Source organism: Nuphar pumila, chromosome 10 (assembly GCF_984573655.1).
Source record: "Nuphar pumila chromosome 10, dmNupPumi1.hap1.1, whole genome shotgun sequence".
In the NCBI taxonomy this organism is placed as follows: Eukaryota; Viridiplantae; Streptophyta; class Magnoliopsida; order Nymphaeales; family Nymphaeaceae; genus Nuphar; species Nuphar pumila.
In genome coordinates, this window is record NC_143258.1 from 89,758,955 (window position 1) to 89,831,043 (window position 72,089).

At 38.5% G+C, this 72,089-nt stretch overlaps 2 protein-coding genes and 1 pseudogene across 3 annotated transcripts in view; 2 read left to right on the forward strand and 1 right to left on the reverse strand.

Annotated features, from left to right (window-relative positions):
- The first annotated feature begins 8,407 nt into the window (after positions 1 to 8,407).
- LOC149827280 (serine/threonine-protein kinase STN7, chloroplastic-like) lies at positions 8,408 to 14,435 on the forward strand. Its single transcript, XM_090019245.1, has 10 exons — positions 8,408 to 8,916; positions 9,007 to 9,093; positions 9,963 to 10,082; positions 10,239 to 10,340; positions 10,497 to 10,665; positions 10,761 to 10,854; positions 13,224 to 13,317; positions 13,425 to 13,481; positions 13,676 to 14,089; positions 14,166 to 14,435. Exons 1-10 carry the CDS (start codon positions 8,521 to 8,523, stop codon positions 14,325 to 14,327), a joined length of 1,695 nt encoding a protein of 564 aa, XP_089875371.1. The 5' UTR covers positions 8,408 to 8,520; the 3' UTR covers positions 14,328 to 14,435.
- A 10,178-nt stretch (positions 14,436 to 24,613) lies between these two features.
- Positions 24,614 to 26,329, reverse strand: LOC149827281 (putative galacturonosyltransferase-like 3 pseudogene; annotated as a pseudogene). Its single transcript, XR_016434872.1, has one exon. The product of XR_016434872.1 is annotated as a putative galacturonosyltransferase-like 3 pseudogene (transcript).
- A 40,398-nt stretch (positions 26,330 to 66,727) lies between these two features.
- The window catches only part of LOC149827282 (uncharacterized), a 5,834-nt gene continuing 472 nt past the window's right edge, over positions 66,728 to 72,089 (forward strand). The window contains exons 1-2 of the mRNA XM_090020280.1: positions 66,728 to 67,227; positions 68,914 to 69,007. Of these exons, the coding sequence (XP_089876406.1) occupies positions 66,777 to 67,227; positions 68,914 to 68,981 (519 nt within the window). The 5' untranslated portion in view covers positions 66,728 to 66,776 and the 3' untranslated portion in view covers positions 68,982 to 69,007. The remainder of the gene's footprint in view (positions 67,228 to 68,913; positions 69,008 to 72,089) is intronic.

Here is a 72,089-nt window from a genome sequence, read left to right on the forward strand (position 1 = left end):
TATTCAATGATGTTTAAGATCATGGTAGTTTCAGAAGCTGGTAAATTTTGAAAAAAAAAATCTTGATATTGTTAAAAATATTGGTTATTTTGAATACTTTCATAATATTAGCACACACACACACACATATATATATATAGTTCTCGTCCTTTGTCATATATTTTAAATTTTACATATGTAGCATTTTTCAAGATTTAAAAAAAACAGCTGTTGTAATTTTTTTTATGGAGAAAATATCTTTAACGAGATTGGTGACATTCATGAATTAGGATTTGGTACGGGCTGGATCATGCTTGACCAAACAATATGTTGGGTTCTGTAAAGCAGGTCTGGTTCGATCCAAAAATCTCAAAATCGAATCCTAGATCCAGTTAGTATGGGAGATACGGATAAGTGCCATTTTTTTCCACAGAGAAAGCTGGGGTTAGTCCGACCCCTACCTGTTTATTAATATGAAATCAACAAAACAAAAACCAAAGTATTTACGAGGGGGGAATTCAGTCTGAGACTCATATCAGTCCATTGGCGATCAGACACCGAAAAGGCTATTCTTGCAAGGAATTGGGCTAATCCGCTCATGTCTCTATGAACATATATTTAACCAAAGCGAAAACAGTCTTAGAATTGGAAGGGCCTCTTATAATGTAATCATCATCTCATCTTGAGTGATATCTCATCGCTTAGAATCTTCGATGTAATTCTTTTCATCCTGCGAGTTAATTCATAATTATATTTTTCTTTCAAAAAAGAATTAGAAGGGCCTCTTAATTACTTCCAGTCGATTATTGATCAGACTCACCTGGTCCTTCTGAGAGGACTCCATCACAATACTCTGGTCCACAGTTATGCTTTGCAACAACTTAAGCCACACCATCCAATCCCTATTATGAAAAGAAGAGTGGCCAATCACCCAACCTGCCTTTAGGAAACGACCATGATGGTGCCGTATAGCATACCCTACTCTCCATCGACAAAGCCGCAGTACATGCTCCCATACAACTGCAAGACATGACTTCATAACTTGGAGATCAGTAAACTTCTTGTTTTCAAAAGTGGTCAGGTTTCCAATGGACCATAGTTTGCAGATTACAGTCTGAAACGCCACCAACCAAGCTCTATTCAATGGAGTTGAATTGAACCGTTGCTTCACCCATCTGGCTAAAAAATAGGCTACTGTTTGTTGCGGATAGACCCACCTCCCGAAGAGCCAGACATGTTTGCTTTGCTTCCAAACTCATTGAGAAAATCGACAGTGAATGAACAAATGGTACGCTGTTTCTTCAGCAACATTTACTAGACAACATAAAGCCCATGGATTTGAGTCTATCATGGATGAGAAGCTTGTTGGAATATGCAAAATATAGAGTTGTGGCCGACCTAGGGTAGTGTCCCTTGCTCCAGATAAGGTGGGGTTGAGGCTGTTTAGGATGATGATGCTTCCTGATCAGGTCCCAAGAATATTTGGTTGAAAATTCAGCTTGCCCTTTCCAAGTGATGCTGTCCTGGACGTTAGGTAGGCAAATCACTTCCTCTAACCAAATTTCTGGACGTGTTGCACTGACAACCTTGGAATATCACAGGCATGTTTGGAAGCGGGAAAGATGTAAGAAAAGTGATATAAATTGAAAAATTCATACATTTTTTTTTATCCTTCCAATTGAGAGAAAATGTCTTGCTGAGAGAGTTTTTCTAAAAAACACACATTTTTATAGAAAACATTCCTCTATGAGGTTCACTCCCCACCATCCATCCATCCATCCAATCACCACCACCACCCACAATCACCCATCTTTGGGAAAACAGCTCTTCCCACAATGATTTTCCACCATTCATCTCACCACTACCACTGCCACCCACCATCACTTACCTCCCAAAAAATGGTACTGGAGAAGGTTCACCACCACCACCTCCCACGGTGATTTTTCACCACCACCCACCCCTCAGAAAACCGCCCTCCACACCATCAAACACCACCATTCATCACTACCCACCATCACCCACATCCTGAAAAACAGTGCCGAAGAAGCTCCACCATCACTACCTCACGATGATTTTTCACCATCACCACCACCCACCTCCCGGAAAACCATGCTAGAGAAGCTCCACCACTATTCCCTCCTCTCTTTCATTTTTTCAAGAGTTTCCATTTTATTTGTTTCATGCTATCCAAACAAGTGAAATTTTTTTATTTTAGAAAAAATTATCATATCAAAACTTCTTATAAGCAATTTTTTTTCCTATGAGAGTTTTTTTTTCTTCCAAATGTGCCCATAGTCTGAACCCTTATTAGTGTCCAACACATCAGCCACACTAAAATCATGATGATACCTGAAAAAAGACTTTGTGACAGGTAACCCAACAATGTTGATCAAATTAAGGGGAAGAGGGAACCCAAGGGTCCAACCAAAACAAGGTGCACATCCCGTTCTCGATATGCCATTTCAGGTTGTCATTTGCATATTTTTGGTGGCCAGAAGATGGAAATAGTGAGTATTCTAGTCCTCTTCTTTGATCCATCTACACCTCCAGATTTGTCTCCAGTCCGCTTCTCAAAGCTTTAAAATTTTTGAAAGATCATCTTGGAATCTTGGAGATGAAGTTCTTTATCAATAACTTCTGGGCAGCCTTGAGCTATATTGGGTTGTAGTATCAATCTGACCCTTATGAGCTCTTAGATCTCCCATTGCATGCTTCTTCCATTCTCGCAATTTGGGTCAGACCATGCCCAGTTTGTTGGCAACTCGATGCATGGGGCAGCCCCTTATACCACATAATTTATGAGTTCATGCTACAGTGATCAACGGTCAAGATAGAAGTTGTGCCCCCATAAACTCCAGAGATGAGGGGAATATCAGAATCATCCTCCACCATTATTGATAGAAATTGATTGGAACACTACTTCAATGCCACACTAACCCTACGTGGTTGCAGAAACAAAGAATGCAACTGGCCGGAGATACCACAAAATTTCCCACAATATCATAGTTAGAAAAATTATATTTAATTTCTTCGAGACCCTCCTTGAAGATTTTTGCATGCCTAGAGAAGAAAGACCACATCCAGTTGATGCTTTTGAGGATAAGTGCAATGTGCCACAAATACATTCCCATATCCAATCTGAGTCCTACATGTTATGCGGATTTGGATATCTTAAATAGAATCTGAATGTTCATTCGGGTCGGATTCGAATATGGAATTAATCCAAATCAAAATTTAACCTGATTGCATTTTTTACACGTAAATGATTTTTTTTTTCTGGACTCAGTATTACCACATGTATTTCAGATATGGATGCGACCTTACCTAATTGGATCTGATTCGGATTAGGTTCTGAAATTGGATCTAATTTTTGTTTGCATTTCAGATTTGGATTCCAATTCTGGCAACATGCAGCCTGAATCCAGCCCGTTTGCACCCCTAATTCTAACCCAACTAAAGAAGCAAATCAGGTCATATTATATATAACCAATTTATTGTTTATATTCAACCCACAACACACAACTAAAGAGACCGGATGAGGTCATTTTATATAAAACCAATTTACTGATTATATTTAATCACCACCACACATCTCTTTTGATAGAGGTGAGAACCCCAATCTTACGGATCCCAAGTGAGATGCAAAGAATTCCAAGTGATGTGTAACTGAGACTGGTTATATATAGGGTTGTCATTGGGCCTGGTTTGACCTAGACCAGACTTGTATCAAACCCTATAGGGTCAGGGTTTGGTGATAAAGAATGAGGTCCAATTAGAAATCAGGTCAGATCCAAAGGAACGGATTAGCATATGGATCTGGGCATGGCTTGTGAAATTTCATACCAGCCCCACGTCTGACCCACGTTCCAATTAGGACCCATGATTTTTCAATATAAAAAGATTAAAAAAATATTATTTTACTGAGCATGGACCGGTTCTGGTTCATATAATCATTATAGGATCTAGGCAGTTTTTTTCTTATGGCAAACTTGATCATACCCAGGTTCGGAGCCAGTATCTAAGGGTGGGCATCAGGCCAGGAGGCCCAGCCTAGCCTGCCATGGGCTGGGGTTGGGTCTATAAGTTAGGTCCAAGCTTGGGCTGAACCAGACTTTTGGCCTGGCTTGGCCCGTGTGTGTGTACACGAAAAATGATGGTACTGTATGACAAAAATGATGCATTTCAAAAAATACCTCACAATTTACCAGATTTGTAGAATGGACAATATCATAGGTTCTCAATTTTTTCTGAAAGCTTTTTTTATTTTTGTGCGTCATGACGCTAAAATAATACACCCACAAAAACTCATCAACAAAATCGCATTGGAGGTTATGATATTTAAAAAAAATTGCTAAACTCATGACGAGTTTCATGTTATCACCTGCGAAAAACATAAAATTTATGAAAGCCTGCTAATTGCAAAATTGTGAACGACTATCGCATGGCACGCTGCAAAAATATGTTAAGTGTTGTGAAGGTTTGTACTTTGCAAAATTTTGAATGAGTATCGCACAAAGTATTGCGAATTTTTGAAATATTTGTGAAATTAAGTCTGATATTGCGAAATTGCAACGAGTATCACACATCGTGTTGTGAAAATACCATTAAGTGATGCAAAAGTCCGTAATTTGCAAAATTCTTAAAGTGTAATGAAATACATTTTGCAAAATTACCAAAAATTTGCAAAAGTCTGATATTACAAAAATTCTTATTTGCATCGTACTAATATTTTAAAATTTCTTTTTATTGCAAAATTTTATCCCATATAGATAATGCTTCATTTATCAGCCCCTTTTTTGCATTCGAATGCCCTATTTTTGCAACTCCAGGGTTTTTATGGTCTCTAATCCTTTTGGCAGGTGGCGAATTTGTGAAAATCCCTCATCATTAGTTGTTCACTAGTGGTGAAAAACCTTGAATTTTGGCCCCTCTTTGGTGAGTCTCCTACTAATATTCTGATAAAACCATTGGCAACAACTTCATCGATGTCTCTCAATCGAGTTTTTTTTTGGTAAGGTTACCGACGGTTAGGTTTTTCGGTGAATAGCTTTTCATAGTTGTTTTTTTGGTAAAAATATTTTTTTAATTGGTTTTATGTGTCAGTTACATCCCTTGGTTGGCTTGTTTTTGCATGTATATTATCCATTTTAATCAATTTTTTATTTTATTTTGTGGACAATTGCAGGTGATTTTCAGTTGATGTTAGTGTGTAGAACATTGCATGTGTTTTCTTGATTTTGTTTATACTTGAAAACACCACTCATATGTCTTTTTTGTTTTTGTATTTTAAATATGGAAAATTGTTTGTTTGCGTCGCTTGTCTGAATTATGGTTGTACCCTCTTGTTATCGTAAAAATTAAGTTTTTTATTTCAAGATGATACAAAAGAAGAGAAAAAACACACAATTTACTCATGCCATCATAAAGAAGAAAAATAACAGTGAGCTTGAAGGACCTCTAGGATTTGATGGTTACGTGGTGTTTCATGAGATACTTTTTAACATATACAATAGGCATGCCACTCCGATAAAGAGAGATTTTGCTATAGCATAAAAATTTTGGTTGTGAGATCTTGTCCACCAAAAATATAGCATCAACGATCTGTAGTGTAGAAATATGTACTCATCCAAGAAGTTGTATGCACCTGACCCACAAGTCCTACTTATTTTGCAAGAAAAGTTGACGATATTGTGGTTAAATATTTGTCTCCCATCCACCCACAAGTCCTACTAATTTTGTAAGAAAAGTTGATATTAGGGCAAAATATTTATCTCTCATCTCAGAATCATCAAAAAAATTGGGAACTCAATGGTGAAGAAGTTTAAGCCATTAGTTCACACTGAGGTTGTTGACAACCTCAATACCCGACTTGATAGAGACATGGCCACTTGTAGTGGTAATGGTGAGATGAAAATAGAGGCAGTTCTTTAGGTTGTACATTAATTGAAGGAAAGTAGGGGCCCAGATATGGAGGAGAGTGAGACTGGGGTTGGGGCAATTGTGAAGGGTCCTCAGGCAATAGATATAATTATGGCTCCGATAAAGGAGAGTGAGGGCTCGGAGGTAGAGGAAGAGTCATGTTGAGATACATAGTGCACAAGAGGTTTCTCCTCCCATTCTTTCGACAGAAGTGCATGCTTTGAATAGAAGGATGCAACAACAAACAATGTCTGGTGCCGAAGACATGTACTTTTTTATATTTATTTTTTTATTCATTGTCAATTTTATATTTAATAATTGTCGGTTGATGTTTGTGTGTGTAAGCATAGATGAATAATGATTTCATATTCTTTAAATTTTTTTGTTGATAAGATAATTTACATGTTCTTAATCTACTAAATCATGTTTATTTTACACTTCATATAATTATCACTAGTTTGTGTATATGCATCATGCATGTTATGCATAGCCATGTTTATTTGTGTGTTTGTGTACCTGGATTTCAATCAATGAAAATGTTATAACTACTAAAAATGTGCATGTGAGTACAGGGGCGTAGCTAGGATTCATGTGAGGGGAGGGCAAACAGGGGTGTAGGAAAAAAAATTATTTGTGCGATAGTCGGGGGTTCGGAGGCAGTGCCCCCGAATTTTTTTTTTGAGATAAAATAAAAAATGGCTACAATTATTAATAAAAATTTATTTCATATGGACAAATCAAACTATTTGCTGCAGTCAGGGCTGGGCTAGGATGGGCTGGGCTACAAAAATGGATAAAAATCTATTTCATATGGAATCAGGGCTGGGCTAGGATTGGGCTTTTTAAAAAAAAAACAAAAAAAATTAATTGTTTCGGGAGGCAGGACTGGGCTACGCCCTTGTGTGAGTGCAACAACCATATCAGCCTCCACCACCCAGCATGTAGAGATGCACACAAGCTGAGTTTTAACAAAGCCTGGGCTGTTCGAACTCGACTCAGTTCAAAATGTTTTTATCCAAGCTTGTATGGCATTGTCGAGACTCAGCTCGGTTTCGAGCTCGAGCCGAGCCAAGGTTCAATGGTATTCCATAAAAGAATCTTGTGACTGGAAAAAATATATACATACTAAAATTTCTCTCGATTAATATACAACTAAAAAAGCAAAAGATGTAATTTGAACCCAATACCTTCAATAGAAAAGCCTAAAGCCCTACCCATTGCAATATCAATAACCTCTTGTATTTTATTTGCAAACATATTATATATATCAAAACAGACTGAGGCTTATCGGGCTCGACAAGTCATTCAATCTCAGCTCGATATCTCGTCCGAGCTTCATACGCCTGTTCAGTCTCGGCTCATTTACAAAATGGGTGAGCCCGAGCCAGCTCAGTTCGGTGTGCAACCCTACCGGCGTGCACTGATTCTTCTAGTATAAAATACACTTGTGATTTCTAGCACCGATGGAATTCCATAAGGAGTTGATGAATCGGATGCATCTTTGAAAATTCTTTGAGACGATATGATCATGAATGAACCGGTAGGGGTCTGCAAAACCCCAACTTGCTTTTTGAAAAAAAAAACAAAAAAACTTATAAGAATTTTGAAATACGTACATGATTGTTAGCATACTAAACAATTTTATTAGATCATCTTTCAGTCAATTTCTAATTTTGAATTAATGATGATATCGTGTGTTTTCAGATTTATGATACAACGAAATAACATAAAAAAACATATTTTTATACTTTTTGTGTACAATTGTTTTATGTATTGAGATATCCCATCATAAATGGATGGATCATGTAACATAATGATGTTCAAGAGAACCGAGTATAGTTTTTTACTGTTTATAAAGGTTGGATGAATGTAATATCTATTGAAACATGGAAGCTTTAGTTTAAATTTTATAGTTATTGATTAAGCATAGTGCATGTTTGAAACATGTTGCATAAGTGAATTGTTCATGAGAGTTGTATTCCAAAGATCAGATTCAATATCTTTTTTGAAAGAAGATTAGATTCAATATCGAACTGATGTGTCAAGAACACACACCAATTATGGGTTTCAGATTCAGTTTGAGATTATACATCTAAAACCATAGGATTTGGATCCTAAGACCTGAGATCACTTCTGACCTGAGACCTGAAGCAGTCAAACGACCCTAAGTCTGGATGTGGCTGAAATTGTGGGTCCAGACCTTAAAACTTAGCAGGGTCTGATTGGTTTGCAAATGGCTAGGTTACCCCAAGTACTGATGTGCGGACCTTTCAAATTTGCCATCGGATATATCTGTGCAATGTGGTTTTATGCGCTTCACACTTATCCAGTCTTTGCTGCCACATGAAAGGGACGATGATGGTATGGATTGAAACCAAGAAAATCTATGCGTCCATCCTTCTCTACTGTCCACAAAATTCCTTTCTGAATTCCTAAGACGTTACAATTTGAACCACCACCACACAAAATGGCTCAATTTCTCCCTCTCCATCAAATTGGAGAGAGAGAGAGAGAGAGAGAGAGAGTCCCTGGTGTGCTGTATATATTCTCTCCAGCAACCCACAAAAAATCTAGTTGTGATGCATCTATTTGAGGAGTGAAAGCTAAGAAGTTTGGTCCAAAATGGCTACTTTTTTGTTGCCCAATGGATTTGGAGTTGGTTTGTGGAGGAGCAATGGGAAACCCATCCCCCAACTTCAAAACCCATCATTTCCAAGCAAGAAATTGGTTGGTGGTCGCCACAAACAGAATGTGGTGCGTGCGGGGTTGGGGGAATTGGTGCATGGTTTGTTCGTTGGTGTTGGTGTTGGGCTGCCCTGCACGGTCATGGAGTGTGGGGACATCATCTACAGAAGCACTTTGCCCCGTTCCAATGGCCTTACCCTCACTCCCCCTGGTGTTCTTCTCGCCGTGGCTACGGTTTCATACCTCTGGGCTACCCCTGGAGTGGCTCCAGGCTTCTGGGATATGTTCGTCCTCGCCTTCGTCGAACGCCTGTTTCGGCCGACCTATCGAAAGGTTCAGTTTTCGCGAATCAGAAGCTCAATTCTGGTTTTCTGGATCTTCTGCAATCTTTTAATTGTTGTGTTGGTTCTTTTGCATGGATAGGATGATTTTGTCTTGGAGAAGAAACTTGGGGAGGGAGCATTTGGGGTGGTCTACAAAGTTTCCTTGGCTAAGAAACCTGCTTGGAAGGTACTTTTGCTGTTTTGTTTAGTTTTTGGCATGTTATAATTTAAGAGTTTATGGTCTGCCATATTCCTTGTTTGCTCATTTCTTTAAGTGAATGATGGTCTTCAATTATGGTAGTGCCCCGGTAGTTCTCTCTCAATAATCTTCTGTTTCCATTGCGTGTTCTACAAGTGAATGAGTCTTTAATTATGGCAGTGCTACTTTCTTTGTAATTTCCTCTCTAATTTCCATCTTTTCTCTTAACCATTTATGTTGGAAACTAAATGTTGAATATTCCATCTTAATGGGCTTTGCCCCCAACATTTGCAACATTCACCTTCTGAGCAGAAATTTACTACTATGAGTTCTTTTTCAGGCCAGGCACGGGTTGGTACTATCACAAACTTCAGTTAGTCTTTGTAGATTTGACGTAATTTCCATTGCGACCTTCCTGGAAATTCATCATTTTAGTTGTTTATGATGACAAAGCCTCCAAAACTTCTCGTTCTTTGATTTTTGAATGCTGAATCTTAAAACAACTTGGTACATATGGTTTTAGGGAGCTGAACAGTTAACAGATTCAAAATTGGCATGGCTATTGAGGCCTCAGGGTTGGTTATGTGATATTTGGTTTTGAATATTCGGTGCTAAAATTACACTATTGGTTGGGGAATTCAAATTGCACAAGAAAACTCTCTTTTTTTCTTTACCTATCAAATAAAGGGTTCAATGTGCTATATGAATTTCCTGAATGAATAGTGCCACACTTTAAGGATTTTTTTTATTAAAAACTTCATTCATGTGAATGCATTTTAATTTTTTGGTCTTTGGAGCATTTGGTACCAAGTTCATGAATATTTACTTGATGGTGGTTTAAATATTTGGCTTTGAAGGAAAGCGCTTTGGTCCTAAAGAAGGCAACTGAGTTTGGTGCAGTCGAGATTTGGATGAATGAACGTGTCAGGAGAGCCTGCGCAAGCAGCTGTGCTGATTTTGTGTATGGATTTCTCGAGGTATACTAATATTTAAGTTCAAAAAGGAAAACTCCACAAATCTTCATTTTCTAGAAATATAGTTTGGCATAATATATATTTGACTCATGAAAGTTATTTCTTCTTGTGCGTATACATTTTATGATAAACATTGACTTTCTGCATATTTGGATTTAGAGCTCTTCAAAAGGCAAAGGTGAAGAGTATTGGCTTATATGGCGTTATGAAGGGGAGTCCACTCTTGCAGACCTCTTTCTCAGTAAAGATTTCCCTTACAATGTTGGTATTTTATTAATCAACTCTGATTTTTTAGCATAATTGTGTTAATTCTAAAAGTTGTTTAAATTCAAAGCTTTTCATCCACTGGTTAATTACTGCTCAGCTGCATAATTCAGTGATGAATGTTCTGAAACTCTGACAATGTAAGAGTATTAGGTTGAAGCTATGATTCTTGGAGAAATACCAGACTTTCCGAGAAGCTTAGAAAGAGAGAACAGAATTATACAAACAATAATGAGGCAGTTGTTGTTTGCGCTTGATGGGCTTCATTCTACTGGCATTGTACATAGGGACATCAAACCCCAAAACATTATTTTCTCAGAAGGTGTTACTCATTCAGCAAAAATTTCATTTACATGAGTTGGAATTGGTATTTTATTGTGGTAAGAATGCAGACTCTGAGTGGTTGACAAATTTCAGAGGCTCGTGCGTTTAAGATAATTGACCTTGGGGCAGCTGCTGATCTAAGAGTTGGCATCAACTATGTTCCCAAGGAATTTCTATTGGATCCTAGGTAAAGATGAACCTTTGAGATTTTAATGGATGTAAATATCTATCACTTTATCTCCTTTACTTCCCAATGTTAAGATGTGGTATGTTGACTATCTATGTTGTGCTGCGGTTGGGGACTTGAGCTGCAATATGAGGATCATGTTTATCATGTGCACCTAAGATTTCTTTTTCTTAATGAAAGTAATTTCTGTTTATGCATCCACAAGATGCATGGCAGTGCATTCCCCTTTTCAATACTGCCGCTTCATTCCTGAAAATAAAACAGTAAATGTTTCTGTCAGTAATCGGGTCTGAGTTGATCAACCTAAGATGTTAAATCTACTGTATATTTTGGAGTTATGGTTGTATTATTCATCTTTCCCTTGTTACTGTGTTTTGTACTTTTGCGGCACATTTGCACGGGTCATACTGCTGGGAAGTTGCTAAGATTTGTTTCTCCAAGGAGAGGTGTGGGGAAAACTATCATAGAAAAATGTTCTCAAGCTCATCTGTTAGGCCATTGTGAAAAATTTTCATTTAGTACAAATGATATGAGAGCAGGTGCCTACAGGAAAAACAGTCAAACACAACAGACACGTGGCTGCATGCCGCAAAAATGCTCTCTGGCACGGTCATGCCATCCACTGTCTGTTGGCTGTTCGCTCGACTTGGTGTAGACAGCTATGCCTCTCTCTCTCTCTCTCAATGCACACATATGCACACACACACACATATATATATATAATGTAAATGTATGTTTGTAAGCATGTACGTATGTATGTGTTTATGTACTTGTGCTTATATGTATGTATTACAAATATGCACTAGCATGTGGACAGCAGATGTCCATATATCTTCAAGCCTCAAAAAGCAAGCCAATAAAAACATGAAGGCACCCTTTCACATGCATATAAACATGTATTTGTGCACCCTTTTACATGCATATAAACATGTATGTTTGTGCACCCTTTTACATGCATATAAACATGTATGTGTGTGTGTCCATTTACTTGGTTATGGGCTTAAGAATCAAACACCTCTTGCTGGTAGTGTGATATGAGCTGAGGCAGCCTGGGCTGGCTTGTTGAAAGTTTGATACTCATAATGCCAGGCATAAGCTTAAACAACCCTCACTTTTAGCCATTGAACTGAAGCAAAGCTCGTGCTGCAGAAATGTTATCTTTTGATGTTATCTGAAAGTGGACAGAGTGAGAATTGAACCATAAATTTATGTTTGCAGATGCATAGGATATCACCAAAAAAATCTTTATGTGGTTGTTGCATTGAAAATGTAAATCTGTGCTTTAGCTCTTTATTATCATATCTGAAAATCTGCACAACCTCTAGAATCGCTTGGTTAGTCTATGAGATGTCATGTAGGCATCAAGCTCAAATATTTAATGAGTAGATGAATTTGTGTAGCTCCTTGAAAGTGATGATCATCTTGTTCTTCAAGCTCTTTGCTGTGTGCTGTTTTCTGAAGCTAACATGTATGGATTCTGATTGGCGATAGTAAGAGTATCATTTATGTTATTAAATATGTTTGATTACTTTATGAAGGGCATTGAACTCGATCATCACTTAGTAAGTTATGCAAGTGTATAAGGTTTTGTTATACCATACATGTGTGATGATATGCAGATGCATAACTTTACATCCACTACTAATCGGTCAAGCACATTCACATACTTTACATGCACATTTTTTGCGGCTTGATTTATTCTAAATGAGAATCTGCATAGTTCTCCAATCTGCTTTGTATCAATCCTTCTAATATTGTCTTCTTTATGAACTGTTTACTATCTGCTTCACTTCAGCTCTGTCAGAAAATAAAAAATATGCATCTCCAAGGTTTTTTCCTGTTTGCCTTATAAAGTGAAATGTTTGCATTACTGAAGCAATTAATTCATGATAATCTCTGCTGCTGCTTTTCTTTTGCATGTCATGTTTGTATTTTTTTTATGTTTGCATTTAACTACTGCTTCAGCTTAACTCATCAAGTTCAGGCTTCAAAGTTTAACTGGCTAGCTTATGGGCCAGAATTTGAATAAATCAGATCTAGTTTGGGTTCTGAAGCTGTATCAGTGCTAATTATCTATATTATAATTGCTTTTGTTTGTTTCCAAGTTTAATATGATGGCTGCATGCATAATATACTCCTCAAAAAGACACTTTCTATTAATTTGCTAAGAAATCACATTCAGTGTATCAGACTATGTATTACACTTGCACTCTCCAGCGTCAACCAAATGATTCTTGAATTATACTAAATAAATATCAAAATGAATACTGAAACAATTGCATGTTTTCTTTGCTATTCATACTTTTTCACTTCAATTTCTATATGTCTATGTTGTCCTTATGGAAGTCCTCACAGATGAACTTTTTCAGGTATACAGCACCTGAGCAGTACATAATGAGCACACAGACTCCATCTGCCCCCTCTGCTCCGGTGGCAACTGCACTTTCCCCAGTCCTATGGCAGGTGAACCTATTTAAGCAGTCAATAAATCATTTAAACTTTTAGGTGTTTTTCATGTACCAAGTGATTTGATCTTCATATATATACTGATGTTTTTATGCCTTTAACAGATGAATATACCTGACAGATTTGACATCTACAGTGCAGGCCTCATATTCTTGCAAATGGTATTGACTGTTCTTAGAGTTTCTTGTCTTTTATTTGTAATGATAAAGAAATATTTCAGTAATATCTGAAGTTTTATGAGTTTCATATGAGTTATCTCAGCATATTGTTCTGACGGATTTTAGTTGTAGATCCTTTTATGCACTCAGCGACTAGCCTTTTCTTCTTACATAAATGCCTTCTGCCAATGGTCCAGGCTTTCCCATCATTGCGCACTGATAGTAGCCTCATACAGTTCAATCGCCAGCTTAAGCGATGCGATTATGACTTGGCTGCATGGAGGAAAACTGTGGAGCCTCGTGGAAGCCCGGATCTCCGGAGAGGTTTTGAACTATTAGACCTGGATAGGGGAATGGGGTGGGAGCTCCTCTCCTCTATGGTGCGATACAAAGCTCGACAAAGAACCAGTGCCAAGGCTGCTCTTGCTCATCCTTACTTCAACAGGGAAGGCCTACCGGGCCTCTCTTTCATGCAGAACTTCAGGTTACAGCTATTTCGTGCTACACAACAAGACTATAGTGAAGCTGCCAAATGGGTAATCAATCACATGGCAAAATCTGGCACAGAAAAAGAAGGCGGTTTCACTGAAGCACAGCTGCAGAAGATCAGGGTACGTAGCTCATACGGCCACATAGGTTTGATCTTCATCCTGTATTGTTACCATTGATGATATTTCTCGCTTGCAGGAAATACAGCCGAAAAAGAAAGCCAGTGCTCAACGCAAAGCACTAGCTTCTGTACTGCGTCTTCAGCGAAAGATTGCGAGGACCCTGAACGAGAGCATGGACGAGTTGAATAGGAGAAGAAAGAGCTTATGGTGGAGCAGGTGGATACCACGAGAGGAATAAATGTTGAGAACCTGTAAATGTCCTAATAAAGCATGAGAAATTATGAAATTGAGAGTAAGAAAATCCTGTACATATGAGTTCACGGAATGAAAATCTTCCTTGAATGTATAATGTAATGTTGGTGAGGTTTCTTTCACTATTACTCTGCTGTTTTTTCTAGTTGTGTAGCAGCATGGAGGTGTTCGTCGTCTTCTTTCTTTGAAGGCCCTGTCTCATGCTGCTTCAACCAGAGACTGTGAATGCCTCGCCAGTTGGTTTGCAAGTTTTGTTTATTTTACCAAATTGGGGCCGCGAGAGAGAGAGAGAGATTGTTTGCAACTCTTGTCATCTTCAGGCTGTTGGAGACATGCTCAATTTGGTGCATTTAACTACTAGTTCTTTTCCACCAATGGGGGCTCCCTGTGGTTGGTAGGAGCTGTCAGTGCAAGTCTCTTTGTGGTGGGACGTTGCAGGTTCAAAACCCCAGTGGTACGTTGAATAATAGCAGGTGGGGGGTCTGCCTAACCCCAGCTTGCCTTTCAAAAAACTACTAGTTCTTTTCCTACTTTGGTAGTTTGTACAAATAAAACTCTCTACGCTAACTCCTGCTATCCAAAACATATCATGGAATAAGTGATGATCAAACAGATGGGTCTCATTCTTTCCTTTCTTCTCTTGATTTAGTGTGAAGAAACCACCCTTATAGTTTGGACATCCCGTTGTGGGCCCGGCCTATACATATCTGAAAATGGATATGCATCACCCCTGGATTGGTTATTTTTTAATATTATTTTAATGGTTTTAACACATGTGATTGACACATAATGTTTTTTATTATTTGTTGGCCGATACAGAACCATTAACTTGAGTATCGATATTGGCCCGATACAGCTGAATCATTGGCCAAACGATTCAGTCGTACTGACAACATTGGTCAAGAGTGTAAAACTTCACAGTACCACAAATACTCCCTCCTACCAACCAGGGATAGTTTCTCATTTGACTTAGGTCTTGTGGCAAAGGATGTGCATGCCGAATATTGAACTTCCAACCTTCTTCAAGTTGAAAGGCTTAGGTCGACCCTCCTTGCCGGGTACGATTTTTTTCAGTTCCATATCATCCACAAGAACAGATACATAAAGGGATGTTTCTGGAAATGGCTTTTATCCTAACAAGCCTGTTGTTAAATAGGTTGGAAGAGTGATTCCCTTTCTAGAGAGAAAGATTCACTTGAGAATCATAGTCTCTTTAGGGATAATATGTAAACAGGTCGGGCTTGGGTCAGATCTAGGCTTTACCAAGTCTTGCTCATTCGGATTTGACCTAATCAGATTTAGACTCGGAGTCGGATGTGATCAGATAAAACCAAATCCGGATCTGACTAGCTTAACCCTAAAGAAACAAAATTTGAGATGGAATGAATTTAGGAGTTTAATCAGAGTTTGAGATGGAATGAATTTCAGTTTATTAAATTTATTGTTATTTTCTGTTATTTTTCCTGTTTTCCTTGATAAATCTAGATTTATTTAGATATTGTAGCTTTTAGTAGCCATAGCTGATAGTTTGGTAGCATCTTTCAGTAAATTAGATTCCGGGTTTACATCAGACGCATGACATCCATTCACTAGGCATAAACACTTTTGCAAAGTACTCGGCAGAGTATTGGATTTGCTCTCCTATTCAAGCCGTATCTCTTATTTCTAGATCAACGAGATACAGTATATTGGACAAGGAAATATGAGGGAGGATCAGGTGGAAGGTGTTAGCACAGTTTTAGTGTGCTGCTGCACCTGTTCACCCTCAATCAGGTGCAGCAGCACACTAAAAGTGTGTAATTACATTGCACCTCATCCTCTCTCAGAAAATAGAGGAGCACGTCAGAGGCACCTTGGAATGAACGACACTCGTCAAAACAATGAATAACCTCATTGTGATATGTTCATTTTAAAACTTAAACCATTCCTAAGCATAGTGACAAATATAGTGAGATTTATGAAAATCTCGCCAGAATATCGTGAGAAATTGCCTGAAAGTTTAAAACGGCAATTTCTCATGAGATTTATGAAAAAAACATAAATACCACGATTTAAACACAATATTTACATTTTAAACGGCTATTTATCATGAAAAAATAGTGTATTTTTATTTTTAAATAATTTTTATTAATATTTTCTTATAAAAATAAATTTTATATTTTAAATTAATTTTTTTATTGCCGAGATTTTACCGAAAAAATGCAAGATTTATGAAATTTTTTTAATTTCTACTGAGTTTTTGAAAAACGAGAAATTGTCGATAAAAAGGTTTGCCACTATGTTCCTAAGTAGTCCATCCGAAATATGAACATCAGAAAAAAGCGTGGGTTCCATCCAAATGCCCAGGTTTTAGATGCCATTCATCTTGAGATCAACGTCATCCAGAGGTGTTCTGACGGCCACACTCTAACCTGATCCCATCTCCAGAAAATATAGGATACTTGAGAGGATGTTCTGCCAAATTCACTACCACTCTTCTTTTTTTGGCACGAATGCATCTGGTAGTATTTGATATTACCAAAGGTCGATGATATGTCATATGACCATAAGTTGATGGCTCGTCTCCCATGGGATAAAAAACTGCTTGGAATGGTTTTGTTAACAAACGTTGAATGTACCCTGAGCCCAGCCGCATCCTCAGCCTGGGCAAGCTCAGAGGTGTGGGTCAGCTTGGCAAACAAAGACCTCTCTGCCCTGCGCTTGGCTTCCATGGGTTGCGATCGGAGGGTGGTGATGGCGGTGGCAATGGGCTCACTCTAAATTTTGAAAAATGCCTCAGTCAGCAAATCTGAACTGGGTGTGGAAGAATTTATTTTGAAATCATTATTCTCAGGTTTAAAACATTATCCTGAATGGCTTTGTGGAGACGAAATCCTTGAAAATGATATGACTGGATAACATAAATGAGGAAATCATGATGGGACTTTGGGTAAAGATCCCAAAATGGTGAAAAATAAGAATTTTGATCAAGTCTCATGGGTGAAACGAGATCAGTTTTTTGGAATGACTTAGGTTTAGCCCTTAACCTGGATGGGACAAAGATATATCAAGATGAATTTCAGGTTCTACCCTTACCTGAATGGGAAAGGAATACACGACGACCTTGATGGTAAGAGGGAGAGAAGAAGAACGCTTCCTATTGTCCACCCCAGTCACCGGCCCTGTCCATTAGGGTTTGCCATGGCTTTGGGTTTTGGATGATACATCATAGAGGACTTGGACTCACAACATGTTGATTTTGTGGTTCTTCACCTTTGATCGCATTTTCTTTCTGGAGTTTTCATGAAATTTGAAATTTTTTCATTTGTATCCATGTTGTCTGCACAATGTAAAACAAATGTTGGACATAAGGAACACAGAGAACGAGTATAGTAAAAAAAAACATTGGACGAGTACAGTTCTTATAGAACGTGAATTATGTCTGTCATGATTGTTCATTTCGTCCAAGCTTGGATAAGGCATCAAACAAGCCCTAAAGGGTGGAGCTACATACCGGCCAGGGTGAGGCCTGAAAATCTCTAATAACTTTGACCTGAATGTTGTGCCCTCCAAACCTTGGCTGATCTCTGTGTTCTTTTTTCTTTGTTTTGGGTATGTTGTTTGCTTGCGGGCTCAACTCTTTGTTAATCCCCTGTCTTAGTGATATTGATGTTTCTTTAGGCTCTCTCTCTTTATATATATATATAAAAGTAATGTGCTCATTTCCTACCTCCATGTTATACTCATTTAAAAATCAATCAAATTTGGCATTTTTTCTCACATCTAACACCATAGATGTGATCTATAGGTTTTCTTTAGTGGGAACTGACTTTTGGATCAGTGAAATCTGACCTGTATACAGATTTTTTTCACTTATCCAAAATCAATGTTTAGGAAGGTATTTATTTTTTCTAGCTCATAAAAACATGTTTTTTCATAAAAAAAAAATGATTCAAGAGTGAATTCTCACTAAATCGAGCATGCTAAAACACATCTAATCTATCATAAAATGCTTCAAAACTATGAGGCAGAATGGGGCAAAGCCAGAAATGGAACCTAATATGTTTAACTCATCTCTCTCTCTCTAGGCTAGTTCTGCCCCATTCTACCAACTTAAAAAGTGTCAATTTTTTTCTCACATCTGTAGGTTTTGTTTAGTGAGAACTGGCTTTTGGATCACCGAAATCTGACTTGTATACATGTTTTTCCGATGCCAAAGAGTCGATTCTCACTAAATCCAGCATGCTAAACACATCTAGTGGTTCAAATCTATGATAAAACACTTCAAAACTATGGGGCAGAACGAAAAATGGAGCCTAATATGTTCAGTTTTCTCTCTCTATATATATATAGAGAGAAAATTGTTAGGGGCAAAATGGTACGCTCTAAATGTGGTTTTCTGCCTTTTCAGTGCTTTTTTTTTAGTTACGACACCATACATGTGTCAAGCATGGTTGATTTATGAGAAATCAACACCTGGATCATGTCTTTTAGATGAAAAAATGATATTCGGAGCTTCAAAAATTTACAAAGATTTTAGACCATTTATTTTTTGAACTTTATAAAAACCCATCCATGTGTCATGATCGAACCCTTCAAAAGCTGATCCATATAAAATCAAGTATATAGATCGCATATGTACAGTCAGAATTTAAAAATAAAATGAAAAAAAAGGCTGAAACCCTCATTTTGCACCTAACCTGTGAGCAGCTACCAATCACTGTATATATAGAGAAATTGGTAGCTGCTTACATGTTAGGTGCGAAATGATACGTGTGCAATTGGGGTTTTTCTGCCTTTTTCATGTTTTTTCACAGTTTCAACCCCATAAATGTTTGGGGCTTGGTCAATTAAAAAGAAATCTACACTTGAATCATGTGTTTTTGATAAAAAAAAATCATATTTAGAGCCTCAAAAATTTACAAAGATTTTGGATCGTTGATTTTTTTAATCTTATCAAGGTTGTTAAATGCGATGAGGCGAAGCGAGGCGTTGAGCCTGCGCTTCGCCTCTGAGGCGTACGCCTCTCACAACTGGAATGGAAGTGAAGCGGTGGGAGGGGATCAGGCAGTAAGAGAAGGAGCACCCGCCCAGCTGGTACGGAAGCGAGGGATATACCGGTCATCCGGTGGTCGGAGAAGACTGAGCAGCAGCTGCAGCACAGCAACTCTGGTGGTCGGTGGTCACAACTGGTCGGAGGTTGATGAGGGGCGCATCACAGCAATGCCTCAGTACCTTGAGCGTGGGCCTCGCCTCTCGCCTCTGAGGCGTAAGCTTCAGGTACTGAGGCGTACTCCTCTCACAACACTGAATCTTATAAAAACTCACCCATGTGTGTGTTATGGAACACCTCAAGAGCTGATCCCTATAAAATCAAGTACATAGATTGCATTTGTACGATCAAAATTTAGAAATAAAATGAAAAAAAGGTTGAAAACCCCATTTAGCACGTTCACCTGACCTGTGAGCATCTACCAAATCACTCTATATATAGAGAAATTGATAGCTGCACACAGGTTAGTTGCTAAATGATACGTACTAAATGGGTTTTTCTTTTCTTTGGGTGTTTTTTTTTTTTGCAGTTTCAGACCCATAAATGTGTCAGTCATGGCCGATTTATGAAAAACACACCTGGATCATATGTTTTCAATGAAAAAAAAAATGATATTTGATGGATTTGTAGCTCCTCCGTGAGGCCGGCTAGACTTTAAAAGACACACAGTGATACTTTTACAGTTAAAACTTTAACCATTAAAATTGTTTCCTTCCCATCAATGGGGACCACTAGGTTGAACATAGTGGTCAATATTCAATATCACCAACTTATGGTGATATTGCATATGACCGTATTCCTTGTCTTTCCACTTCATAGCTTCGTTAAGTTCCAAGTAGGTCTACCCTGGATTTTGAGCACTGCACAGGTTAGGGTTGGCAAATTAGCTAGGCTATTCGATTTCGGGCTCAGCTCATTTACACTCGGACGTTATTGGGGTTAACTCAAGCTTAGCTCGAGCTTATGCAAGCATTAACCTAAACCCTAATTTCTTTTAGGCTGCACGAGTTGGTCGTTGTTCGGATCACTGAACTCACTTGACGAGCTTGAATGAGCCCCATGCAAAATGAACCAAGTCGAGTTACCAGCTACTTGATTCTTTTGCCAGCCCTCTCACTCAGATGTACCTAAGCAAGTAACAAATGTGTTTTTCCACTTGTTAGCATAATGGTAGCACATAATAAACACTACAAGAAAACGGGTCATTACTGACTAAGAAAAATAGCGACGAAAAATTATCTCATGTGGTAAGCGAGACATGACAAAAGAACCACTGAGGTGGTATCCCATGTGGTAAACTGGGTCCTGTGCCAAGCTGAAGGCCCAGGTTCGAATCCGTCTGCCACATGGGGCTTAAGAGATATCTGGCGGGGGTATGCCTAACCCCAGCTTGCCTTTCTAAAAGAATAAAGACGTGACAAAAGAATATAGACATCCTATAAATAAATAACTAGTTAATTAGTTAATATTTTAAATAATCTACAAATAACATCATAAATGTCTTCATATGGAAAGGCAAAACTGGAAAGTGTACTTGCAACTTTCACCAATTTATCTTTTATCATAACGTTAATAAATGAAAGCATCAATCCAATGAACAAAAAACAATAAAACTAATAAAGAATTAGAATATACTAACATTTTAAAAGAAATCAAATAGTTACTCTAAAGCGTATCTTTTACAATTGGCATTATCGATCTTTCATATTTTAAAAGCTATTCATAATTGATTTATTGCTAATAGTGTCAAATATGTCATTCTCAATGTAAGTAACCAAAGCATCATTTACGTGTTCATCTCTCATTTGTTTATATAATAAGTCTTTATAATATTAAAAATATTCTCTTACATTTGTCATCGCAACCGGTAGAGCTAAAGTTAACCTGATAAGCAAATAAGCAAAGGAAATACATTATGTTTTCTTGTCATTACCTCATTTTTGTAAACTCAGTTAGGCATTTTAAATTTAAAAACTCCTCATTACGCCGTACATGAATTTGTAGTTAATTGTCAAGCATCAATAAATAAATCTGATGTGAAGAAGTCTTTAAGATAAAATTAACAAGACTTATCAACTTATTTTTGTCAAAATACAGAAAATAATTTCTTATACTTAAACATGCTAGAAAAAGAAATATCTTTATATTTATACATGTAAAACAGTTGTTCAACTCTTGAAATTTGATATCAATAACTGTATAAAATAATTGTGTGTTGGCTGAGGATCAAGCCTTAGATCGTGTTTTCTTATGTAAAAAAGTGATTTTTTGTTATGAAATTTTGGCACATTATGAACTATTGATTTTTTAACCCCTTTAAAAACCTAATTATATATCATAATCGCATGAATCAAAACAAGTTTCCTACTAAAAAACCATGTAGATCACATGAGTAATATTTGATTTACAAAAAAGTAGAGATTTTTTAAAACAAAAAAAAAATGATTTCTACAAATAGTTTTTTACCTTCATTAGTAGCCAACATTTAGCCTTATAGAATTTATAATTTTATCTTGGGCAGGTTGTTATCTTTGACAATATTTGTGCTTCACTTGAGAGAGAAATTTGACGGTATCTTGATGTAAAAGGAGTGAAAGAAAATGAAAGGAAAAGGCAGACTACATGGCAGAATTTAAACTGGTCCTCATAATCAGTTTAGTTGAGATGTCCTATTCCATTATGTTGAAGGGATCTAACAACCTATTTAGAGGTAACAAGAAAAAAGAAGCTGGAGTAGATGATACTTATTTTTCTTTTATTAGTCTATAAAGACCAAACATCGACAAAGAATGATAAAAGAGATATAACCAAAATTGGATATGAGACATTTAGATTGACAATTTCATGCAGCTAAAATCCACCAAAAATATTTTGAGAAACAAACCCTGTTTTGCCAATGGGGTCTCCGCTTATCTGGCAGGAGCAACTAGTGCACATCGCCTTGTGTTGAGTCGTTGCGAATTCGCAACCCAATGGTATAGTTGTATAACTGGTAGGGGCTGGACTAACCCCAGATGGACTTTCAAAAAATAAAATAAAATCCACAAAAATTTATAAAAAGGCAACTCAACCTAGACAGAAGCCGGAAAAAAATCAGAGCACATTTACAATCATGTTCCCCCGGCATGAAGCCATCGTTGAAGTATGACATGATGCGCGCATGAGAGTACTCCACAATACAGGAGCTCACACTATAGGCATTGGCTTTATGCCCGGCAAAGCCCCCAATCACAGTCATCTTGTCTTCTTTCCTTATTGCGGAACTACAACCATAGTATTGTCCGCTTGCTAGCATCAAGCCTCGCAGTTTTACAACTTTTCAGTCAAATAGCAAGTAGGAGCAGTATTAGCATGGCATGAATTTTTTGTCAGCTTTGCTCTTAGAGTGGACGTTTATTATGCCAAGCCAATTTCAAGCTTTGTCAGCTTTCGACGAAAGCTCTTTGAAAGAGGATTTGAGCTTAAGTCAGTTATCTGTATTAAGCTATTTTTTCATTGACTATAAATCTAGGCACGAAGTTGAACCTTATTCCTCGACGAAAACCTTGTCTTTAATCTTTCTACATGACATAGATATACATGACATAGATATATATACAGGTCAACCTCACTTCCATTAGACTCCACAAGTACAAGAAGTTTCTATGATTATATAAGTTAATTTGGGTCCAAATAAGAGTCTCTCCATTTTTTGCCAGCTCTCTTTTGGAAAGGGTCCGAATTTAGTTTTATTAGTCTTATTAAAGTAAATAATGACTCAATTTGGGGTCAGTTACACCTGGTAATTCTGTCTTCCAAAAACCAGGACAGCCAAATCTCCAAACTCAACATCTCCGGCCTTCGGAACTTATTTCACAAATATCGGCAATATTTTGAAAATATAATGATTTTATTACTATTCAAAAACATTCCCAAGAAAACATGATAATTAGAGATGTTGCATATTTTAAAGGATGAATATTTTCTACAGTCATTTGCACATATAATCTAGTAGAAAACACCACTTTTCAACTTTTAGAGAATTCTTTTGTGGATCTAACCTTAGGGATGTGATTTAGACTGTTTAGTAGAAAGTAGGTTTCAGATAATCTATTTGCTACATATAAGCAGTCTTTTTAAGGGCTTCAAAATCAACGGCCCACAATGTGTCAAAATTTGATGAACCAAACAATCATACTTTTACAGCAGAAAAATATGATCCCAGTTGAGTTTCCAAGTAAACAAACATGAACACATCTATGAGGTGATATTGAGTAGATACAACTTGCACATATGATTTTCCAACTAGATTGTATATACTGTAGACAATAAAAATATTTATCTTATTTGAAAAATATTATAACTTTATCCCTATAGGCTATATTAATGTGCTGAAAACAAATTTTTCTATTAATTTTTTCTTATTGAATTCAGCTCGGTCCCATCAGCAAGTTGACCAACCTTACTTTGACTGGTTATTAATTGCATTATGACATACAATATGTTTTAACTAAGCCTAAGCCATGTCCCAGCCTCCCAAGCAAGACCATTGAAGACTCGATCAAACTTTGCAAGGACCAGTTCATCACATTGAAGGGGAGACTGACACATGACGGTGAATCCACCAACCTTGAATTACCAAAACAGAAAAAAGTAATTTTCTTTGTCGGGGTGGGGTTGGGGTAAATGGATTCACGAGCCTTTGCTTTAATCCACCGTACCGCTATACATTATACGCATTCAGCTCTTATTCTATTGCCTTACCGGTAGGCCAAGTAAACGAGCGGAACGAGACGAGCATGAAGTGTGTTCACTCATTCTTGTCGCGAGCCAACACAAGTTCGACGAGTTTTTACAAGACAAGTCGAGCCAAGATGAGCCGAGTACCTATTGGTCGTATTCATCTTGCCAACCCTATTATTTTACCAGATGAACATAAGCCTGGCCATGAGCGTCCCAACTTATTTCCGAGTACCAATAAATATCTACTCTTGGCGAGGGTTCCTCAGTCCAAAAAAAAAAAGAAAAAGAAAGAAAGAAATCTCACTAACTAAAAGTTGAGGTGCTTAAAGAAAAAGGCCATCTAACAAAAAAAGACAACTTGGTTAAAAGTTACCCTGTTTTTACGTGCTTATTCTCTTCCTTTCCCATCGAATCACATTCACCAAATACTGACACAAACACAGCTCATCACATCCACAAGAAGCCAGAGTAATGGACTTGACAGCCACACAAGGGTTACCAAACTGTAAACTCTTTAACAAATTGTGATTAATTATTCAATGTTCGATTGAATACAGTACAAACTTGTAACAACAAAAAAATTAACAAAAGGGTAAAACGAAATAATAAAAAAAAAACGAATCAGGCAATCACGAATTCAAGATTTCAATTCATCATTCACCAACAAAAAAAAATCAATTTCCAAATCCCTCCACATCCCCCCCCCCCCCCCACCCCACCACCACCTCACTTACATGGCTCCATTCGCCTTCCTATTCACATCCCATCCTTCATCTTCTTCCTCCTCCTCCTCCACCACCACCACCATTTTAAGCATTGCATCAAAATGCAACTTCAGAATCCCCACCAACTTCAATTCCATCGGATCAACCAACCAAGAAAAGAAGAAAGCAACGGCACCATCCAGATCTGATCAAACACCACCAATGGCAACTGTGCCAACTTGGAAAGTTTCGATCTTTCTTCACCAACACCAACAATCACCAACCTGATCAATCCGATTTGCCAGATCCACAAAAAGAAGAAGAGGGTTGCAATGCAACAGCCAACAAGCATGAATTGTTGGTACTATGTACAGTTACAAGAACCTCTGCCATCAATCAATCGACGAGGAAGAGGGGAGACCGGAAGAGGTCGTAAGGAGCCCAGAGGCTGTCGAGTGGGCAAGGCCGGCCGGAATCCAGCCGGAGCCACGGCTTCCCCTTGCCGCTCCAATGGAGGAGGCTCACCGGTCCGGGATGGAGGTCTCGGCACCTCCCCTCGAGGTTGTCGCCGCCGAGGCCGTGCTGGTTCCACCGGTGCTCGATGGCCTTCACGTTCCCGGCGAAGACGAGGAGGAAGGGAGGCAGCGAGCCGAGCTCGTAGATGCGGGTCCGCTTCTGGACACGCATCCACGCCTCGAGACTGCGGGTGGCGCCCTGGGCACGCCACCCCTCGACGTCGATGACCATGACGCCGGTGTTGAAGTAGCAGGGGGTTCTCCAGCCGGCGAAGGCCCGCCGGAAGGCCGGGTTGGACCAGAAGCGCGGGGTGAAGTACTTGGTGAAGTTGGCATGGCAGTACTCAGGGGCGCCGAGGACGAAGGGGGAGAGCGGGATGGACCAGAGCTTGGCGATGTCGTCAACGAGGATGAGGTCGGAGTCCAGGTAGATGACGCGGAGGACGGACCGGGGGAGGAGGTCGGCGAGGTAGATGCGGGCGTAATTGAGGGGTTGATCAAGGGCGCTGCGGATGGAGGAGGAGATCATGGGGCGGACGAGGCCCGGGTCGAAGCGGTGGAGGTGGAGGCGAAGGCGGAGGTAGGGGAACGTGGAGATCACGGCGCGGTGGAGCTCCGCCCGGCGGTGGGGGGCGGTCAGCAAGTGGAAGGCGACGTTCTCAGGGCAGGAGGCGTGCATGAGGACGGAGAGGATCCCGGCGACGGAGCCGCGGAGGTAGGCAGCGTCAAGGGTCATCGCGACGTGGATGGTGTCGTTGGGATCGCAGCCAGCGCCGTTCCGGAACTCGGGGGCCTCGTGGAAGGCTGGCAACGGCCTGTGCTGCTGATTCTGCTTCTCTGCTGCCGGTTTGGCCGACGCGAAATGCAGGAGGAAGGCGGTGGCGGTGATGAGAAGGAGGTGGTGGTGGCGGCGGTTGAGAAGCGTTGCCATTGACGCAGCCCGGAATGATGGTGTGGGAGGAGAGGCCTGATGAGAGAGAGAGAGAGAGTTTTGGTGGGGAAGAGAGAGAGAGAGAGAGACAGCGAGAAAAAAAAGAGAGGAAAGATTGATGAAGATGTGAGGCCCGAGGGGTTAATACGAAAGCCAGGCTGGATAACGCGGTTTCTCTCTCTACTTTCTCTGTCTTTCTATTTTCTCTCTCTTACGAAATAAGACAATATAAGAGAAATAAAAGCCAAGTACTGTTTATAAAAATACTCAGCTCTTGTAAATTTGTCTTTTTCTTTTCTTTTATTTTAGAGAATGAACTCTTGTAAAATTGTCAAATTGATAACAATTAAAGAGATATCTCACTCTGTCTCCCTTTTATCTAATTTCTCTCTCACAAAAAATGACACAATAAAAGAAATATGTATAAAATTAGGCCATTAGGATACCAGAACTATTGTGCCAACAGAGCATTTTCAACACTTTTTTTTTGCAAATTCGATCATGGTGTTTTGCATGATGAATTTGTTAGAGATTGACTGTTGAATCGCGTATTTTTTATATAAAAATATGATTTTAGATGCTTGACCATTTATGAACATTGTGTGCTATTGATTTTTAAAACTTTAAAAAATATTGCTTATGCATCAAAATTGGATTATTCAAGAGCTGGTCTCTATAAAACAAGCATAATCAGATTTAAGAGAAAAAAAACTCATGAAAATCGTGATTCACACGATGCCTCTCATGTTTTCAGTTCTCAGATAGTAATAACTGGTATAAAAATAAATTCAAGTATATTTGTAAAGTACACTAATGATAAATTAAGGTGGCTCCTGTATAATTCAAATATAAAATATTGGAATTAGAGGCTTACTCTCACTAGGGTTTTTGGTTTGTGGATATCCAAGATGGGCGTGTGTGTACGAAAGGGTTCATGACGGAGGTGCGTGTTCACGGTATCCGATACGCGTTATCTTCTTTTCGTTTTTTGAATTGAATCGTGTAAGCGGGTAAGGACTGAGGAGATGCTGTATGATTTGTTACCATTCGTCACGTATATATGCATGGAAGTTGGCATGCAGCTCATTTCATTTGTATCCAATTTAAAGACTCGGTTTGATCCGAATAGGTATTGTGACTCAGGTATTTCGCGAGTACTTGGAGAGGCTCGTTGGGGGGAGATAACAAGTAGCATATTCCCTTGAACAGCGTCTCAGAGGGCTTGGAGGCTGAACCACATTCTTCAAATTTCGAGTTGGTTAATTTTTTTTTTAGAATATAAGGGAACCCACGGGCTTGGAGGCTGAACCACATTCTTCAAATTTAGAGTTGGTTAATTTTTTTTTTAGAATATAAGGGAACCCACTTCATCGCTGACCCACTACAAGAAAAACTCTAATTAGCAACAGAAATTTGTGATGAATTTTTTTCGTCGCAAAATTACGACGGATTAACTAGAGAAAACTATCAGTTACTAACATTCGAATTATTTACGAAATTAACAACAGACCAAATTTTGTCATGCATCCATCGCGACTTAGCGACAGAAACATTTCATCTCAAACATCGTGGCAACTTCACGACGGATCATCAGCATAAATTTTTTGTCGCTACTCCATCACAAATTTGCGATGGCAAAATTCTGTAGCGAATCTGCCGCTAAATTTTTCGTAAATTCCGAATGTGAGTCCCTTTTCCCTTTCTGTTTCATTTGTCGCCCGCCCATCGACCTCCTGTCGCCCACCCGCCAGTCGCCCGTCGATTGCCCGATCATCGCCCGTCTGCCTCCCGTCGCTCGCCTGCTGCCTGTCGCCCGCCCAACCATCGTCCGTCGCCCGCCTGTCGGCTGACGACCTCCTCTATCGACGACCTCTTGTTCCCTCTCCCATTGTCGGAGGGCTGACGACCCCAGCCCGCAGGCATGTAACCCTCCCCCCTTCCCCTTATGGTTGTCGGAGGGCCAGCAGAGGCCTGACAGCCTCTATCAGGCCCTTCCCACCCGTCTGTAGTCGACGGGGGCTGGCAGAGGCTCCGATCGCCTCTGCCAGGCTCTCCCCTTGCCCCGATCTCCGGTAGGACAGGGGGCTTTGCCTCTGTCCTTTCAAATGTCGACAAGGGACCCCTGTCCTCTTGACTTCTCCTGCAGTGGGGCTCTGCCCCGCTGCCGGAGAATGGTCGGTAGGGGGAGAAGCCCCCTGCCTTTTGATTTTTCCTGGCAGGGGGTGGCTTCCCCCCTCCTGTCCTCGATAATTTTGACAGGGGGCGAAGCACCAAAGCCCTTTGTTTGTTTTCTCGGCAGGAGGCAGATCCTCTTGTCGAGACATTTTGCCTCGGCAGGGAGTCAGCGCCCCTGCCTGTCTCGCTTTCAGCAGAGGGTTGGGTCTCCCTGTCTGGGCTCATTTTCGACAGAGAGCGTCACCCTCCATGTCATCCAGTAAATAACAATCATTTTAACACATTGTCTCATGCAGATTCCGCAACGGATCTCGCTTGTGCCCCATGACCCGTGGTAAGTATGTGACAAAAGCAATGCAAATCGGGTAAATACCCGTGGTGAGTAAGTGATGCATGCATGTGCATCACAGGTTATTTAATTTCTTGGATGCAACACTTTTCTATTCACACACTTACTTAGTTGTGGATATCTAGGACAACTTTGATAGAGTTCGGAGATCTTGCTGTGCATGATTTTAATGTATCAAAATAGAAGTATTCTTATTTTTTGAGTTCGGATTTCATGCTAGTCGTGGTATTAGTTAGCGGGATATTAGAGTTTGTTTGCTGCAGGTACATGTATGACATTGTTTTGGTATGAATGATTTGAATGTATTGCAATGTTTGATGTGATTGTATCCATGTTTGCATGAAGTTACTTTCAATTTGATTATGACTTCCATGTGAAATTGTATCATGAAAATATATTTCAAATGAATGTATCGTGTTATGAATGATTTTGTAAATAAAAATAAATGATAAGTTATTAATGCTTCAAATATGCTTCAAACGAATTGTTTTGCATATGAAAATATTAACTTATCAATGCATGCATCATTATTCTTGTGATTGAATGATATTATATATGTGAGTGTGTGTGAGAGAGAGAGAGAGAGAGATATCAAATCATTACATCTACCACGAATACATGATAAATTTGATATTGTCTTCATCATAGCATTCTGATAATTCTCTTTTAACTGGTTAGGATAATATCTGTATCATCATATGACAAAATGATTGCAAACCATGAATGGATGTACCGTAGGATAGTTGACAATGAAGTATGGCTTGAATATATAGATGGTGTTGACAGTTTTATTGAATTTGCAATAGCAAGTGTCAGAATTGGACGTTTCATGGTGAAGAATATATAAACAATTTTGACGTACGGATGGATGTGGTGTACGATAATCTATATATAGATTTGATATTTGATGTCGTAGGACTAGGATCGGGTTCTGCTATGGGTCCTAGTTATGTACCACCTAAGGTAGAGGAAGAAGCACCAAACGATGCAACTAGTAGATTTTATGATTTGCTTAAAGATGTTAATAAGCCACTTTGGAATGGTTGCGAAAGTCACACTATCTTGTCTGGAGTTCTTTAAGTACTGAATTTGAAGTCCGAGTATAATTTGAGCCAATCATGTTTTGACCGTTTGTACTCTATTGTGAAGAGTATGTTGCCCACAGATGAGAAATTGTCATAAAATTTTTATCGTGCGAAGGTAATGATCAACGCTCTAGGTATGGGATATCAAAAGATAGATGCTTATCCAAATCACTGGATGTATTTCAAAGATCAAGAAAATCGCAGATCATGTCCGTCATGTAGGCATCCTCGGTTCAAGCCAAAAACAAGAGGCAATGGTAGCACGAGGTCAAAAGAAGTGTCATACAAGTCGCTCCGCTACTTTCCTATCACCCCTAGATTGCAATGATTGTATATATCTTCGAGGATGGCTAAACACATGAGATGACATGTAAATAAAGTTCGACATGATAAAAACACGATCACGCATCCTGTTGACGCAGAAGCTTGAAAGCACTTTGATTGTATTCATTAGACTTTCACAATGGAAGTGAGAAATGTTAAGCTCGATTTATATACAGATAGATTTAATCCATTTGGGGGTACATCAACTCCATACTCGTGTTGGTCAGTATTTGTCACCCCATACAACCTTCCTCCAAACTTGTGTATGAAGCATCAAAATCTTTTCTTGTCTCTATTGATCCCTGGTCCGACCTCTTCGAGCCAAAATCTTGATGTATATTTAAGATCATTGATTGATGAATTGAAAATATTGTGGGATGACGGTGTTCTCACGTACGATGCCCACCAAAAACAAAACTTCAATATGAAGGTTATTGTTCTATGGACAATCAGTGACTTTTCTGCATATAGTATGTTATCTGGTTGGAGCACACATGAGAGGTTGGCATGTCCGTACTGCATGGAGGATACAAAAATTTTTAGATTAAATCATGGAAGAAAGTCGTGCTGGTTTGATTGTCATCGTCGATTTTTACCCAGCGATCATCTGTTTCGACGATAAAGGAATGTGTTTCGAGCAGGCACAACTGAAATGGAAGGTCCACCTACAAGATTGTCTGACATAGAGATTTTAAGAAGATTGCAATACTTTTCATATGGACTGACAGATGCCCGTAACCCGATGTCATTCCTTGGATTTGAGAAGGATCACAATTGCACAAAGAAATTTATATTTTGGGAACTACCATATTGGTCAACCTTATTGATATGACATAATTTGGATGTGATACATATGGAGAAAAATGTGTTTGATAATGTGTTTAATACGGTAATGAATGTGAAAGAGAAAATGAAGGATAATCTAAAGACCCGTATGGATTTAAAAGTAATATGTAAAAGACCAGAATTGGAACTCAAAGAGTACAATGGCAAAGTATTGAAATCAAAGGCAAGGTACATGCTTGGACCAGATCAAATAAAACAGGTATGTCAATGGTTGAGATAGTTGAGATTTTCAGATGGATACGTCTCTAACATTGCTCGGGCTATGAAGATAGACAAGGGATAATTATATGGGTCGAAAAACCATGATTGACATGTCATGATGCAACAATTGATACCTCTAGCATTCCATGATATGTTAGACAAACCTATATGGGAGGTATTATCCGAGTTGAGTTGATTTTTTATAACATTGTTCGCATCAGAAGTCGTAGTATCTGAGGTAAGGAATCTCGAGGAATCTGTCGTCACTACTATTTGTCAGCTAGAGAAGATATTTTCACCAACATTTTTTGATGTTATGAAATATTTGATCATACATTTGCCATAAGAATTAAGGGTTGGTGGTCCTGTACAATATCGGTGGATGTACCTATTTAAAAGATATATGTTTTTTTATATTTTTCTCTTCAATGCTATTAAGAAATTTATTATAATTCGAGATGTATATTGTTGACAGATGCATGTTTGACCTAAAAAAAAGGTTTGGAATAAAGCAAGAGTAGAGGGCTTTATTTGTGAGGCATACACTTTAGAAGAGATTTCAAATTTCTCATCATGTACTTTGAACTTCACATTCCAATACGTTACACATACCCACCTCGTAATGATGATGAAGAACAATTTATTGTAGCTGACAAACTGTCGATATTTCAACCACTTGGGCATGCTTTTGGCAGTTGCCAGTCAAGACTCTTAGAAGATCGAGAGCAAGACGCAACATAAATCTATATCTTTTTTAATTGCTCAGCAGTCGACCCATACATCGAGTAAGTATACTTAATTTGTAACACTAAGTTTTATACGTGCATACATGGTTCTGAAATATACGTATTTATTAAGTACAAACGATTTGATCTGGAGTTGTGAAGAGAACTTACACATCTCACTGATGCAGAAGTACAAAAAGAATGTAAAAATAAATTTGTGGCATAATTGAAAGAGTTGGTAAGGAAGATGACATACATTCTTTCCATATAAACAATAATAAGTTACTTAATTGGTCATGATCACAATCATTGTTTATGCTTGTAGGTCTGTCATGGTGATGTTAAAGATCAAGAAATATGTGATTTACAAAATAGTTCAACCAAAGTTGTGCAATGTTACAACGGGTACATCCTAAATGGTTATCGATTTCATACAAAAGACTACGGTGTAAATAAGTCAACAATGAATAGTGGCGTGTGTGTCAAGGGTAGCAGCTACGATGAAAATGAACATGACTACTATGGTGTTATAGAAGAAATAATGAAGTTGGCTTATTTAGGCATAAATAATAGGGTAACTTTATTTAAGTGCCATTGGTTTGATCCCACAACAACAAGAGTCGATAAAGTCTCAGGCATTGTGGAGGTGAATCATAAATCAAGGTTTGAAACATATGAACCATTCATATTAGCCTTACAAGCTCAACAAGTTTATTATACTTCATATCCAAGTATTAAAAAAGTCAGATAGAAATGAATGATGGACATTTTGCAAGGTGAAGTCTAAACTATACCTCGAGTATGATCAGTTATAGGAAGACAAGTTAAGTGAAGAAAGTGATTACTATCAATCAGATGATATGTATGACTTCTCTTATGGTCACGATGTTGCACATGGTATGCATGTCATATCTCTATTGGTTGATGGCACATGCATGGAATAATGTAATCCAAATGATATACCAAGTGGATGGGCACCCAATGAAGAAGAAGAAGAAGATGATGATGACGAAGAGGAGGAGGAGGAAGAAGAAAAATATGAAAGTCAAACAAGTGATGAGGAAGAATTCTCGAGCTAGTGAAATATATCGTGTAATACATACCTCTATTTGATGTGAATGATTTGAATATATTGAAATGTATTACAATGACTTGAATGATTTAAATGTATTGCAATGTTTGAATGTATTGAATGAAATTATTTTTTATTTGATTATGTATCTTCGATAAGTATAGAGTTATGATTTGAATGTATTGAAATATATTACAATGGCATGAATGATTTGAATGTATTACAAAGTTTGATTGTATTGCATGGAGTTATTTTCGATTTGATTATGTATCTTCGATAGGTATAGAGTTATGATTTGAATGTATTAAAATGTATTGCAATGACTTGAATGTATTACAATGTTTGAATGTATTGCATAAAATTATTTTCGATTTAATTATGTATCTTCGATAGGTATAGAGTTATGATTTGAATGTATTGAAATGTATTGCAATAACTTGAATGATTTAAATATATTACAATGTTTGAATGTATCACAATGTTTGAATATATTGCATGAAGTTATTTTCAATTTGATTATGTATCTTTGATAGGTATATCGTTATGATTTGAATATATTACAATGATTTAAATGTATTGCAATATTTGAATGTCTTGCATGAAGTTATTTTCAATTTGATTATATATCCATGAAGATATAGAGTTGTGTAACTGATCCAATTGTATCACAAGTTAAAGTTAAGTTATTTATGATTAGTATGTGATGTTATATCTTATGTTTTAATGTATTGCAATATTTGATGTGAATGATTTGAATGTATTGAAATGTATTACAATGATTTTAATGATTTGAAGGTATTGCAATGTTTGAATGTATTGCATGACATTTTTTATTTGTTAAAATATGGTTCGTGGAAGTTACAGTGGTCGAGCACCCAATGGTAGCCAGTCTCAGCCGTCATCTTCACGGGTTGCTTTGATAGGTATATCATTTAACTAATTGTATACTTGATTAGTTTAAATGCAGATCATGTAAATTTCTTACTCATTTTTCTATAAATGATGTTTCGTCTGCACATGACCCACCCACACCAGTTTTTCATACAAGTCACGAGACAACGCTGGATGCAGGGTCTTCTCAATCTGACACACGATGACTCATTCAAATAGTATATATCGATAATCGATCGTAAGCATTTCATTTTTACTTATCCTATACTTATCTTATAAATATTGTATATTGATAGTTAATGTGTACCAATTCATGTGCAGTGCGAGGTTCGAACCACAAGAAGTAATACGAGAGATTAGACATTTACTAGTTCAACATCTATCAGGATCGTTCGCTCAATGAAAAGAGTATCTGAAGGAGGTGTTGAACAGATTGTGGTCCTCATTTATGGTATATAATTGTTTCTCATAGTTAATGTATTTCATATTTAATTTTTTGTTATAGTCATGTCTACTAACTTTCTAAAATTATTTGTAAGCTTCGAATTGCTTCATGACTACGATGGAGGAGCAGGATACGAGGAAGGTGTGGAAGAAGGTGGTTGTCAATCGATTTGCAGACATACTGCACAATATGAAGACTGTAGTAAGAAAAACATCTGGCATGATAGATGATCCACTGCAGTGGAAATGTCATAACCCTCCTACTATCAAGTCAGATGTTTGGGATGCAATGTGCGACAAGTGGGTGGGGCATGAATTTTGAAACCGCTCAGCGAAGACTGCACAAAACTCAGCGAAGATGTCCAATGCCCATCTACACATAGGTGGATTTAGGACTTTTGGGAGCCACCTAAAGAAAATGGTAACTCATCAATATATATTGACAATTTTATAAGTATTGTTGCATACCTGTTAAATAATTTTTTTATCATTTAACTTCGCAGGAAGCAGAAAAAGAAGATATTGTGTTATACAAAGATGTGTTTGTTGAAACACATAAACGTAAGACCACAGAAGAGCTTGTATCTGAGAAGGTGAGAACGACAATCATATGTATTTGTTATATTAATAAATATCATAATATACAAATTATCATAAATATTATAATTCTTAATTATTAATCCATATTGTAATCATTACTTTGTAGGAGTCATACGAGCAATAGATGATAGAGCGATATGGAGATGACTCCATTAAGCATCCACCTTTTGATCATGCGACATGAGTGACTGCAACAGTTGAACCCAAAAAGGGTCATGTGTTCAGGTTTGAGAGTAATATGAACACCTCACCAGTCGTTGCCTCATCCAGTCACGGCTCACAGAGTTCTCTCGCCATCATCTGCTCCAAGCATCCGACTGACCCGCCTAATTCTTGGGATGGTGTTCGTCAGCTTGTTAAGGATACAATGCGTGACTATTTATATGAAGCAATTTTCGACGTTGTTCGTAATGAGTTGTGCATTTTTTTTCAGGACAGGAAAACTTCGTCTGCAGGTGCCTGTCAGGTATGAAAGTTTCCTATGATTTATTTCATGTTGTTATATTTCAAGCTAGTATATGTATGATTAGAACACATATTTGCATGATTGAATCATTATGATTTTTTTTATGTCAGGCTTAGAACACATTTGAATTTTGTTAATATCTTTCACTTTATTGCTAGCTAGATTATGTATAATTCACTCATATTACTTTGATTGCCTTAACTTAGGTGCATTGCATGTAATTTATTTTATTATATTTTGTTTATCAATACTAACCTTTATTTTCTTTTATAGGATGCTAGAGATAATCAGCGTAGAGGAGCTGAAGGGGCAGATCGAGACAATGAAGAAGATGACACATAGAATCTTGACGATGATTAGATTCATGTATTGAATTTATTGTACCGTCTTGTTGATTCAAAAGAAGATCTTTGCAAATGTTCACTTGTAAATAATTAGAACTTGGCGAGGATTATAGTGTATCGATTGTTTTAGTTGCTTTTTATATGTATTTTTTATGTGTACTTTATTTTTTATACACAGAAAATATAAATTGTACTGGAAATATAAATTGTATCATGAGATTTTTTTTTTGATATTTATATTTTAAACAATTTTTTAAAATTTTTTTTATTGTTTGCGATGGATATTATCTGTCGGTATTTAGTATCGGCGTCTAATTTTTCGACGGATTAGGGATGAATATTTATCTATCGTAAAAGTGAATCGGACAATGATTTGCGATGAATTTTAATCTGTCGCCAAACTAAATCTTTGCAGATTAATGACGGCCTTATGACGAATCATGTCATTTATTAATTCATCGTAAATTAGTGACGGAACTAGTGACAGATAGTTTTCGTTGCTAATTAACGACTAGAATTTTGTGATGAAAGTTAATCGTCGTTAATCTGTTGTTAATCCATCGCTAAACTCTACAGCGATGGATTGGGGTCGTCGCTAATTCACAGATTTTTTGTAGTGACCACACATTCGTTCCTTCAATCCACCAAAGTAGTACACATTGTTGGAGAAATTACGGCAATGAATATGATAACTGAGCTTCAATCAGGTGCGCTCAAAGACACATTAGTTGCATTATTTTTATTGAGATAGTTGTTTCACTTATGACCGAGTCTACCATGAGCTGGGGGTATTTATGCAACTCTGCTCTTAAGATACAACAAAGCTTTCACTTACTTTACACTTAGTGAGACCGTGCAAGTCGACAGAAATTACCTTAAAACCTCTTAATTAATTAGGTCATACAAATACTTAACTTAGGTTGAGTGAGCATCAGGAAGAGTGAGAGAAAAAGAACTCACATGAGCTAAAGAGCTATAAAGATAGACATGAAAAGAAGAATGAGAAGGGGCTTTGGTATATATAAACTTCAGCTCATCGATTGGTAATAAAGTGGGTCAAACGGATATCAATGAATTGTCTTAGTGACCAGACCATTAGTAGAGGAAAGGTTATAATTTGGGCTAAGTCTAATGACGAAAATGGTAGACAATGGGTCAAAATGACCTTACCACTGTCAAATCTATCTAAAAAGAAGGGTGCACGGTCAATACCCTAAAATTAAGGAGGGTTTTGAAACGTTGAACCATTAAGTGGACCATGCAAGAATGTTGGACCAAGTTAAAGATGGTCCCAACATTTTGGGTTGATTGACATAAAAATAGGTTTGTCAATTGCTAAAGAGAGATGATCTTAGTCTTGGGGATAAAACTAACTCAAGTATCAAAAGGAAAGGTCAAAGTCCAAGAATGACCATGAACTAAGCTAAGTTGAAATAGGTCAAACCAAAACCAAAACCAAATCCAAATCTAAAGATCACTTTTCATCCAAAACTAAACTTTTAGAAAAGTAAAACCTACCAACTTTGGTAAATGTAAGGTAATAAATAAGAAAAAACTAGGTTCCAACTACATAGTTTTGAGACAAAACCCCAACACACTCAGCTTCAACGTCCTTGCAACATGGAATGCTGCCCGTGGGTTTCGAACTTGTGGAAACATTCCCAAGTCGACCGTTGTGGCCGTACATTTTAGTCATTTAAAGTAAGAGGAAGATAAAAAAAAAAGTACTGTAACATATTAGGAAGGTTGTTTTTAGTAGGGGTGGCAATAGGGTCGGGTTGGCGGGTTGGCATGTCAGCATACCTCAACCCGAACCCGACCCGTTTATTAAATGGGTCGGCTGTGGCAAACACGAACCCGACCCGTTTAATAAACGGGTAACCCGACACGACCCGCCAACCCATTTAATAAATGGGTTGGGTCGGGTAAACGGGTTTTCAGGTTCGCGGGTCGGGTTGGCGGATCGGGTTGGCAGGTAGGCAGGTTGATGGGTTGGCGGGTTGACCCACCCGCCTAACCCATTTATTAAACGGGTCAGCTGGGTTGGCGGGTTGGCATACCCCCAACCCGAACCCGTTTAATAAATGGGTTACGCGGGTCGACCCATTTATTAAACGGGTTGGCTTAAGCCCAACCCGAACCCGCCTAAGAGGCGGGTTGGCGGGTCGGGTCAGAAATTGCCACCCCTAGTTTTTAGTAGAGGAATTTGGAGGGTAACGTTGTGAAAAGTAGTGGGGGTGGATGAGTTGAGTAGAATGTTGGGGGTGTCGGTGGAGGCCTAAAATTGAAACTACATGATCCACACCAAAAGCAAACTATTTTTTGAAATTTAAACGGTTAAAAATGGAGCACATGAAAATAAACAAAAAAATAAATAAAGTTTACGCGTCCCTTTCATTGAACGCCACTAGTGAGTGGCGACGATCCATCTTGTCGGATTCATGCAATTGTAGTGCTCTACCTACTGCCAGTGCCACCGTATACCACAGTGAAAAATATTTCAATATTTTTTAATTTATTAAGAAAAAATATGATATCTTAAAGTGCATTAAAATTCTTAGTGGCAGCGGACTTGGGGAGAACGTGCCGAACGCTTTGTCTTAACTCTCAATGGGTGTGTGGGTTCTTTAATTGGTGGAAATACCAGGTGCAATATGATTGCATAAATATTCGTGCATTAAGCACCTTGATAACCCTACATCCTGGGGACAGAGTCTGTCAGGTGTGGGGCCATGACCTGATGAAGGGCGATGGAGTGCTTAATGCACAATTTTTGTGCAATCATATTGCACTCGATCCAGACTCTCGTTCCATGAGGGCGTGGGTGTCAGAGTGACTTCAGGGTTTACCTTGCAATGAGGTGGGCCCATTAAGTGACCAAGGGGTTCCTCATTAAAAAAAAAAAATGCATTAAAATTATGATCATTCAAAAGTAATATAGTTTGTCAGCACAATCTCCATTTTTCTAAATTCTCTAAAATAGAGAATGGAGATTGTGATGTCCTTTTTTATTTTTTTGTTAGGTCATCGTTAGGACCTTCAAAAAAGCATAGTTTTAAGCATTTTATGCTATATTTGAATATATGTGTTTATCATTACTTATTTAAATAAGAAGCAAGCTTTGTTTCGAGCTGGTTTGATGTAAAAAAATGTGAAGATTTTGTCATCAAAATTTTGTACAATATCAACCATTGATTAATTATTTTGCCTCTTTAAAATACACATTTAAAGATGCTTAATCACAACATGTTTTCTATTAAACAAACAAAGATAAACACATTTAACAGTTTAGGTCTACGATAAAACACTAAAAGCCATGATTGTTTTATGGTCTTAGCGGGGAACCTAAAAAAAATGAGGGCAGCACAATAATAAAACATGATTTTATGGTTGTATATATGTTTTCATCGACTAATTATTTTTGGAGTGAAACTTTACGTTGAATTTTTACAGGTTTTTTATTTTTACAGTTTTAATATTATGACATTCTCTAAATATATTATTTTTATGAGAATTTTTAGCCAGAGAAGACCGGAATAATCAAACTTTTCATAATCTTTCAAACAAAAGAAACAATCCCATAACTAATAAATTGCTATTTTAAAATTTTATCACTCTACTCACTAAAAAAAATAAAAGAAAGATTAAGGAGGAAAAAGATAAAAATGACGGCATATATGTTCTTGGATCCTTGCTCAACACCACAATGATCCAAGGTGAACATGACACCTCTTGTCCCATAATGGGATTAGGGCTGTCAGAGGGTCGAATCCGGGTCAGATCAGAGTTAAATAACTAATAATCGGGTTTGAGTTTTGTCAGGTCATGAAATTAGAATCACAAACCCATGCTTGCATAATTTTAGAATTTTATTTTTATTAAAATATAAACAATATTCGGTTCGGGTCGGGTTCAGTACCCCATCAAAATCATGACTTAAACCGCCTGATACAAACAGGACCCATTAACAGCCCTAAATGGCATGTCCAACCCATATCGATGGTTTCTTGGGATATAATCTTGGACCAAGGGATGGATCCAAGATGGCTAAATGGAACCCAAAACAAGGTCCTAAAAATCATTGCTTATATGTAGCTGACTTGGATCTGGATCATATTAGTTAAGAGTCTACAAAACAAACTCAGCATCCTTGATCTTGTGGGCTAAAATGAATCACAACCGTCAGGGTCCTTTATTTAGGTCCATTTTCCATTTTCGGATACAACTGTAGCGGGTCTTGGTCGCCCCAATACCCAAACTTAGTCAGTATGGAGTCCCTTTCCCCAAGATGGAATTGAAGGGGAATTTAATACCTTAACCTCTGTACTGCAAGGACTGGGGCCAACCTACTTTTGCCTACTTCATTCGATAAGCTAAATGGGCCCAACCTACTTCTGCCTAAGTCAGCATCGCATTTGAGGCCAACAAGCACAGTCGTGGTAGGTCTGCTTATGGGTCCACACCTAGTACCCACATCACGGGTAGATGATTCTGAACTATACCTCCCTTCCTGTTTTTGTTTTTTGAGGGAAAGTAAATTTTTATTAACAGCAAATAGATAATACAGTTTTAGGTTGAGGAGGACAACCAATAAAGCTTGAAAAGAAGAGGAATCAACTCGAAAAAGAGGTCGTAACGGGTTCACATCTTCGGATCTCCATCTGATCCTAACCAAATGAAAAATGTTTACACCTGAAAGACTCAAAAGCAGTAAGACCTTTACTCAAGGAGACATGAGCATAATAGAATATTATAATATTCGGTCTCTTCTTTAAAATGAGTTAGCTCTTTTTGCGCCTAAATAACATTGTCTACTAAATATAGAACTCTACCAAAAGCAAATCAAAGCAGAGCATTTCTATTAATTTGTAAATAAGCTTAAGCTTGAATTTAAAAAAAATCAAAATGACACTCTAATATAGAGGATGTGTTTATTTCTATTTAAGACTAGTGAGAAATTAATTATCAAAGAGAATAGGTTGAAGAAACCCTCATCAAACCAAGATGAGCAATCAATGCTTGAAGGCCTAAAAACTACTCAAGAGTCTACTAACCTCAAGTACCTCCCTCCTTGTCAAACAACTACATTTTTAGTAAGTACAAGTCTAACGTGACAAGATTTCTTGGCTGAATTTGATTTCAAGGTCCACTAGAAAATACTTCGATCTTCAACCTTGCAGCTACGGATGTCCCCTTTGGATTTTGAACTCATGGCATCCTATAAACTCACAAGTTGCCCCTACCAAATGAGCGAAGCCCTTCTAAGCTTATTCATGTCTAGTCTAGAGCCCATTACTTTTCCTATAACATAGCCACTAATTAGCTAATTGCCTAATTTCTCTCTATTGTTTGCAAAAGCCAAGCCAGGTCATTCTTTCTCAATCTATCACATGGACACGAGGTTGAGACACGACACAGCACGACACTAGGCATGCCACATGACACACTATGACACGTATCCATCATCATTTGTAATTTTTTAATGAACACTGTTTGTAATATTAAATATTCAAAAACTATGTGCCTCCGTGTTGTACTTCTTGTAAAAACTTGCGTGTCCTTGTATGTATGACTCCATGCGAATCCGTGTGGCAGTTATATTTGAATTCACACAATTCTTGCTAGGGTTACAATAGGTTGGATCCGGGCTGACCCAATACTGGATCCAACTTTCTGAGTGGGTCCAGTTTTGGATCTCGATTCGACTTAGAACTAACTCAACAGAATTCTGGATTCGGATGTGATCCAACCCACTCTGCTACTGAATCTGTATAATTAAAATGTTCCTTGTAAAATTACAAAACTGGGATGGTTCTGAATAGTGTCACACCTGGTTCTCAACATATCCATTTATCCAATTCGGAACCCAAATCCGACTGAATCCAAAGTCATTTGGTTTCAAATCCGATCCATTGATTAGGTATATTCCATGCGATTTTCCCTTCCTATGAATCTCATGTCAGTTATCACATGCTGTGGAATATATTAATAGTGAATAATACAATACTATTAATATTTGAGTTATTGTCATTATGGGTGCAGGTTGTCATGTTGTCTACGTTAAGGGCGACAATAATAGATGTCATTTTCTTCCACTTTAAAAAATAAAAAATTCACGATGCCATTAATATTAATTATTATCGTTTTGGCTGTATGTTGTCAGGTAAACAAGCTGAACGAACCGAGCTTGATGCGTTCAAGCTTGGCTCATTCTTGTGGCAAGCCAAGCCGAGTTTCAGCTTAAAATGCTGTTGAGTTAAACGAGCTGGGTTTGAGCTAGCTTGTTTATAAAAAAAAATGCATGGTTTTAGAGCTGGAAAATGATTACAAAAAAATATATGTAAAATATGTGGAAAATGTATCAAAAATATTTTTTTTAAAGATTCTATGAGTCGAGTGCCTATTGTTCATATTTAGCTTATCAAGTCTATTTTCCGACTTTGAATGAGCTCTTTATGAGCCCAAGATGATCGCCGAGACATAATAATAAAAATAATAATAATAATAATAATAATAATAATAATAATAATAATAATAATAATGAGTGCGTTAGGAACAAGGTCATCAAACTAAAAAGTGAAAGCAGAAAATGATATAAGAAACAAAAGCAAGAAGTGAGGTATTTTGAAATTTATAGGAAGTGAGAAGTGAATTATCAATTTGAAAGTGAAATATAAATAAAAAATGAAGCAATATGGTAAATGAATAGGAATCGAACAAGAAGCAAATAAAACCTAAAATAAAAATGATCATTCTTATATTTCATGATTTTTTAGTAAAAAAGTTAAATTTTTGTTAAAATCTAACATTTAAAGAAAATACATAGGAAGTAAGTGAAAGTGTGAGAGAAAATACATTAAAAACATAAAAAAATATAAGAAAAGCATATAAGAAACATATATCATGTGTGTGGGAAACATACAAGAAGCGTGGAGGAATCGAGATTCCCATGAAATTTCAGAAGTAACGAGTATCGCGCTTTCGAAGCGAGTTTTCGTGGAGTGCGCTTCCCACCTACCTAAAAAGCTTCTGGTAACTCTGGTTAGGAATTAAAACAACATCGCTCTAATAGGGATGATCGTGGACCGAGGGAAAATGGGGGCCCACCCCGCCTTACCTCGATTAGACCAGGGATGGAGAACATGAAATGGGAATTGAGGAAAAAATGGACTTATGCTTTCCCTTGCCCCATCACCGATCCTTCTTTAAGGATGGCAGTGAACTGAGGGAAAACGGCCCCGTCCCGCCCTGCCTCGCCCGGTTTGAACCAGAAATGGATGACATGAAACAGGGATGGAGGCTAAAATAAAAAACCGTTCAGGAATGAAAAGCAGGATTTTGAGAGGGTACAGGTTTTCTTGTCTCCTGTCCCCACCCCGGTCGACTGCCATCCCTATCCTCTAATGCTTAGTTGCTCGAGCGCAATGAAAGGGCGTGTAGTTGAAAATTTTGTCTTGAAATTAAGTTACACTTAGGTCAAGTTTCCCCGTGAAATGTCAATGTGGGTTCCACAACTCATGTTATCATGTAGGATGCAGGTTGCACGTCGAAAAGTAGAGATAAAAGTTTCAAAAGTCACATTATTGGCCGTATACTATAACGAGATTTTCAAAATTTTCCCTTGTGTTTTAACTTTCCTACGAATAAATATCAGCAAAACCTAGAATAACAAAATATCAAAAATTAAATGAAAATGAGTAATAATTCAATTATTTTTTTCTCAAATTGTTGAGTTAATAAAAAATATGCTGCTATTTGTCCCAACCGATAATCACTATATTTTCGATATGTCTAAAAAATTTTATCATCAACCAAAATATGGCATTTTTTATGATATTTTAAACACTATAATTGTCATTGTGACTGCAAAATCTCGTTATTTTTTTATCAAAATGCATCTAAACCTTTGATCAAGGTTACAATGAGCTCTCTCTCTCTCTCTCTCTCTCTCTCTCTATATATATATATATATATATATATATATAAATGTATATTGGCTCTAAACTACCTATTACATGATGGTATATACTTTTTTTTTTTTGACAGATAAAGCTGGGGTTAGGCAGACCCCTACCAGTACAACCATACCATGGGGTTGGAACTTGCAACGTCCCAACACAGGGTGATGTGCACTAAATAGACACTTTTGCTTGCATAGATCTAGCCACCAATTCACTACAAGAAAATTGTTAATTAGCGACGGAAATTAGCGATGGATTTTTTCCGTCGCTAATTAGCGACAGATTAGCTAGAGATAGAATCTGTCGCTAATTCGCGACGGATTAGCGAGGAAACAACTTTTATCGCTAATCTGTCGCTACTTAGCGACGGATTAGCGATTGCAATTTTTGTCAATAATTTTTATTATAAGAACACCATTTTAGCGATGGATTTAGAGAGGGAACTCTGTCGTCGCTATTTAGCGACAGCGTAGCGACAGAATATATTCCGTCGCTTTTTTGTATTTTGATTTAGCGACGGCTTAGCGACGGAAACATTCCGTCGCTAAGCCGTCGCTAAATGTCGCGTAAATCCCTAATCTCATCCCTCTTTCTCTTTTTCCTGTTTCGCTGTATTTCTCCCGCCCGCCGCCCTCTCCCTCCCGCCGCCCGTCGGCTCTCGCCATCGTCCGGCCGCCGCCGCTCGCCAGCCGCCGCTCCTCGTCCACCGCTCGCCAGCCGACGCTCGCCAGCTGCCGCTCCCCGTCAACCTCCCGCCACCGCCCGGCGACGCGCAGGTAATCACTTCTTCTTCTTCTTCTTCTTCTTCACGCTGTACGCCCCGGCGATGGCCGATGAGGTTGAGCCCGGGCTATCGGCGGCGAACCTCGCCTGAGCTTGCCTTGCCTCAAGCTCATGGCCTGAGGTGAGGCTTCGCCTGAGCCGGGCTTGCCTCAGGCTCATAGCCTGAGGTGAGTCCTCGCTTGAGCCAGCCTCATGCTCGAGCCATAAGGTGTGCTCGTTGAGGCCAGGGTCGAGCCCTCGCCTGGGCCAGGTTCACGTCTGAGCCTCCCCTGAGGTGAGCTCACCTCACATCTGAGCCTCCCATGTGGTGAACAGCAATAGACAACAAAGATGTACTCTGCTCTAGAAAAAGCAAGCTCAAGAGAAGCTTACAGTAAATGAATCTCCAGGCAACAAACAGAGAAAACAAGAGAGAGAGAGAGAGAAGCTAGACATAGATACCCGAAGCTTCTTGCTACCTGAGAAAGCTCCCTTCAAGCAAGCAACTCTTTGCTCAACACCCACTTCTCTGCTTCTGCTTCTCATATCCATTTCATTTCCTGGTAAGTGGTAACTATGTAGCTAGATAAAATTCAGAATTTCTAGTCCCGCATCAGAATAAGCCAGCAAAACATGGCAGATGAGAAACTCTTCTCATCAACATGAGAACAAGAGAAGGGAAAGAAGCCAGAACAAATATTTGAGCAGGATTTCCTCGTTTCAAATTAAGTAAGGAAGAGAAACATTTTCCAGAGACATGAATTGATAAATTTGTTGTGTGAATCATTGAGAAGATTGCACTTGAGCAGTGAATCAGAACAAGAAAATAAAATAGAATGGAGACAAGGAGTTTACAGGAATTAGTAGAACTAACATGCAAAACTGGGATTTCCAAAATAAGAAGCTAGAAGGTTTAACACTCTCGGTTTGGTATGCATTCCATGTTCAATGAATGTAACTTGTGGAAGAGGAGAGGATAGCACTCTGAGCAATATTTCCACAGAAGACAACATGAAAAGATCTACCAGTGAAGCTATTCCACAAAAGTGGATAGTTTATTTTTTCTTCAATAAAAAGCAAACCTTGGCATATTTTAAAAATTCCAGAAACCGTGGTTAGATATTATTGTTTCTTTTCTTTTCTCTATCTTGTTTTTTGGGTAGTCAAGCTGGTGATAGCCTTTGCAGGATTTGTACCTGAGTGCCCACCATTGCAGATCGTGCAACCTCGACATCTTCGGCCCTAATGAATACAGTTAACAATAAAATGACTATTAAAAAGAAAAAGCTAACAATGAAAAAGTATAGCAGGCTCCAGGCAACACTGGAAGACTGTGTATTGTCATCTAACAACCTGACTTCATCGCATTTCATCATTAGATATATCATCAACAGTTTAGTTGTTTTTTGCATTGCATAAGTGTTTGTGTTTCCCTAATTAGCTTCAATATTCATTTTAACACAGTGTTTTTTGCAGATTTCTCAACGGAACTCGCTTGTGCCCCGCCACCCGTGGTAAGTAAGTGACAAAAAAATGCAAACCGGGTAAATACCCGTGGTGAGTAAGTGATGCAAGCGCATCACATGTTATTTAATTTATTGAATGTAACACTTTATTGTTCACACACTCACTTAGTTGTTGATATCTAGGACTGCTTTGTTGAAGTTCGGAGATCATGCTGACCATGATTTTAATGTATGAGAATAGAAGTGTTCTTATTTTTGGAGTACGGAGTCCATGCTATGCATGGTAGTAGTTAGTGGGATATTGAAGTGTGTTTGCTGCAGGTACATGTTTGACATTTGTTTGATATGAATTATTTCGATGTATTGCAATGTTTGATGTGATTGTATTTATGCTTACATGTAGTTACTTTCAATTTGATTATGTCTTCCATGTGAAATTGTATACTGAAAGCATGCTTCAAATGAATGTATCGTGTCATGAATAGTTTGCACATGAAAATATTAAGTTATCAATGCATGCATCATAATTCTTGTGATTGTATGACATCATATATTGCATGATAAATTTGATATTTTCTTCATCATAGCATTCTGATGGTTCTCTTTTAACTGGTTAGGATACTATTCGTAACATCATACGACAGAATGACTGCAAACCGTGAATGGATGTACCGTAGGATAGTGGACAATGAGTTATCGCATGAATATATGGATGGTGTCGATAGTTTTATTGAATTTGCAACGGCAAGTGTCAGTACGGTAGATCCCACAGGTCGGATTAGGTGTCCCTGCAAGATTTGTAAGAATAATCGATTTGTAGAACCTCATGGCGTTAGACATCACCTATACAGGAAGGGTTTTGTGAGTGATCATCAGAACTGGACATTTCATGGAGAAGAATTTAGAAACGATTTTGATGCACGGGTGAATGTGGTGCACGATAATCCATATACGAATTTGATATTTGATGCTGCAGGAACTGCCGTAGATGAAGAATCACCAAACGATGCAGCTAGTAGATTTTATGATTTACTTAAAGATGCTGATGAGCCACTTTGGAACGGTTGTGAGAGTCACACTATCTTGTCTGCAGTTCTTCAACTAATGAATTTGAAGTCCGAGTATAATTTGAGTCAATCATGTTTTGACCGTTTGTGCATGATTGTGAAGAGTATGTTGCCTAAAGATGAGAAATTGCCACAAAATTTCTATCGTGCGAAAGTTATGGTCAACGCTCTAGGTATGAGTTACAAAAAGATTGATGCTTGTCCAAATCACTGCATGTTGTATTTCAAGGAGCAGGAAAATGACATATCATGCCCGTCATGTGGGCATCCTCGGTTCAAGCCAAAGACAAGAGGCAATGGTAGCACGAGATCAAAGGAAGTTTCATACAAGTCGCTCCGCTACTTTCCTATCACTCCTAGATTGCAGCGATTGTATATGTCTTCAAAGACAGCTAAACACATGAGATGGCATGCAAATAAAGTTCGACACGATGAAAACAAGATCACGCATCCTGTTGACGCTGAAGCTTGGAAGCACTTTGATCGTACTCATCAGAACTTCACAATGGAAGTGCGAAATGTTAGACTCGGTCTATGTACAGATGGATTTAATCCATTTGGGGGTAGATCAACTCCATACTCATGCTGGCCAGTATTTGTAACTCCATACAACCTTCCACCAAGCTTGTGTATGAAACGTCCAAATCTTTTCTTGTCTCTGTTGATCCCTGGTCCGACCTCACCTGGCCAAAATCTTGATGTATATCTAAGGCCATTGATTGATGAATTAAAAGTACTGTGGGTTGACGGTGTTACCACGTATGATGCCCACAAAAAACAAAATTTCAACATGAAGGCCGTTGTTCTATGGACAATCAGTGACTTACTTGCATATGGTATGTTATCTGGTTGGAGCACACATGGGAGGTTGGCTTGTCCGTACTACATGGAGGATTCCAAAGCTTTTAGATTGAGACATGGAAGGAAGCCTTGCTGGTTTGATTGTCATCGTCGATTTCTACCCAGCGATCATCCGTTCCGACGTCAAAAGAATGCATTTAAAGCAGGCACAACTGAAACGGAAGGTCCATCCTCAAGATTGTCTGGCATAGAGATTCTAAGAAGATTGCGATACTTTCCAGATGTATTAACAGATGCCCGCAGTCCTACACCCTTCCGTGGATTTGGGAAGGATCACAATTGGACGAAAAAATCTATTTTTTGGGAACTACCGTATTGGCCGACCCTATTGATACGACATAATTTGGATGTGATGCATGTAGAGAAAAATGTGTTTGATAATGTGTTCAATACAGTAATGAATATTAAAGGAAAAACGAAGGATAATCTGAAGGCCCGTATGGATTTAAAATTAATATGTAAAAGACCAAAATTGGAACTCAAAGAGTATAATGGCAAAGTACTGAAACCAAAGGCGAAGTACGTGCTCGGACTTGATCAAATAAAACATGTATGTCAATGGTTGAGACAACTTAGATTTCCAGATGGATATGTCTCTAACATTGCTCGGGCTGTGAAGATTGACGATGGACAGTTATATGGGTTAAAGAGCCATGATTGTCATATCTTTATGCAACGATTGATACCCCTAGCATTCCATGATATGTTAGACAAACGTATATGGGGGGTATTGTCTGAGTTGAGCGGATTTTTCAGAACATTGTGCGCACGGGAGGTCGTTGTATCAGATGTAAAGAATCTCGAGGACTCTGTCATCAGCATTGTTTGTCTGCTAGAAAAGATATTTCCGCCAGCATTTTTCGATGTTATGGAACATTTGATCATACATCTGCCATATGAACTAAGGGTTGGTGGCCCTATGCAATATCGATGGATGTACCCATTTAAAAGGTATATGTTTTTTTATATTTGTCTCTTTAGTGACAGATATTTAAAATTTGAAATGCATTTAAAAATCGCTCTGCGAAGGCTTCACAAAATCGATCGAAGATGCCCAAAGCCCATCTACACACAGGTGGATCTAAGACATTTGGGAGCCACCTAAAGAAAATGGTAACTCATCAATATATAATATTAATTTTATAAGTATTGTTGCAAACTTGTGTACTAAATCTTTTGTCATTTAACTTCGCAGAAAAAGAAAAAGGAGGCAGTGTACCATATAAGGATGTGTTTGTAGAAACACATAAATGGAAGACCACGAGAGTCTTCGTATCAGAGAAGGCGAGAACGACAGCGGTATGTATTAATTCTATTAATAATCATTGCAATATATATGCAAGTTATCATAATGTTATCATTAATTATTAATGAATACTTTAAACATTATTTTGTAGGAGGCATATGAGCAACAGATGGTAGAGCGATATGGCAAAGACGCTACTCAGCATCCATCATTTGATCCTACAGCATGGGTGACTGCAGCAGGTGAACCAAAAAAAGGTCGCGTGTTCGGGTTTGGGAGTAATATGAACACTTTACCAGTTATTGGTTCTTCCAGTTACGACTCACCGACTTCTTGCGCCGACATAAGCTCCAAGCAGCCGACTATTCTTTCTGGTGATGATGTACGCGAGATCATTAATGAATCACTGAATAACTACTTTCAATACACCGTCGCCCCCTTTCTCCGAAATGAGATCAAGGCCGCTGTTCAGGATAGGGGATCTTCGATTCCAGGTCCCTCTCAGGTATAATCACATATTCAGTTTTTTGACTGCCTTAAAGCACATATGAGCATGCTATATTCACATATTCAATTTTTTGACTGCCTTAGCACACATACGAGCATGATCGAATCACATATATAGTTTTTTGCCTGCCTTAAAGCACATCTGAGCATGGTAGAATCACATATAGAGTTTTTTTAGATGCCTTAGAACACATATGAATATTCTATAATCACATATTCAATTTTTTGACTACCTTAGAACACATATGAACATGTTATATATCATTTATGATAGAATCACATATAAAATTTTTGGCTTTGCTTGCCTTAGAGCATATATGAGCATGCTATATTCACATATTCAATTTTTTTACTGCCTTAGCACACATATGAGCATGATAGAATCACACACACACACACACACACACACATATATATATATATATATATATATATATATATATATATAACTTTTTGTCTGCCTTAGAGCACATATGAGCATGATAGAATCACATATAAAGTTTTTTTGACTGCATTATAAACATATGAGCATGCTATAATCACATATTCAGTTTTTTGACTGCCTAAGAACACATATGAGCATATTATAATCGCATATTCAGTTTTTTGACTGCCTTAGCACACATATGAGCATGCTATAATAACATATAGAGTTTTTTTACTGCCTTAGAACACATATGAACATGTTATATATCATTTATGATAGAATCACATATAAAATTTTTGGCTTTGCCTGCCTTAGAGCACATATGAGCATGCTATATTCACATATTCAATTTTTTTACTGCCTTAGCACACATACGAGCATGATCGAATCACATATATAGTTTTTTGCCTGCCTTAAAGCACATCTGAGCATGGTAGAATCACATATAGAGTTTTTTTAGATGCCTTAGAACACATATGAACATGCTATAATCACATATTCAATTTTTTGACTGCCTTAGAGCACATATGAGCATGATAGAATCACATATAGAGTTTTTTTATTGCCTTAGATCACACATGAGCACATGATAGAATCACATATAGTGTGTAATTTATTTCATTATATTTTGTTTATCAATACTGACTGTTCTTTTCTTGTGTGAAGCTGAAGGGACAGATAAAGACAATGAACAAGAAGACACACAAAATCTTGGCGATGATTAGAGGACTGTGTTGAAGAAGTTCTATTTTTTTTATTTTTCCTAATTGTAATTGTTGAATTGTAAATAATTAAACTTCTTAATTTTAAGGTGGAACGATTAATTGTTGTAGATTCTTGTTATATGAATTTTTTTGTGTGGTTTGTTTTTTATTTACAGGAAATATAAATTGTACAGGAAATAGAAATTGTACAGTTCCCGGTAATTAATTTTTAAATAAATTTTTTTTAATTTTTTTTTTGTGTTTGCTACGGATTAGCGACAAAACCATCCGTCGCTATTCATATTAATCTAGCGACGGAATTAAATCCATCGCCAAGCGGTGGTCGACGTTGAGTACCGGCGGATTGACGACGGAATATAGCGCTCGTTATTCCGTCGCAATTAGCGACGGATCTGGCGACAGAATAATTCCGTCGCCAGTTAGCGTTGAAATATTCGCGACGTAAGCATACTGTCGCCTCGTTGTCGCTAATCCGTCGCTAACCATGTTAGCGACGGATTAGCGATGGATTAGCGACGGAATGTGGTCGTCGCTAATCTACTGCTTTGTTGTAGTGATTGGATTTAACAACACAAATGTGTTTAACATGATTTATTTATTGTGATTGTAGGGTTTAGTCATCTCCAGCAGTGGGTGCTCTTTTCTTGGCCGAGATCCAACGGCCAAGATGATTATGTTCAATTTAGCATCACAACCATTTAGCACTGATACATTTCTATCTATCTATCTATCTATCTATCTATCTAGGGATGGCAGTGGACCGGGGGAAAGCGGGGCCCCGCCCCGCCTCGCCCCATTTGGACCAGGGATGAAGGGTATGAAACGGGGATGGAGGCGGGGACGAAGGTTAAAATCCATCCCCATCCGGGGGTGGAGGCGGGGATGGACTGACACGTTCCCCCGCCCCGCCCCATCCCCGCCCCGGCCCCGGCCCATCCCCGTCCCGGCCCCGCCCCGCCCCGCCCCATCCCCTCCCCCAACCCTTTATATTTTTACTGTTTACTAACCCTAACTCCCTTCCCTAATTTCCTAACCCTGGAGCCGCCGAGCCGGGCCGTCGCCTCTTCCCCTTCCCCATCCGCATTATCATTGTAGTCGGGCCGTCGCCGACCACCGTTGGCCGTCGTAGGGGGAGGCCTCCACCCTCATACTAAACCTCCTTTGCAAGCTCGACGGGAGGGCGGAGCTCTACCGAGACGTACCCCTCTCCTACCTCTTCCTTACGAACAATCTTCAGTACATCATCGTTAAGGTGCAGAGCTCCGATCTCCGACTCGTCCTCGGCGACGCTTGGGTGCGAATGCACACCAAGAAGCTTCGGCAGTACGTCGCTAAGTACGAGCGCATGGCGTGGAGCGAGGTCATGGCAGCCATGGCGGAGATGCCGGTGGTGATCGATGCCGAAAGCGCGAGGCGGGCTTTCAGGCGGTTCAACTCCGCCTTCGAGGAGGCATACCGGGCGCAGACTGCGTCGATCGTGGTGGAGGACATGAAACGGGGACGGGACGGGGATGGGGCGGGGGTGGAGGACATGAAACGGGGATGAAGGCGGAGGTGGAGGATAAAATCCATCCCCGCCGCGGAGGCGGGGCGGGGGTGGAGGATAAAATTTTGAGGCGGGGTGGGGGTGGAAACCTTGTCCCCCGCCCCACTGCCATCCCTATATCTATCTATCTATCTATCTATCTATCTCTCTCTCTCTCTCTCTCTCTATATATATATATATATATATATATATATATATATATATATATATATATAGAGAGAGAGAGAGAGAGAGAGAGAGAGAGAGATCATCCCTTAGTGTTGCCCAATGTCAACATCCAAAATAATTTGCCTTCCCTAAAGATTTTCATTCATTTTGAAACCATTACACCAGTTAGGGTCTAAGGGATTGTGCTCAAATCAAGGGAACCTAGCAATTTTAATAGGGCCAACTTTTTTTCTATAACTAAATATTGAGCTGCTCTAGTAATGCGAGTTAGAACCGTAGTCACGAATGGCGTTCTTAGGAGATCTTGGTGAGCGAAGACTCGTGATAGATTAGTATTTTTTAATTTTTGAGACAATATTAGTCGCTATGAATATACAAAAAGCAAAAATAAATTAACAAAACTTCTAATAAATTTATATATTTATTGTCACCAAACCCTAAATTGGGGTTAACATAGGAACAAATATACGTTAATATTTTGAAACCATCGCCATAATATTTTGCTGTTAAAAAACATAATATTTTCAAAAAGTCGCTTATTTATAAAGTATCATAAATTTTAATGCAATATTTGCGTGTTAAAAATTAATTTTAAAAGTTTATATATATGTATATATTATATTTTACTATATACAAAATATTTTTAAAGAAAAACTAGTTTTTTTAAAATATCACGAGATATTCCCTCACTGTCATTTTATTGAGAATGAGACGTGTGGGTTGTTACAGTGGTTGAGAACTAGAGTTGAACCCCACCGTATTCAACGAAACATGATGATTATTTTTATATTTATACAGATAAAACCGTCTTAGGATCATAGACTTAGCGGTGCTGGCTCTGCCTGCTGGTGCCTACGATCACTATCCTGGCAGCGTAAAACTCCGTGAGCTTACCCTTTTTCTTTAGGAAGGCGTAGCCGAGGCCCCCATCACTTTTGGGCAACGAAACATGATGATTAGAAATATGGCATGCATCTTTTAAATTTTACTACCACAAATGTACGAGGAACATGTAAAAAAGGTGATACTAAAGAATGCATCACGCAATTTCCGCGTTTAACTGCTTTCTCAAATTCTTAGGGGGGTTCACATCATGGGATGCATGCCACAGCATTCACGACTCTTGCATCCCTATAATTTTAATATAAAATGTGTAGGGCAGGATGCATTTTGTGCACCAATGGGGGCTCCGCTTGTCTGGTAGGAGACAGCTACTTCACGTCACCTAGTGTTGGAACGTTGCAGGTTCAAAACCCAATGTTATAATTGTATAACTGGTAGGGGTCTGCCTAACCCCAACTTGCCTTTCAAAAAGAAAAAGGATGAGGATCAATAGCCGTGAGAAAAATTCTTGCCGCTATTGATAAAGCAATAACTGCGAGATTTTTGTTCCAGCTAATTCATAAGTAATAGCAGGGAATTAATATCTCGCCATTATTACTCTACTATGGTCATGAATCTCACCATGATTAGCTTCATCAATAATGGGGTTTTGGATTTTACTCTTTATTTTTGCAATTGATTGAGTGAACACATGCAAAATCTGATTTTTTTTGTTCAGGTTCATGTTTGCATATGATTTTAAATGATTTTTAAGGTTTTTGTTATTGTTGAAATGTGTATGCGTTAGTTCTTGATGAAGTTTGTATTTATCTCATATTTGATACATTGTCTAGGCACAAGCTCATATTAGCTTAAATCTGACAACTTTTTTTTTATAATGGTGTTAACGGTTGAACCTATTTGCTTGGACGGCATTTCCCTGGTTTTAGTTGCTTCAATCATAATGCTGTCTGTTATCATATTCAAGTTTTTTCTTTCAGGTTCTTACAGAACAGAAGCTACCTTTATTGTATATTCTAGATAACATTGTGAAGAACATTGGTGGCGACTACAGGTTTTCTTTTCTCTTACATTATGAAGGCATCTAACATGAGCATTGGCTTGTCATGACTCATGCAGAATTCATACATTTGACATGTCTTATACATGTAGGTAGATAAAAGTAGTCCTCAGAATAATGTGCAAAGCAGTTCTTTTGAAGAGGAAAGGTTGGAGAGGGAGACTACAGGAAGCCCAAAAGGATGGTCTGGAGCTTCTTCAAAATTTCATGTGTGCAGTTTTCTTGGCCTGGTCTTCTCAAATGTTTTGATGAACTCTGTGTTATAGCAACCTGGTGCCTATTTCTGTAACTTATGTCAGGCTTGATCTTTTAAGTTGATCTACCACTAGTCATGTAGCTTTAATAAGTTTTTATTGTGTGTGTTTGATTGTTTTTCTTATAAGGTTGCTTCAGATGTACAAGCCTATGGGAATGCCTATATTTTTCACACAAACAAGATACCCATAATATAATCTTCAGGTATTCTTCACAAATTTCAGTACAGCTTAATCCTTTATTTTTTTCTTGCTGCACTGTTGCCATCACTATCCCCCATCTCCCCTCCCACACAAAAATCATGATAGTGAAATAGCTTTCCATTGTTATTGTCTGACAGTTGCTTCAAGACATCACCAAACGTCTGCTGCCATTTCTTCCTCAGCTTGAGGTGTGCATATAGAGTTCTAGCTACACATTTAGTTTCACAGTACAAGCTTTATGTTCTTTGGCTTGTTATTGATGGGATGATTAATTGGTGACAAACGCAGGCAGATCTTTCTATTTTTTCTGAAGCTGCCGAATCTAATACACGGTTTCTTGAAATGCTGGCTGGTCCATTTCATCCCATTCTTTTTATTGTTAATGAGAGGTTAGTTTCTGGGATGTGTGCAGGGATAGCAGCATAATTTCTGCTTACTAACTACCCATTCTTTTGTGGCTTCATTATTATGATACTTCTTTGGCTCTCATGGATATATTGTTTAGTTAGTTTCTTATAGTCTATAGAGAAGGCCTTCATGTTGTAGCAGAATTTCTTATATGTTGTTTATGAATTGTATATACATACACTGAAAGTGATGTATAGCATAGACGGAAAGTGATGTGTAGCATAATTCCTATGTGAAATTAAGAACATTTAAGAATAACCATCCTCACATTGCTGTTGAATTTGGTCTTAGTATTGGTTGGTCAAATTTTGATTTGCAGCTGATTGGAATATCTGTAAATGGATTGGAGCCAGAGTTTTTCAACCTGTCCTTGATTATCTGTTGCCAAACATTATTTCACACAGAACAAGATACCCATAATATTTAGCTTCAGGTATTCTTCACAAATTTCACTGCAGACTACCGCTTAGTCCTTTATTTTTTCCCTTGTTGCACCGTTGCCATCACTCTCCCAATCAAAGTCTGGGTGTTTAGCTAGTTTCTTTTGGTCTATACTTTGTTGAAGAATTGCCTATCTGTTGTTTATGAATTATATATACATACACGGAAAGTGATGTATAGCATAATTAGGATGGTAACTTGTAGAGTACATTAAGACTTTACAAGTGAACAAAGCAATAAAAAATATAGGTACATAATATTGTAGTCTGTACAACTCTTTTTTTTAACATTATCCCTGCAATGCTAGTTGTTTTGCAGGTTTATAGCTTATAACGGCGAGATCCTTGTCTCCCTGTTATAGCCTATAATGGCGAGTTAATTCTTCTCGTTATAGCCTATAACGGTGAGATAGAGATCTCACCATTATAGCCCTCGAGCCAAAGATTTCATCGTTATATCCTATCTTGCCGTTAAAACAACCACTCTATTAAAGTTTGTTACACTGCCATTGGTGTTCCCAGTTCCGGCAAGATTCATGGTTGGTGTTGGTTCACCCTTTAATGGCAAGCTATAAATGCCATCGTTATTACTCAACAAAAGCCAATTCTTAAGTTGCCGGTGAGAATTTTCGTTGTTATAAGTCTATAGCAGCCAGAAATAGAGCAATAGCGGCGAGATATATTGCCACTATTGACCTGCATCCTTGTACTGAGTGCACATTACCTTGTGTTGGGACATTGCAGGTTCAAAACCTAATGGTATAACTGGTAGGGGTCTGCCTAACCCCATCTTGCCTTTACAAAAAAGATGCATTTTGTCTCTACCCACACATCCCACTTTTGCAAGGTGAAGGGGAGCGGGACACACTCATCCTAAGGGATAGGGATGCAAATGGTTTGGATTCAGGTTGGATGTAGCCAATACCAAATTCAACTAATTGGATATTGGCTAATCAGACTAAGATTCAGATGGAAAAAAGCTAATAGTGAATCCAAAAAAGTACACGATATCATATTCAGATTTCTGTAGGAAATGGATGGTTCAGGGGGACAGGATGTGCTGGCCAAATTAAAGAAGAGTGGATATGCGATTCACCACCTTTCTCCCTCCCTCTATCTCTATCTCTCTTTCCAAATACAAGATCTGCATTTGGTTTTTAGATCCTAAAATCTAGGATACTAGCATACTAGGGATCCACATATCCAGCTAGTGGATTGGCTTAAGGTATTCAAGTTGAAAACATCAAAAGTTCGATATCCAGGTGGGCAAATTAAGAGAGTTGTTGAGAGGTTTTAACCATTTGACGTATTTCTGGCCCAAGAAATTGTGCCTTCAAGTTGGTTTCAATTTTTACATTTCTTTCTTGGCTTTTCGGCAAAATAAAGAAATAAATAATTAAATTTATGCAAATTAAGCAATGTTTGCTACTACTTTCAAGTCCTTGGATTGCTTAGAAAAACTACAAAGAAGACCATTAAAGGAGAGATTTGCTACCCTCATGGGTAAGGAACCCATAGTCCTAATTAACTAATAGGAGGAGGTTGTTTTTGTTGGGTCTAGCCCTATCCCTCATTAATGGTATGGGGAAGTGGATTAGCCACCCACTTGTCATTAATGCAGAAGAAGTTGAAGGATCAGCCCTATCCCCTCATTAATGATGTGGGGAAGTGGAATAGCCACCTAACTCTCATTAATGCAGGAAGTTGAAGGGTTAAAACCCCTTCGGTTTCTGGAATGAGTCTAGAAGGCTCACTTCTATAAGGTCCATATCTAGAAGACTCTATGCCATCTATAAATAGGGGTGTAGAGACTGTGTGCTTAAGGAGAAGGGTAGAGTGGTTGTGTGCAGTGTGCAAAGAGAGAAGAAGTGAGAGAGGAGAGAGAGAGTAGAAAGAAGAAAAGAAAGGAAGAAGGTTCGTCACCACGCATTGATCCTCAGAGAGAGGTGTTGGTTGTGGTGTGGGCTTTGACTCGGGTTGTGCACCCGAGAGGTAATCTTGTATTCATTTCTTCTTGTGATTTCTTTGTTGTTATCTTTAGCTTTGGACAAGCTATTGAACGTTGTACTCTCTACATTGTACTCTCTACTTTCATTATAGTGGATTATTCTCTCCGTGCCCCGTGGATGTTGGTCGTGTTGATCGAACCACGTAAACCCTTGTGTTGTGATTTGATTGTACCTTTGTTAGATCTTATATTGCTTCTGCATATTTTTTGTTATCTTAATTTCTCTACAAGTGGTATCAGAGCTGGTTCGTGGAAAATCATGTCTTCTAAGTCAGTTAGCTGTAAGTTTGAGGTGGAGAGATTTGATGACAAAGAAAACTTTTCCTTATGGCAAAGAAGGGTGAAAGCTCTACTTGCACAACAAGGGTTGCACAAGGCTCTTGTCAGGAAGGCGAATAAGCTAGAAAGCATGACCGATGATGAATGAGATGATCTTGACTTGAGGGTTGCTGGTGTAATTGAGTTATGTCTATCAGATGAAGTCATGTGTAACGTGATGGAAGAGAGGACAACAACGGGATTGTGGTTGCGGCTAGAGAGCCTCTACATGACCAAGAACTTGTCCAACAAGTTACACCTCAATAAACAACTTTATAGTCTTCGTATGAAGGAAGGTACTCCCATTTTTTACCATCTTAGTGTGTTTAATAAGATTATTGCTGGTCTGTTTAGTCTAGATGTTAAACTTGAAGATGGGGATAAAGTTTTGTTGTTACTAACCTCATTGTCACCATCTTATGAGCATCTTGTGACAACCATAATTTATGGAAAAGAAACATTGGATATGGAAGAGGTCACAGGTACGCTCATTTCCAATGAAATTAGGAGAAGACCGTCACCGAATGAGGATTCTGGTGAAGGATTGATGGTGAGTTCATCCAAAGGCAGGGGTCGGTCAAAGGACAGGAAAAATGACCGCAGATATATGAGCAAGTCTAGGTCAAGGAAGGACATCACTTGCTATAATTGTGGAAAGAAAGGACACTTCCAGAATCAGTGCAAAAAGCCAAAGAAAAATCAGAAAAAAGGAAAAGAGACAGAATCATCAGAAACCAAAGAAGATACCACAACCACAGTTGAAGGTGAGCTTGTAATTTTGTCTACTATTAATGATCCATGTATCTGTGTATGTCAGGATACAGATTGGGTCATAGACACAGAAGCCTCGTATCATGCCACACCACAGAGAGACGAGTTTTTGTACAAAGCAAAAGGCTAATGGCGCAGACAAAACATAAGAAAGAATGATAGATGCCCAAATATAAAGAGAAGATTTGATCTTTCATTGATTGAAATATAATATTTACAAGACTTGACAAAAGATGGGATTGTGTCGTCCCTACAAGAGTTAACTAAAAGAATAGGAATGAAAAAAGCAGGAAAAGCTAAAGCATCATCTTTTCATTGGCTTCCTCTGATAAAAACTGTTTTTTTACTGGAATCTTGGCCGGTGAACCCCAACCCTGAACTGTCTGCATGCTGGACGGGAATGATAGGCTCTACTATGCCATCCTCATTTTTTCCTATGCCTTGGAATGGCTGATATCCATGTTTTATCAAGAGATCAAATCCTTTTTTTGCTTTGGAAAATTGTGGGAATAAAGGATGATCTTTGAAAGAGGTGTACTTGATACATCCTCCTAACTTGAAGAAACAGGGTCCTTGCCATTGGAATACTGTTGCCATATTCTCTTCTTTTTGGACATCTTTCAGCTTCAACATCTCTAAGCTCTTGCTGAGATTAATTTCATCCGCTTCTCGGATGCTTGGAATATCTGCTGTGAATGTTGGATGGGGAATCATAGGCTGTGGCAGCCTTTCTTCAGGATCTTCGCCCAGAATGGTGGTAATCATTCCTCCCTTGAACCATTTTATTCAGTACATATAAGACCGATAATTTTGGTGTTGTCCGAATGAGAAACACAGAAACGTCAAAAATTGTAGGTATTGGAGATATTCATCTCCAGACTAGTCTTGGGTACATGTTGGTGCTCAAGGATGTCAGACATGTTCTAAACTTGAGGTTGAATTTGCTTTCAGTAGAAAAGCTTGATGAAGAGGGCAAAAGCAGTATTTTTAGCCAAGGACAGTGGAAACTCAGCAGTGGGTCGTTGGTTAAGGCCAGAAGAAAGAGATGTTGTACTCTTTACAAGATGCAAGGCAAGGTATGCAAGGGACAATTGAATACAACTGAGGACTCTTCTATTGATTTGTGACACAGTTGATTAGGCCACATGAGTGAGAAGGGCTTGCAGATTCTTGCTAAGAGGGAACAACTCCTAGAGTTAAAAGGTACACGTCTAAACCCGTGTGTTCATTGCTTAGCTGGTAAGCAACATAGAGTATACTTTGTTAGACATGCCTTTCATAGAAAATCTCACATTCTGGAGCGAGTTTATACTGATGTTTATGGTCCTCTGAGAACAAAAACTGTTAATGGTTTTACTGATGTGAAAACTTTCAGTGGTGCACTTTATTTTGTTACTTTTATAGATGACTTCTCTAGGAAGGTTTGGGCATACCCTCTGAAAACCAAGAATCAGGTTCTTGATGTATTCAAGCAATTCCATGCTATGGTTGAGAGAGAAACAGGAAAACAACTAAAATGCATCATGTCGGATAATGGTGGCGAGTACACAGGTCCATTCCATGAATATTGTAAAATTCATGGAATTTGCCATGAGTTGACAGTTCCAGGTACCCCACAACACAATGCAATTGCAGAAAGGATGAATCATACAATTGCAGAAAGAATCAGGTGTATGCTTGCACAGTCCAAGCTGCCAAAGAAATTCTGGGGCGAGGCCTTAAGAACAACAGTTGATGTGATCAACTTGTCTCCTGCTCATGCCTTAGCAAATGATGTTGCAGATAGGGTATGGTCAGGAAAGGATGTGTCTTACAAGCACCTGAGGGTATTTGGATGCAGGGCATTTGCACATATCTCTAAGGAGGAGAAGTCCAAGCTTGATGATAAGATGAGATAATGCATTTTTCTGGGATATGGTGATGCCGAATTTGGCTACAGGCTATGAGATCCAGAGAAGCAAAAGGTATTTAGATCCAGAGATGTGGTATTCTTTGAAGGCCATGTTGAGCAGGAAGAAGTTAGAGAACAACCTCTTTCAGAACCCCAACTGAGAAGATCTTCCAGAGAATCACAACCTTTCAGAAGGTATTCTCCACATGAGTATGTGATGCTTACTGATGCAGGTGAACCAGAGAGTTACCAGGAAGCACAAGAGTGTGAGCAGAAAGAGCAATGACTAATAGTTATGCACGATGAGATGGATGCATTGCAGAAGAACTACACTTATGATTTGGTGAAACTACCAGAAGGCAGAAAGGTCTTGAAGAACAAGTGAGTTTTCAGGTTGAAGACTCAAGAACAATGTTCTCAACCAAAGTACAAAGCTAGATTGGTTGTGAAAGGCTTTGGTCAAAAGCAAGGTATTGACTTTGAAGAGATTTTCTCTCCTGTTGTTAAAATGTCTTCTATTCGTGTTGCTCTAGGTATTGCTGCTAGCCTGGACTTGGAGATTGAGCAACTAGATGTGAAGACTGCTTTCCTCCATGGTGATTTGGAGGAGGAGATATACATGGAGCAACCAGAAGGCTTTAAAGTCAAAGGTAAAGAAAATCTTGTATGCAGGTTGAAAAAGAGCTTGTATGGGCTGAAGCAAGCTCCAAGACAATGGTACAAGAAATTTGATTCATTTATGGCTGAAAATGGATACAATAGATCGGCTGTAGATCATTGTGTCTACATAAAATGGTTCGGTGAGAATTTTATTATTCTCTTGTTATATGTTGATGATATGCTTATCCTTGGAAAAGATATGTTTATAATTGACAGGCTTAAGAATGAACTGAGTAAGACCTTTGCAATGAAGGATATGGGGCCAGCAAAGGAAATATTGGGCATGCAGATCTCTTGTGATAGAAAAACCAAGAAGATATGGTTATCATAGGAGAAATACATCGAAAATGTGTTGGACAGGTTCAGTATGAACAATGCAAAGCCAGTTGGTTCCCCTTTTGCAGGTCACTTTAAGCTGAACTCGGAGCAGAGTCCATTAAGTGACGAGGAGAAGAAGAAAATGAAGAAAGTTCCTTATGCTTCAGCAATCGGAAGCTTGATGTACACGATGGTATGTACGAGACCAGACATCGCATATGCAGTAGGTGTTGCTAGTAGATTCCTTGCAAATCCAAGAAAAGAGCATTGGGCAGCAGTAAAGTGGATCTTTAGATATCTCAAAGGGACCTCCAAAGTTTGTTTAAGCTTTGGTGGTGGATCACCTGTCTTGACAGATTACACAGATGCAGATATGGCTGGAGATATTGATACGAGGAAGTCCACATCTGGTTTTGTACTCACTTTTGCAGGGGCAGCTGTGTCATGGCAGTCAAAATTGCAAAGGTGTATTGCTTTGTCTACTATTGAGGCAGAGCAAATTGCTCTTACAGAAGCTTGCAAAGAGATGTTATGGATGAAAAGATTCTTGATGGAGTTGGGTTTTGAGCAAGACAAGTACTTTGTGTACTGCGACAGTCAGAGTGCCATTCATCTCGCCAAGAATCCGAGTTTTCACTCAAAGTCAAAGCATATAGATATCAGGTACCATTGGATCCGAGACGTGTTTGAGAAAAAATTGCTTCATCTTGCAAAGATCTCCACAAATGATAATGGTGCAGATATGCTAACAAAGGCCTTACCGATGGAGAAACAAAATACATGTCGGCAACTGACCGACATGAACTTCAATTGATTAGTTGAATTGAAGTATCCCCTAGGGCTGGAGGGGGAGATTGTTGGGTCTAGCCCTATCCCTCATTAATGGTATGGAAAGTGGATTAGCCACCCACTTGTCATTAATGCAGAAGAAGTTGAAGGGTCAGCCCTATCCCCTCATTAATGATGTGGGAAAGTGGAATAGCCACCTAACTCCCATGAATGCAGGAAGTTGAAGTGTTAAAACCCCTTCGGTTTCTGGAATGAGTCTAGAAGGCTCACTTCTAGAAGATCCATATTTAGAAGACTCTATGACATCTATAAATAGGGGTGTAGAGGCTGTGTGCTTAAGGAGAATGGTAGAGTGGCTGTGTGCAGTGTGCAAAAAGAGAAGTGAGAGAGGAGAGAGAGAGTAGAAAGAAGAAAATGAAGGAAGAAGGTTCGTCACCACGCATTGATCCTCAGAGAGAGGTGTTGGTTGTGGTGTGGGCTTTGACTCGGGTTGTGCACCCGAGAGGTAATCTTGTATTCATTTCTTCCTGTGATTTCTTTGTTGTTATCTTTAGCTTTGGACAAGCTATTGGACGTTGTACTCTCTATATTGTACTCTATACTTTCATTATAGTGAATTATTCTCTCCGTGCCCCGTGGATGTAGGTCGTGTTGACCGAACCACGTAAACCCTTGTGTTGTGATTTGATTGTGTCTTTGTTAGATTCTATATTGCTTTCGCATATTTTTTGTTATCTTAGTTTCTCTATAGTTTTGACCAAATCTGACATTGCGGATGTGTTCAGCATGGTCATAGATTTTTTTTTTAATACTTACACTGAGAATTCGGGCACGAGAAACATAGACCTAGCTATGCAAGGCTCTACCTGCCCTCCCGGCAGTGTAAAACTCTGTGACCCCTTGCCCCAAGGGAGTCCATGGTCATAAGAATTGACTCTTGAATCATAGTTTTTCGACATAAAATTGGTTTTTCTTGATTTTTGAAAATTTGGTACAAGTTGTTGATTTTTCAACCTTTATAAAATCTGACATATATGTCAGAATAACGCGATCCTAAGGCGATCCTAAGGTCAGTTTCTACTAAACTTAACAGGTAGATCACATCTGCAGGTTCAAATGTGCAAAAGAATTAAAAATATAAAATATCCGTAGGGTGCTATCTGGGTTCAAACGGATCAACCTGGATCCATTTTTGCAGTTTAGGTTTTTTGTTTTTGGGTCTTAATATTGTAGTGGATATTGGATTTATGGATTTGTTTGGTATATAAAATTGAAAAGTTTATTAGATTTAGCATGTTATGCTTATATGCAAAGTACTAAATATAATAATGTAAGGATTAAAATATATGGATGAGAGGTCTAGGGGGTGAAGCAAACGGAAGCTTCACAGTGGGATCAAACTACACTATGATCTATATTAATCTATCACTATTCTACGAGAACTACAAGCTGCTTAGACTAAATTCCAGCTGCCCCAACTCAGATTTCTTATGAAAGTCCTTTTGTATGGGGGGATGTATGAACTATGAAGGAATTTTCACATGAAAGAGTGAAAGTGTAGCGAAATTGGGATCCACTTGTCTTGCCATGACACTTTCTCACCACATGAAAGGTGTGGTGAGAAAGAGGGTATGGATCATATGACCTGATCTGTGTTCCTCGGGTTGACCGGGTCATACTGCATATGATCCAACTCCCCTTGAGGTGCTTGATCACTTTGATGAGCTTGATCGCTTGGTTAGACTGCCTGTCCCCACTATTAGTGAATCAACTGTGGATGTAAGCCGTCCGGGTTCGAGTCAAACACTGAATTGAATCCAAGTCCATTTAGTTAGATTTAGTAAAGAGAATTTGGTTTGATAATCGAACCAACATGGAGTCAGCTTCATTGTTTTTCATGTCTAGGGATGCAAACGGTTCATATGATTGTTTTTGCATGGAAATTAAGATCAAAATCGGATCCGAAACACTCAAAAATTGCAAAATCTCCATCCTGGATCTGACCCATTTGCATCCCTATGACTAAAGCATGCAATTGATCAAACCCAAAGCCCATCAAAATCCGACCCAAATTCATTATTTGGTAAATAGCATCCCTATGACTAAAGCATGTAATATTTTTTTATTGTTTTTTAGCCTATTCAGAATGATTCACTGGAGTATCGGTATCAGCTCATTCACCTGAATCGTTACAGGGCTGATACCGATACTGACAACATTGATTTTGACGATAGCAGATCACTTAAATCACTTTTAGAAAAGTGATCTGGCATCCTCACCGTCCACAATGTACAAACAATGGATGGACGGTGAAGATGTCATCGACAGATCACCTGATCTGTTCTTGATTTTGATCAAAATATGGATCGGGTCAAAGTTACACAGCCGTACAAGGAAACGAAGAACCAGAAAAGTTGTAAAGTTGGTTAAAGTACAACTGTGCACGACAGTGCTGTCGTTGCCACTCTGTGGTAAGATAAATTACAAAAATACCCCAACTCCCCTTGGAGTCTTTTTTCGGATCTGTGAAAGTCCACAAATTCGTCACTACAACGTCCTTCATTTTCATTGTTTTTTAACTTTCCGTAGTGACCTGAAGAATCTGGTACCGCACGTTAAGGATCCCCCCACGATTTTGACCTAAACATCGAACCTGCCACTGATTGTGTTAATGGATCGGATCTTGTTATAGCATCGACTAACTGAACAGAGAGCTTGTTTATTTATTTATACCGAGAACGGGATTGAAGTTATATGGCTTTGAGTGATGATTGAATTCAAGTTGGTTTAACAACAAGACTACATAAAACTCAACAAAAGGCCATACCTACGTGACCCTCAAATGGTCCCAAAAGTTAAACAACTCCTACCTCTCAAACTAAGTTTGGATAAGGTCTAACTCATGGATCAGAAGCATTTTTTAGCCGGTCCATTCAGCCACAATATTATCATGATAAAAGCACTCTTTGTAACACCCTTTGTCGAGAATATAAATTAGGCCGAAGCCTGGCCCGAACTGGGCCGATACGGGTTGGGCCACCAGGCATAAAATATATATCATATATATAATATAATAGGCCCAGTTCGACCCGATTAAGCCTACAGGCCTAATGGACGGACCGTGGGCCGGCCCGTTGTCTGAGCACCATGGCATTACATTGTAATTATTGCAAAAAAATATACCTAAATGAGTCAAATCAAAGCGGTGGAATCATCCTTGTGAGTATTCACGAAAAAAAGGTTTAATTGTCAGCCACTTATAAGAAGCCGCTCAAGATTTTGAGTTATTACATTTACAATTTTAAGTTGTTACATTCACATATAACCACCTGCTTTATTTAAATAATCTGAAAGGCTTCTTTGAAACGAAGATCAGCTCAATGATTTTAGGCAATGTCTAAAAAAATCGTCAATATATGAAAATATCTTGATTCCATATAATATTTTCAAAATCCAGCATAATACCAAAATGGTGATATATTCATAACATAGCTGGTTCTGAACACACCTTTTTTATCACTATTAACACGATAAATTTTACTCATATTTTGACGTATGATTTACATATTTTAAATTTTCACATATGCTCCTTTTTCAAGATTTTTTTTATAGGAAGCTAGATTTTTTAAAAACACGAGATTTTTGTTGCCGATATTTTCTTGAAAAAGAGATTTATGACATCGTGAGTTTAGGAATCCCAAATGGTCTAGCGCAGTTGGAGTGGTCCGGCACTGTCCTCTTGTGTAAGCATAAGCCCGGAATGGGCCCGGTATCAGCCTTGAATGGCTGGACCACTGATTCAGCTGTATACGGCCAATACTGATACTCAAGTGAATCGATCTGTATTGGCCAGAAAATAATTTGTATTTTTTACATTTATTAAAAAATAGGCAATTTAAGGTAAAGCATATCGATTTTCTGCCGATACGGCACGTATCGTATCGGCCGATACTGACAACATTGATCGTAACCCTAGTGTTTTGCGCTGCTAGGATGGCGACGATGCCTTCGGTTTGAATGCGATTTTTCCAGGAAAAAATATGGAAAAAAAGACATTGTAAATTTATGACAATGTTTGAAACATTAAAAAAAAACACCGTGTAAATGAAATAACTATAAATCCGTATGGTGTTCTGCACAGAGCTGATAAGTGAGGTAGCTTTAGGTAATTTTCCCTTTTCCGTATTTACTTTTTTCTGTAAATGAATAATGTTCCTATATATACCGTCTCCTTACTTCCTCCACATCCAGAAAGGGAGAAAGCGAGTTACAGGGAGGGGAAGAAGAGAGAGGAAGAAGGGACAGAGGGATGGCGATGAGACTCACAGAGGCAGCGCTCGGAGAAATAGGTAGGCGATCGACGCGAACGATCTGCCCTAGCTCGAGGCTTCTGAATTACCGGAGCAGGTCGTCGGGATCGTCCCGGAAGAAGGAGGGCAAGGGAGGCGGGAACGACGGCGGCAGCAGCCTCGCAGAGCTCATCGAGGTGGAGATCCCCGAGGGGTCTGACCTCGCTGGAGGCGTCAGGATGCTCCAGGAGGCCGTCCACGCCATCATCGTCCGCCAGGCTGCGCCGGTCTGGCTCCCGTTCCGGCCGGGGTCTTCGTACTGGGTTCCGCTTCGCAGGAAGGCCGCGGCCGCTGCCGTCTCGACGAATCTCGTGGATCTGTTCGGGAGGCTCGCGAAGCCGTTGACGGAGGAGGAGTCTCTGTCGCTCACCTCGTCGAGAGGGTGGCCTTCTCGTTCGTATTACATCGAAGGTTTTTCCCTTTTTCCTTCGATGTTTTCATCTTTACCTGGAAATTTGATGCAATCGATGCATACATTTTGGATTTTTAACGAGGAAAATCATGAAAACTACATGAAATCGAAGCCTCTGTAGGAAAATGAACACCACAACAAGCGTAAAATTATCAAGATTAAGTCTGAAATTTGACGACAATTTGTGGCTCCGGTAATTTTCATTTCAAAGTTAGCATTTTTCCATTGTCTAAATGAATACGGAAACATTTTGAAGATGTCGAGATTAGGTCTTGCATCTTAAAGTATTTGCAGATATTTTCAAACCGACATTTCTGTAAAACTTCGATCTTTTGTGTGCGGAATGTTTTAGAAGGAATGTGTTATCGATGGAAACTCTCTGATTTTAAGTCTAAATGAGTGGTTTTAATCTAAATGTTTCTTTGAATTTTGATCTTTCTTTAAGGATTCCGAATTGATATTTGAGACACTAAGGAAGGCCACAAATTTCTTTTTTTTTTTTTGCTTCTTTTACTGAGAATTTGGTGTCAGTTTCTTGTCAGTTATGGATATAGAAAAGTAATTCCAATTCTTTTACTAGATTATGAATATGAGGCCCTTACTTTCTTAAATAAAATGACTTAAAAAACAGATGGTAGTTTGTGGAGATCTGGTCTTCCGTTATTCTCCCTCAATGCAATAATTGTCTGGTTTAATGTAACTGTTGAACGGAAGTTTGGTCTTTGCTTACGATTCAATTGAAAACCTATGACAAACTTGAACCTAAAACGGCAAATGTTCAGAATGATGAAGTACTAAGATTAAGTGTTCTTTCACCTCACTTTTCTTTAGCAATAATGACAAAGTATGAATATCCTGTTTGGCGGTTTTACTTTTATTTCAATGTGAACTGTGAATCCATCTATCTAGACACTCCGATTGATGCCACTCTTTGCCAACTTTTCTTCTTAATCTAAGGAAACAGTATTATTATCCATGATGACTGGATATTGTTGGAAGTCTTTCACATGGTAAAGAATCTTTTCTTTCATGAACTCATTTAGAAAAAGTTGAAGTTTGATCAGTTTTACTCGGCAAAACTTTCTTTGTCTGGGTCACTGGATACTAATTTTAAACTTGGAGATTGACAGGTAAATTTCAAATCTTGATGAAGGATCAACTATAGGTTTCTGATAGTCCAAGTGCAGTGGTAGCTGTGTTCATTCTATTAGATTCTAACAAAATATCTGGTTCACAAGATGGTTTTTGTTTGTCTACACTAAGTCTCTTTTAAGCTGGATTATTTAGCCACTTATATAATGGAACACCATTACTAGATGTGCACTGTAGCTCTTTGTTGATGCTTGTGGTTTGTAAGATTTGATTGTTAATTGGCAACTTATTGTCTGTTAACATATTCTAGTAATTTCCATTCTAAGCCAAACTGCTTCGCCTTGAGATGTGAGAATCGTTCAAGCATGATTTTATCCTTTCTTTGAACCTCTTTTTTCACATTTCCTTTTTCAGTAGCAAGGACAGTCCACAGACTCCACACCACAAGAATATATGTATGGTGCTTTACGGTTACATTGTTTTTGGAGTCATTAATGTTGGTTCATATGCTATTGAAATCATTACTGTCTGGAATCTACTTAATGCTATTCATCCCATCTAAAGTTTCCACCAATGTGCAAATGTATTTGTAGGTTCATCCCCACAGTCACTTGAGGCCATCTCTAAGCCGACAGCAAAGTCTGATGAGGAAGAGGGATAAATTGTTACAACAGCAAAGCTCCTGATGTAAGAACAATTTATTCTTAGTGTTAGGAGCATGATAATCTAGTACTGAATTGGTTTTGAATATTAGAAAGTTTTACTGTTACTGATGTTCATGTCAGCTGTAAGATATTACAAATAGTATCTCACTTAGTATTGCTCTCATATGAATCTGGAAAGTTATCATGTTTTTCTCTTTTCTAGTCTGAAGCTTATCTGTGGCTTTCAGGTCAAGTGCTACACCTGTTCATTTCTTATTCTTATGCGACTTCTGCAAACACATCACTAACAAGCAACAATTTTATGTATGCAAACAATAAATCCATTTGCATGTACATATTTTCTGTATGATATTCTGTTCTTCGGTCTGCTTGTTTGTTGTTTTCTTTGGCATGTTGTGTTTGTTGATTGATTGTGCTTGCTTGAGTGCACGCTCGTGCACACACACACACACAAAAAATGTTTGGAAGATTAGCTGGAATGTTCATTAACCCTTGCAGTTACCGATGGTGAGAGGATGAATGAGATGTTTAGAATAAATTTGTTGTAAAATAGATTTTAGATTATCAGCTCCCTTTGAAATCTTCATACACCAGGAAGGAAGTTTAGCCATGGCTAAAACTAGATTTTTCTGTAAGTTTCAGTTGAAGATTTTTTCTAACCATATGTTGGATTCATATCTACGAGCTACAAAACAAGCTTGAAATTCCTGATGTGTGCATAAGAAGTTGACCTTATTATGATTAAGGATTCCCTAAAATTTTATTTTTCGCAATTAGTTATATAAGGTTAAGGGTTGTACGGCACCTACGTGTCCCTATAGGAAGAACACAAGGCTCTACGAGGTACCTCCCTTGAGCAGGATGAAGCCAGAAGACCTGAAAATGCTCCAAGGTTCCATTTTTAAGGTGCATGAAGGGTTATTTGCATTCATATATATATATATATATATATATATATATATATATATATATATATATATATATATATATATATATATATATATATATATAGAGAGAGAGAGAGAGAGAGAGAGAGAGAGAGAGAGATGCGTACATATTTATATTAGCTGTAACCCTGCATACCCATACCTTTTGATATTCCTGTGTTGTACCCTGTGTACCCTCATCCACATGGACCTGCACCTTTATGACATAGGTATGCGTGTGAGTTTTGAAATTGTGCCAACTGAATGGCTTAAGGATGCCTTCTGAGTGATCCATATGAATAATTTTACTTACAATAATCTGTATCAAAGCATTGATAAAGTCAGTTGGATGGTCATTTTCTATTTAAAGGATTGTGCATTCTTTGAATGGTTTCTCTGTTGAAGAGAAGCATGAAATTAGAATGAGCAAGGGGAAATATTGTTTTCCTAAGGCTAGGTTAGGGATATAATTTAAGAATTTAGAAAACTTCCGTCAGCTATGTCACATAGACACGGTGCAATAGGCCACGTACCCGTGTCAACACGCATAAGGGTACCGGGTGCGGCACGAGTACGTGGGCTTGTGGGTTGGGTCGGATCCAATCATCCAACTAAGACCCAACACGAAACCCGCGATCTCTTTTTTTTTTTCCTTTTTTTCATGTCACCCTCCCCCTTCCCACCCTCAGCAGGAGAGATAGAGAGAGAGGTACCACCATCACTTTCTCTGAGAGAGAGAGAGGTGGGGGTTATGAAAGAGTGGGAGAGAGGGGCGGTGGATTTTTTGAAATTGCTGTGCCGTACCCTCTGCACCTGCACCTGCACCTGCACCTGCACCCGCACCCGCACCCATACCCGTATCCATGTGACATAGTCCAGCAGTGGTTCAGAAATATAAGATTAACTTGTATGCCTATGAGTTATTTGAAGTTTCTAAGACAAATACCTATCAAGATAAAATCTTGCATCTATTTAAGTCAAATAATATTTTTTCGTTGTGGTAGAAACTAACGACCTTTCTGTGGTCATGATCACCAAGATTGCGTACATCTTCAGTCTGGTATTTGTCCTGTGGGAATTTCCTTCCAGAAGTGTTTTTTCCCCTCTCCTTAGAAGATCCTTCCAGTATGATCCCCGAAACACTGCCTTGATTATACTTCATGCAGCTGTATGAAGTTTTCATCTAAAAATCTTCTCGGCTTTCAATTTTTTTAGGAAAAAAGAAGCATGCCTAGGGTGTACTTCAAGAATACATTTATCAGGTGTTTAATATTCAATATGCATGTTGTTCTCCATTTATAACCAAGAGTTTAAAGATGGTGAGCCCAAAGAATTTCATGAGCCAACCTGCTTGTTATTTGCACAAGGTTGTTAAAAGATTCCTGTTTTTGTTTGTCGAAAGTTTAAAACCATATGGCATCCCCAAAAGGTACTTCCTTTTCCGGGGAATTGCAACTATATTTGACAATTATAGGACCTGTTAGGTGAGTTGGCTAAGGGCATTCACATTGAAGGGGCATCGAGAGAGCGAAATATGCTGGGTGCACATCCCTTGCCACATGTACCAGCTGTTTAATATTTTACATGCTTACCATTCTCCATTTATAGCCAAGAGTTTGAAGAAAGTAAGATGGTGAGGGAATGGCATGCACAAACCAGCTTGTCATTTGATCAAGGTGTTGAAAAAGGCATGCTTCTGGTTGCCAAAAACAATATGGCAGCCCCATGATTGTTTCCATTTCCAAGGAATTGCAACTAAATGGATATGCAAGTATATGACCTCTTTCATTTAAATGCAAGGTGAATCCTCTTTCTTGACTTACTGAAAAGGAAGAATTGATCACAGAATCTTCAGTTGTTAGAGGCAAACATACTTATTTATGTGCACTCTACCGTCTCCAGCTTATAAACCATTCAAGATCTCTGATCTCTTGTGGTGTTGGTCTTTTCCACCTTGTGTATATTGGACATATGGAGAACTCGGTTTGCAGAAGTTCTGCTTAAGTTAAACTTGATCTGGAATTATGTGATTAAAGAGCTGATCATGAAAATTTTGTCAAGTCTCGTTGGATGCAACAAGTAACAATTTTGCTCTATTGAGCTCTCTTCAGTAAGTCTTAGGAATGAGAATAAGCTTGGCTATATCATGGATGCAATGTTTGGAATCTGTGCTTCTCT

Excerpts from the sequence above, each read along its gene's own strand:
- LOC149827280 (XM_090019245.1), top strand. The coding sequence starts at position 8,521 with ATGGCTACTTTTTTGTTGCCCAATGGATTTGGAGTTGGTTTGTGGAGG. Across the intron at positions 8,917-9,006 it reads TTCGGCCGACCTATCGAAAG|GATGATTTTGTCTTGGAGAA; the intron begins GTTCAGTTTTCG and ends TTGCATGGATAG. Across the intron at positions 10,666-10,760 it reads AAACATTATTTTCTCAGAAG|AGGCTCGTGCGTTTAAGATA; the intron begins GTGTTACTCATT and ends GACAAATTTCAG.